The 72,089-nt window shown below is 43.6% G+C and overlaps 1 long non-coding RNA gene across 1 annotated transcript; it reads right to left on the bottom strand.

Moving 5' to 3' along the window:
* Nucleotides 1-14,646: 14,646 nt before the first annotated feature.
* Nucleotides 14,647-65,010, bottom strand: LOC147464545 (uncharacterized). Its single transcript, XR_015187685.1, has 2 exons — nt 64,794-65,010; nt 14,647-15,077 (listed from the first exon to the last, which is right to left on the bottom strand). It is a non-coding gene; the product is annotated as an uncharacterized LOC147464545 (long non-coding RNA).
* Nucleotides 65,011-72,089: the final 7,079 nt, after the last annotated feature.

Raw genomic sequence — 72,089 nt, 5'->3', positions numbered from 1 at the left:
TCGTTTGACATGAAAGACATGGGTGAGGCAAGTCATATACTTGGTATGCGCATTGAGAGAGACGGATCAAAGAAGTTGATTTGGTTATCTCAAACAGAGTAGTATATTGACAAGGTTTTGCAACGTTTCAATATGGAGAAGGGAAAGGCATTGAGTGTTCCATTGCCACCATATGTGAAACTTACCAAACAAGATTGTCCTGTGTCTGAGGAAGAACAGGCTGAAATGGATAAGATTCCATATGCGTCTGCAGTGGGTAGTTTGATGTATGCAATGATTGCTACTCGCCCAGACATTGCATTTGCAATGGGAGTAGTAAGTCGATACATGTCAAACCCAGGCAAGAAACATTGGGAGGCAATGAAAGGAATATTGAGATACCTGAAAGCTACAAAGAGTATGCGTATATGCTATGGGAGTCAGGAGCTAAGTGTAAAGGGTTTTACAGACTCAGATTATGCAGGTGACTTAGACAATTGAAGGTCTACGTCAGGGTATGTCTTTACATTGGCTGGTGGAGCAGTATCATGACGTTCTAGATTACAAGATTGTGTTACTCAGTCTACTACAGAGGCTGAATATGTTGCAGCATCAGAGGCATGCAAAGAACCGATTTGGCTTAATCGACTAGTAACAGATTTGGGAATCAAAGAAGAGATGCATGTGTTATATTGTGATAGTCAAAGTGCTATACACTTGGCTCGCAATCCAGTTTATCACTCAAAGACAAAGCATGTGGATGTGAAGTATCATTTCATCAGGGAAATGCTCGAGGATAAGCAACTTCAGCTTATCAAAGTTCACACCATAGAAAATCTTGCTGATCTACTTACAAAAGGACTTCCCTCAGAGCTTTGCGCATTTTCGCAAGCAGTTAGGTGTAGGGTAGTACATCACTTCTCTACATCTCTTGTATATTAGCTTGTATAGTAGCTTCTCTCACACTTAAAGTACCACATTGGACTTTAAGTGGGAGGTTGTTGGGGTATAAAGCCCAATGTGGTCGCCCAGGTAAGTGGGCGGGCCGCCAGGTATGTACACATATTCTTTTGTAAAAACCTAATAAGAACTCACTATGCTCTACACATTACAGTAGAGCGAGTTCACCATATCGTCGTGCTCTTCTTCTCGCACTCTCTCTCGCGTCGCACTTTCGCTCGTACTCCTTCATTATGTACACAAATTGTCAGATTCTTCTTTTTTCATCATATTTGGAAGGCCCAAAACCGTTGTGTGTTCGAGAAGGACCTTTTTGTTCACAGAGATTATCAAAGAAAGTAGGAAAACGATTGTTACGATTTGAAAAAGAAAAAATTCGATCGAGTGGAATCGAGAAACTAGTGCAGTTAGAAGTGAATAAGGATTATGTTTGACCTGTGTTTGAGGCCGTGTAACTCCATGTAACCATATGTCCCTCAAGGCACAACACAAGCTTAAGGTCGCCTTGTACATTATTTTGTGGAATATCTAATACATCCACTCACTATTGTGAGTTTTGCATTTATCCTTATGTCATCAAACACGTATTTCAATGTGTACACCTTAGTATAAGACTAGTTAAAATCTATTATTATGAGAAAGTGGATGGTGGATGACGCCCACTATAGTCTTGCACGTTAGCCACGTGTTATTTTGGCACCACACCTACTCAAGCCATCATGTTTCAGTGAAATCGAGTGTGCAAAGAGAGAAAAGTTTTCATATTTTCCTCAAACGTGTATGAGGATTTCAAAAACTCTAACTTCAATTATTCTACTTTGTTGATGGTTTAATGGATCCATAAGAGGGGTAAACCCCAAGACAGTTAGTTCAAGATTCTTTGGAATTGCTCCTCCTCTTTTTGTGTTCAAAGTGTTGTTTGCTACATTCAATCTGTGATCGCAAGACCCAGACTTGCGAGCCATTTATTCTAGCATGCCACCTAAAATAACTAAAAGGAAGTTTCTTGTTACATGATGCGCATATTCCAGAAGTTTCCAATGCTTTTCCACTAATATGGCCGCATTATTTACAAAAGGTAGCCTAAAATTGTTCAAATCTCTTTATAAATATTCTTATTGTGACCATATCTAATATTAGTATATGGAGCACAAGATGGCTCCAAGATACCCATCTTAATCTTTTCATTTAACAAATCAATCAATTTTGATAAGTGAGCGTTCGGAATTGGAATAGATTGCAAGTTCCAAGGCACATGAGGCATGGGTTGAGTGGTGTAGTTGAGAGCAGTGAGATTTTAGATTGTGGTTTAGTTAGCCTTCCAGAGTGTTGTATGCATGGGATGGTCTTAGTCTGACAAGCTAAAGAGATTGCCTCCGTGAGCCTATCATGTCATCGGTGTCCTTGATTGACATTATGTTGATCTAAGTTGTGTTGCATGCACTTTATAGGTGTTGTGATTCGTTCCCGCAACATTGGTGTTGTTGCCGGTGACACAAGAACTTGAGTAGGCAATCCATTAACGCTCGTGTGATGGTTGTTTGCTTTAGTTTAGGCTAAAGAAAGAATTTTTCTTAAGTGGATCCGGAAGAGGTTATTTTGATATCAAGTGGATAGCCAGGAAGCATGTGTCTTGCCGAGGGTCTGCGAAAATGACTATTAGAATGACACCAACAAAAAGTGCTTGAGGTTGCAAAGTCATGGAACCACAACCAATCTTCAATTCCTTTAAAGATTCTATTATAAATGTGTCCAATTCTCTTTGGATACCCAAGGTTTGGCTATTGAAATGATTTGTCCATCTTTTCCCTGCTAACAAAAGGTCGAGCTTTTTAGCCACAGTTTTGTACTTGGTCCTCCTTTGCACTTTTTCTTCTGGTACATGTATCTGTTTTGAATTCTTTGATCACTTTTTATATTTCCACAGGACATATTTTGACAATTTCATTGCTTCCCTCTGTATTAGAATCACTTGTAGCTACGTGCACACTAAGCAGAGACAACGGTTGAGAGGGGGAGATATTGGATTGCTTCAGTCTGAGGGAATGGGTGTCGTTTAGACAACTATTGTGAGGGGTTGAGGGTTTTTAATTAGAGGAGAATGGAGGCAATCATAAGAATTGTCATCTTCCACATTGTTGAAGCTAGGTAAAAGAGATGGAATGGAGGAGTAGAGGAGCATCTTATATTGCAATGGTGTCTGTGAGAGCCCCTTGTTGATAGTAGGGAATCTTTGAAGAAACTAACAATTTTTTTTGGAAGCCATTAGCTATAGGATTTATTTATTAGAAAGACAAAGCACTTACAATTATGAACAAAGATGTCAAGATCAAGAAGCGTGAATAGGAACTAAAACATCAAAAGTTTTACGCACAGGAAAGGTGTGAGTTGAAGAAATAATTCAAGAAATTTAGAACAAGAAAACAAGAAAATTTACTACAAGGCTATGTACACTAATTATCCCATCATTAGGACTTGTTTGGGGTCTTTTTGAGCCCTTTAATCTACCCCAAACCAATGACAATGATTAAGTAGTGGAGGAATAGGAGGAAGCCATGTGGAAATAAAGGTTGGGTTTGTCAACCCCTAATTTTTAGGGGTCAAACTTGGAGTCTAGGCTTTTCTTTTTTGTAAATGGGCAGGAAAATTTCAAAATCTTCAAAATAAAAGATTTCAAGCCTCTTTTTTATTATGAATTTTGCTTGTTGGAATAAAAGGGCAACCCTCAAAAAGTGGGCTAGGCCCAAAAACGCCCCCCCATCATTAATTTGACATCCAAGTCTACTTTTCCCTCCCTCCACTCACTTCTTCTCCCTCGACATATCAGATCTGATCTCTCCTCTCTCTAGGACCAAAATTTTGGTTTTCACTCTCTCTCCTATTGGAAGAGTACCTTTCTGGCCTCCTCTCTTTGCCAATCTACCTTTCCCTTCTCTCCCAAGCATAGTTCTTAGTTTTGACTCCTTTTTGGCTATGGAGAGCTTGTAATACATTCCATTTCTCCCCTGGAGGCCCTCCTCTCATGCTTGCACCCATTCTCCACTCTCATCTTCGGGGCTCACATATATCTTATAGAGCTTAGTAGCTTCAACTACCCAAGCTTAGGGTTTAAGGACCTTTAGTTTGCAAAGATTTAGGGAGGGAGCTTCAGCTTAAAAAGCTTTAGGGTTTAAGAACCTTCAACTTGCAAAGACTTAGGGCTACGAGAGCTTCAGCTTGCACAATTCAAAAAGCTTTGGATATTATGAGTCAAAGACCTGGTTCAAGGGTAGACTCATTTTGCTGCAGCAATGAGAAAGAACACAATGGACATTGGGTAGCCACAAGCTTTGCGACAGGCATGTGAGAGATAATGCGGCCAAGCACAAAGGGAGCCCACAAAGTCTCTTGGCGATTCTTCGGATTGAAGTCCCATCATTGGAAGGGTCGTATATTGAAGATGAAGCAGGCGATCGATGGAAGCAAGTGAAGATACAACATGTCTACAAAGCTTCTCAACTATGAATCAAGGACGTTGATAGCAAGCGCCTTTTTGCTAATTGTAAGTATTTCTAGTGTTGTTTCTAGCCAATGCTCTGCTTTTGGTATGAAGTCTCTAATGATGAAACTCTATGGGCATGGTGTTTGGATTGTGCATGTATTTTTTTGTTAACATTTATGGAATAGGAGCCTGTAGAGGTGCTCTCAAGAACTTTTGAGGCTCACCACTTTGAGTTCGGCTCATTGTTATATTTTGGATGCATTGCACCTGAGCTTGCAAAACGGTCGATCTTCTTCTTTGATACAGAGTATAAAGTCCCAACAATAAGGAATGGCTATGGGACCTTTGAAAACACTTATTCCACCAACTCTAATGGACGATGATTGGACAATGCTCGACAATACCTCTATTATATTAACTAGGTGGCAGATTGAAAATAAAATCTTCAATGAATTGAAGTGCACGTATGGGTCACATCGAGAAACACTAACATCTTTTATGCCTCTTCATCTTTTTGTTTTTCTGTTCAAGGTAGACGATGTTCATCAGATGCCTACCATGTGGATTGCTAAGGGTGAAACAACAATGAATGCCTTCCTTCCATCCACTTGGGACTCAAAGATTGTTCAGCACAATGGGTATATCGTAAAATGCATAGTTGTGCTAAATGATCATCCGATACCACATTTCTAAGCTGCAAATCTCCATTATATTCCCTTACTGATGGTGGAAGCAGATGCAAGGTGAATGGCATGTTCGTCAATGCTGATTGGACTATGGAAAATCGCAAGGAGTACTTGGCGCTAAGGTTTGAGCTCAAGATGGACTACTCATTTTTAATCAATGGGCAACCCTCTGCGTAAGAGAAACAAGAGGGATTCCCTTCCCTAGATGTATCCATATCAAGCAAACAATTGCCGTTGCAATGTAATACTCCTATATTGATACGATACATTTTTGTCTAATTTTGTGATTTGAAAATTTCTAATTTTCAATTTTAGAAGCGTTAAGTGACTTTAGAGTTGTGGTGGGTGGTGGAGTTGCGCTGTTTAAAACTGTGGTGTTTGGACTGCAACAATATACAGCATAGCCCCGTGTTATCCACGAAAGAGAACATTTAAATTTTAATTACCTCTGAAATTTTAAGTTTTTTAAAAGTGTTTTTTTTTTGTCTCCTTTATAAGTGACTTGTAAGGCCCATTCTAAAGTCACTTTCTTGTTTTGTAGCTTCTCTCATCTTCTCCACTACTAACTTGCTCTATCCATCCCCAAGCACGTGCAATTGTCCCTTGCACTCCGCCAATAAAAATGATTGCTTCTAATCAAGCCCTCTTCAATGCAACCGAGGTAATGTGCAAAAATTCCCTTCACAGTAGTGTTTAAAATGCTTTGCCACTTATCACAATTGATCTTTTTGTAGACTGCAAAAGAAATGGACTTATTTACACAATGAAAAGGTACCGCACGCATGGAATCTGAAGGGAAAGACCGGTTCATTGTAGAACTACCTCCCAAGTTTCAATGCTGACATGGTCTGGGTCATCCACAATGACTACTCAAATGATGCACATGTTGAACTTTTCAAGTGCAGGGAACTTCGTGCCATTCTCGTAAAAATTCCCATAGCCCAAAATGCACACAAATGTATACTTAAATAGGGAAGCCGCACTCTTTAGCTTTGACAACAAGAGTGTTGGATCTTTACTAGGATATTGTGGCCTAACTCTTGGGCAATGTATCACGGATGTCAAAGAGATAGCATCCCCCATTGGTAACCAACCATCTATAAGGAGCCTAAATATTGAGTCATTCAATGAGCTCATGAAGAGACTACCTTAGCCCTTTCTACAAACTCTTCACATGTAATCACTTATTGCGTAATGATGCTTTGTTCAATTGCTTGTTGTAAGTTCAATTGTTGTTCTAATTTGGTCTTAACCATCGCTAAATTGTTTTAAAACGTGTAGTAATTAAGTTACAACTGTATACCAATTGAGTTGTTTCATGTTAAGTTGTGTGATATATTTGTCTTAAATTAACATCGCAAAGGGTGTGTAAGTATGCACTTTTGCTTGTGTGCTCGGGGGAGCACATATGTGCATAGGAGTCCATTGCAAGGTGACATACTAGGGTGGGGAAGCGATAAGACTTGTGGTAAAGTCAAGTGCGGGGTAGGGTCAGTCACTTCATTGAAACATCGATTGCATCGGGCGGGGGAAACATCGATTGACTAGGGGATATGGTGCCAGCCATCGACCAGAACTGTGCCGCTAAAAGTTGCCTCTAGGGCAAGGTGAGGGCCCAAGGGAGCCCATTGGGTGATATTGTGGGTGCAAGGTGAACAGAAGGCCTCTCCTTGGGGCTTGTGCTCCATGGGGTGACTTTTGGCTGTTTGATCGGGTCAAACAGCCAAAAGTCGCCCTGTGGAGCAAAAACCCCCTGAGGGGCCTTCTGGATGGCTTGCACCCCTAGTATTGCCCAATGGGCTTCCTCAGGCCGCCACCTTGCCCTAGGGGCAAGTTTTAGCATTCCAATTTTAGTAAGTGCACATCAAGGCCACCAAAAGTGCCCCTTGGGGCAGGTGGAGGCTCAGGGGAGCCCATTGTGCGATACTCGGGGTGTGAGCCGGTCAGAAGCCAGCTCCGGTGGGCTTGTGCTCCACATGACGACTTTGGCTTGTTTGACCTCGCACCTGAGTATCGCACAATGGGCTCCCCCCAGGCCCCTACCTGCCCCTAGGGTATATTTTAGCGGCCACATATTGAAACATAATTTCTTTTACTAGCGTTGTAAATGGTGCCTTGAGAATTATTGGCTTTATGCTCTTTTGATATTTCCCTATCTCACAGAGAGCACAAGTGCCAGGCCTCCACCTACGCTTGTTTTGGATTGGTGGGGGTGGTGAAGACTATCTAGTCCAAGCATCTTACTAAAAGAAGTCGAGCCCAAGGAGGAGATGTTGTCTGCTCAACAAGAGGCCTCACTAGAACTTGGTTTCTAGTTGGTACACATCAAGGCCTCCAAAAAATGCCCCTAGTGGCAAGTGGGGGCCCGAGTCAAACATGCCAAAGTCGCCCCATGGAGCACAAGCCCCCTGAAGCATGTGTTTGGCCGACTCGCACCGCGGGTATCGCCCAATGGGCTCCCCCAAGCCCCCAGGGGCACTTTTTGGTGGCTTATTAATTCTTGCTTGGCGTTAGCAATGTATTTTGATCCTCGGCCTTTTGACCTTCGATTTGATTCGAATGCATTATCTCGATCATCATGATTATTACAAGACTACATCGCATCCATACAATGATAAAAATATTATCTTCAAAACACCAATTAAATGTACGTAAAAGATTAAATCAACACATAATCAAACCACAAGATGCCCTTTTCTCATTGATTTGTGAAAAGTTACATCTTATGTGAGACTTTGAAGTCAACTGTTACAAAGACTTTCCTAACTAGTGGGGACGGAGGCAATTATTGCCACATAGACACATTGCTAATGCCATATCTTTGGGTTTTATGGGAATCCTATTGGAATGCACCGTGGCCAACACTAAATCTTGAAAAAGAGAACCAAAATGTCTTCTGCGCCTTGCTGTAGTGCTCCTAGGGAGTTGATTTCACTCTTTTGACGAGGTGTTGATGCTGCCAGAGGATTGAAACATAATTTCTTTTACTAGCCTTGTAAATGGTGCCTTGGGAATAATTGGTTTTGTGCTCTGTTGATATTATGTATCTCACGGAGAGCACAAGTGCCAAGCCTCCACCTACGCTTCTTTTGGATTGGTGGGGGTGGTCGAGGTTGCTCTCTACATGTTCATGTAGGAGTATCGTAGCAATACTTTTTCCACCGCTCTTCAAATGCTTGCCTTTTTCATCTGCATGCTGGGGTGTGGGGGGGGGTTGCGCTTAGGAACTGTCTTCCCCTTTGCCCACTGTGACCAATAACTTCTCTTGTTTTCTTGCCACTTGGAGCAGCATGCTTTTTAGTCTCTTCCCTTTCTTTCGGTTGTCTTCTAGCTTCTTCAATTTTCTTTGCTCATTCTGCCTCCAATTTCTTCTCTGTAGTATTAGAAGTCGCTCCCTTGAAGGATAGAGGCTTGAACTAAATCCTCTGTACCATTGCAACCTAGTATTGCTTCTGTACACTCCCTGCTTTGCAAAGAAAATGGAGTCAATTAACAAATAGTAGCAAAAAAAGTCGATTACTTCAAATGCTACAGTTACCTTGTTTGGCAGACGTCTCTTGCAAGGACCTCCAAATTTGGAAAAGAGCCCCATAGCCTTGCACTTCTGTCTTCTTGCATTGTATCCCGTGGGCAGCTGATGAAGTGATGAACATGCCGTCGAAGGTTTTGAGTTGAATACCGAAGGGGAACATAATTGTATGTAGCTCGATCAATGGTTTCCACCCTCATCAAGCTTTTCCTTATGCTCTACAACTTGCTTGTTAAGTGCTTGGTTCGCACCATCACTTGTTCCTTTTCTCCCATAAAAGATGCCATGAGTTGTTCCTTTTCCTTCAAACTAGATGCCTAAAGCACATCTAGGTTGTGTTGAACTTGATTTTGCTTCGTGAGATATTGCAAAAAGAGAGAATGGAGCCTCTGACAATACCCTAAAAATCCATTGAAGCCAGTACCTAAAAGGCGTATAACCTGTGTGATGTTGCAAAAAGGTGAAGGTGTAACAGTCTATGGATCAAGGGGGCAGATGGTTCCATTCATCCGATCAATGGCTTTTGCCTCTTGCAATCATAGCACATCCATGGGAATATATCCTCTGTATCGGTAATTGCCCATACTTGCATACTCCTCATCCAAGTCCACATGCAAGCAAAACTTTGAGGGTTTGTTGGTGACGTCTTTCAAAGACATTGTATCAATATATGAAAATGGCGGAGATTGTGATAGAGTTGGAGATGAAGATGGAGATTGAGATGGAGATTGTGATATAGTTGGAGATGGGGATGGAGATGGAGCTTTAGCTTGTTGTGCTTGGCTATGGAGCTTTAGAATGCATATGGATGTGTAGTTGAGGGTGGAGATGGAGATTGAGTTGGAGCTTGAGCTTGCAAGGATGTGTAGATCTGCACCACTACACAGTAGAGGGAAAAGGGCTATGGTGAGCTCTTGCATGAGAGAGTGGGTGGAGAGGGTGAGGGAGATAGAGGAGCTCAAGATCTGTAGGCTATGGCTTCCAAAGAGAGAAAAAGAAGCCATTGTTCACGTATAACCCACTAAACTTGTTTTAGAGAGAGGTGTAAAGAGAGAGAGATCTGCAACACCTCCAAAAAGGGGGGGAGGGAAGGGGGGGGGGGGGGGGGGGGGGGGGGGGGGGGAGTGACAAAAATTTCGAATCTACTAGGTGAGAGATGTAGTAGGATCCATAGGGGGAAATGTGGGACAATACTTAGTAGCCAAAAGGTCACCTCCAGGTAGTTAAGACTATATTCTTTCCCTAGGTGAGTGGATCTAATGATTAGATCTCCTTTTGGCCTATTTTCTTTTTTGTGTAAAAAGAAATATGCATTTTCAGGCCTAGCCCATTAGCTTGGTCAAAGCTTGATTAGCACTTTAACCATTTCACTAAACGTCCAAATAAAAGGGCCCAAGAAATTGTAGCTATTAGGAAACAAGAACGCGTAGCATGTTTCATAAAATGAAACCTTGTTATAGCTAGTCACAACTTTGAATTAGATTCTAAAAAAATTAGAAAAATATGGTGGATACAAATGTGATGGATGTCGAGGGCACATTCACCACTACATTGGAATTATCCACAATAAAAATGGAGCTCTTGAGCATAGGTAACTTTATTTGGGATGACATCACAAGGGGGCGCATTCATCACTACATTGGGATTATCCACCATAAAAATGGAGCTCTTGAGCATAGGTAACTTAATATGGGATGACATCACAAGGGGAATATTGCCCGGCATTATGCATAGATCATGGGAGGCCTTTACCAACAAAGTCTATCTGAAAACAATAATTCCTACAATGCATAAAGAGCCTTTGGAGAATGAGTTGAAGGTTGTCAAGAAAAATTCCAAAAATCAAATTCGGGAGCAAAAAAAATAGATAAAATATTTAGAATGGTGCTTTGTATGTCTCGAAAAATAGTAGAGGATGAGAACTAAAAGCATGCAAGACACTAATGTGCAAGACAAAATATTGTAAAGGCATCACAAAAGGAGAGGAATGCTTTTGACAGATGGTATAGAGAAAAGTGGGCAAATGGGGTCTGCTAAAAGTGCACAAGACAAGGATCAGGGACAATAAACATAACATGAAAATAAAAAAGGGAAACAAGAAATTGTTTGAAATTACTGAGTTTTTAGTGAATTTTCTTCGTTATCTTTTTCCAAGGGGCACCTAACCACATAAGTCTTTGAGAGCAAATGCTATCCATAGAGTGTGCCATGTGTAAGCTTTATTATGCATTGTATACTTTTGATTGGAGTTACATGTTTTACTAACTTTTGAGTAGCTTTGTATTTTAAAGAGCCAAGAGCATATATAATGTAAAAAGATGTTGTACACTTTAGTCTAACTGAGCTATAAACTAAAAATTTAGTATCAATTCTAGACCTTTCTTGATGTATGCTTTGCCATGCTAATTTTCAAGAACTAAAGTGTTTTGTTTATTCCACATATTTTGACTCTCTCTCTCTCTCTCTCTCTCTCTCTCTCTCTCCACTCTTCTTATGCCTCATTGTGTGTAATTGTTGGGATAAGCTTGTAGCTTACACTCATGTGAGAACTATCCCTTAAGCCAAGAATGCACCATTAAGTGCATAGTTACACTTTCCTCATGGAAGTTTGTAAGCCTCACACATTCTACTCATTCCCTAAACACATGCTACACACTTGATAGCCACATACTGCTTGTGGTAGCTCACATGGCCCTTTCCATTACCTTATGTGGTGCATATACATCCAGTCATTGATTCCAATCTTTCACCTTGAGCCTATATAAAGCCATTATTCAAAGCTTGTATTCTCTCTCCAATTCTAATCAATCAAGTTAGTTATCATTTCCATATTTTGTATTGAGCTCTCTCTAATCTATTGAATTATCTATTTGCTACGGTGTAACCACAACCATGAATGCTACATTGGTTCACCCACCATAGCACTTACATGTGGTATCAGAGCACCCTCGTTATTTTTTGTATCGAACTCTCTCTAATCTACCAAATTATCTATTTGCTATGGTGTAACCACAACTATGAATGCTACATTGGTTCACCCACCATAGGACTTACGTGCGGTATCAGAGAACCCTCGTTTATTTTTCGCACTAAGGCCCATCTCCGAGGTATCAAAAGGGCACCCATTCAAGGTAGCAGAGCTACCGCATCATTCAAGCACTCAAACTTTGGTAATTATTGTGATGCATGCGACAACCCTTCAAAGAAGAAGACTGCCTTACAAGCAACATGTCCACCAAGGTGTGCATTCACTGCAATGAGAAGTGGATATGCAGGAACCTTGATTCAAAACCATGTGCACAATTGTGCACCATCATCAAAATCCTCTAGATCCCAAAAGAAAGGAAACCTAAAGCACAGCAGATGAGAGCACCAATGAAGTTCCCAATAAGAAGTGATAACTTGCATTTGTAAAATGTTTAGACACTGTCCCAAACCACATAGTTTGGCGATAAGACATGCACTATTTTCATGCATCATCATCAGATTCATCTTTATGAACCCTATGTAGTTACAGGATAAAGCATGGATTAGAATGCATGCTCATTGTAAAGCATGGATTAGAATCCATGATTTATCGTGTAAGATTCGAACATCTATTGCGATAAGCTTGTAGCTTCTAATCCATGCTTTATCATGTAAGATTCAGACATCTGTTGTGATAAGCCTGTAGCTTACACTCACAATGAGAACAATCCCTGAAGCCAAGCATGCACCATTATATGCATAGTCACACTTTTTTCATGGAACCCTTTAGACCTCACACATGCTACTCATTCTTAAGCACATAATATGTTAGAGTAAAGACGGCACGTGCCTTGCCTTGGGCCTGGACGTTCTACCCATTGACTTGATTGACCACTGGTTGATTGACCACTGACCTTATTCTTTTTACATGTAATGAACAAGGGACCTCACTCATTTAATAGTGAGTACTCAACCCAGACACAATCTATCACTTTATACTCATCGTATACGCATCCGCACTGCATAGCTTCTGCATTGGTGTACTCTTTAACTGCGAGTATGCTGGGGAAAGGCGACGTGTGTTGCCCTCGGGCCTCCCTCATTAAGTAGTGAGTACTTCATCCACACACAATCTATCAATCTACACTCACCACACATACATCACACACATACTCCATAGCTTCTGCATTAGCATGCTCTTCATGCTACACACTTGATAACACATGCTACTCACATGATCCTTGCCATTACTTTATGTGGTGCATATCCACTCATCGATTCCAATCTCCCACCTTGAGCTTATATAAGGCCATTATCCAAAGCTTCTATTCTTTCTCCAATTCTTATCAATCAAGCAAGTTATCATTTCCATATCATGTATTAAGCTCTCTCTCTCTCTCTCTCTCTCTCTCTCTCTCTCATCTATCTAATAATCTATTGACTATGGTGCAACCACAACCATGAATGCCACATTGATTCACCCACCATAACACTTACAATAATTGCGAGGTATCTTTGTAGCATCACTTGACATTTTAGTTCAATTCACTATGGGTTTTTATAGTGCTAAGTTCTCTGCCAAAAGCATGTTATGCAAAATCAAAATGACAATTTTTATCCTAGTTGAGGTTCATCATTCATTGCATAAAATCGTTGATGATGTGTCCTTCGTATGATGTGAGAGGGAAATTGCATAGTTGTATATATTGTCACAAACATGCTTGAAGTCAAGTCCTATTTTGACATAGTCAAAATATGATCACATGAAAAAAGCTCTTGCAAGAGGTTGTTGGGTTGCAAAAAGATTCCATGGAATGTTTAACAAGTGCAATCTATTATGAAATGATATTTTTTGTTTAAGTGCAACACAATAATAGAGTGTTTTGACCACCTACTCGGTCAACTTCAATTTTCATTATGTGGAATCTTCCCAAGGTGCTTCAAAATCTCCACCCACTCTTCAATACAAAGGCTAACTTTTAATTTCAATTTTCATTACCGCATTTGAACCCATCACGTTGAAGGAGCAAGGTTGAAGCTAAACCACTAGGTTACAAGCCTATGATGATGTATATGGTGGCCTTCAACATTTTATATAAAAAAAAACTCATGTGCCCCCCCCCCCCCCCCCCCCCCCCCCCCCCTTTCCTTCTTCTTTTTCCTTTCTTACCCCATACCCTTCCCTTTTCCTTTCTTCCCTCTCTCAGCAATGAATTTACTTTTTGTGACAACCCCTCCCTCAATCGGGGGAGAATCCAGCTCGCTTGGCCTGGTTCATGTCCTTGTTGTGTGATGGTTTTACAGGATCTGAGGAATGGCAATCTCTGCTTTGTGGTGATTTCGGTTCGGTATGTGGTTTGGGGCTTGGCCCCCTTGTTGTATTGTCATGCATGGCATTGGTTGGGCTTCGGTTGGGGCCTGCGGATGGTGTTCTGGTTCTTTTCATAGCACACACCTTCGAGTCTGGTAGTTCTTGGTTCTTTGCTCGCCTGTTGGTGACCTGTTACTTGTGTTGTTGTTTCTTAGTGCACTTGCTAGTTCATACTGGTCGAGGATTGGCTGGACGAGACCCGATCCGATCTGGTTTGATGGCAGTAATTTCTGAAGCTTATTGGGATGCACATCTGATTAGTTTTGGCTCTGGACTCTTGAGGCATGGTGTGCTCTGGTGGCAGAAGAGCTCTTGTGGTGGCACCTCTTGAGTCTTAGCTAAGTGATGGGGACTATGGGCCCATGCCCATTCTCGGCATGTAATTTTTTGTTCTCGTATCGAGGATGGCACCTTGTTCAACGATATACTTGGATATTGTTCGATCGACGAGGTGGCTGGTTATACAGATTGGTTATCTCGATACCTTGGCTCGGTTCTGAGCAGGCTTTTGGCTTGTAAATTTTTTGGTGATTATTAATATAACATCACTCACATATTGTGAATTCAGCCAAAAACAAAAAAGATTTCTCACACAACACTATCAAAAGTTTGTGCCCCTTGGGTTGCTTTTTCTTCGTGCATATTAGGTTCTTTTTTTTAACCAAACTCACAATAGTTAATATATTTTTATATTAATCGAAAACAAAAAGTTACAATGAAGGCCATGAGTCACGCGAGCCATGGCGCCAACCAACCACCAATCCAAAGTATCATCTTGTACATCGGCTGATAAAGGGAACCACTCGCAGACCATGGATAGCATCGGAACACACAACCTGAGTTGAGGTTGCCACCAAGGAGGAGGCCCTGCCACAACCCACCCCTTGACCACCCAACCAAGGCAACGGGAATCGGAAGCATCATCTTTTCTTCGCCTTTTGCTTTCGCAAACTGAGAGTGTTTGTCTTGATACCCGCTCCTAGGGATGGCTGACAAGGTCCATTTGTATGCCCTGCGTTTTATTTGTATTCGACTCACGTTGACTAGATACACTAACTTGCCCGCACGTGCATTCCTCAATTGTCACGTCTTCACACTCGCCACCTACCCAAGCCACGCCCATTCTACTATTCAGTCACATCGTCTGTGAAAATGTGTAACATCTTATTTCATAACAATGAAAATAACCAGCCAAAGAGAGAGAGAGAGAGAGAGAGAGAATTTTAACGCCATAGGAAACTATCCCAAGAGACCTTTAGGATATATACGACTAGGAGAGTTGAACTTAAGACCTATTATGAGAGAATGAGAGAGAGAGAGAGAGAGAGAGAGAATGAGAGAATGAGAGAGAGAGAGAGAGAGAGAGAGAGAGTTTTTTGCAAGAAGCTTTGCGCTAGGCAACCCCCCTACCACCTTGTTTGCAAGCCGCCGCAACTGCTTCTTATCCCACCATTCCGCTCAACAACCTCCCTTGTTGCGAACAAGAAAGCCACAGACTAAGACAAAAATATAAACCTTCCAATCGCTCGACACTTCTTGCTCGTGCGTACCGATGCATGAGTCCATGTGTGTGCGTGAACACGTGTACATATTGCTCAAGATGGTGGAGCACAAGGGACAAAGGCAGAGAGAGACGCATGAGTGCGGCACACACGAGAGAGAGAGAGAGAGAGAGAGAGAGAGAGAGAGAGAGAGAGGGGTATCTTCACAACATTCCATTGAATTCGTCTTTTTTTGAAACCGAGCACACAATTTGGAACAATAAAAAGGAAATCCAGATACTTCTAAAATGCTCCGCGAATATTCCTCCCCCTCCCTCTCCCAACACCCAAAAAAACATCCACGTAGACAGGGACCCCCCATCCCCGCCCCAACCCTGATGCCTTTCACCTTCCCGACATTCACACACCCTCGCCTCTTGGGACCGTCAGTAGGCAGACACAGCAACAACAGGCAAGACACCCGTCGCCTATAGCCCACACACACAATAGCATGGAGCACAACTTCCCTCCCTCAGGCTCGATCCCCTGCAAGAAGAAGCACAACAATAGACCCTCTTGCTCATCCCCATATGTGAGGAGGTCCTTGCAACACAGAGAGAAGAGACACCTTACACCTCTTGCTTCTCCCTCCTCACACCTTTTGGCTTCTCCTTCTCTGCCGTCTATCCTCATACCTTCCTCCTCTCTTGTGCATCCCCTCCTTCCCTCTTGCTCCTGCCTGAGGTCCTCATACCTTCCTCCTCTCTTGTGCATCCCCTCCTTCCCTCTTGCTCAGGCCTTTTGGCTACACACACACACACACACACACAAGAAGAAGAAGAAGAGAATTTTTAACGTCTTAGGAAACTATCCCAAGAGACCTTAAAGATCTATCCAAGAGGAAAGTTGAACTCAAGACCTCTTATTCAAGAGGGAAATGGCATAACCGATCTACCACACTTGGGTGATAGAAAGGTTATACAATTTTTCTTTTCTTATTAGCACCCACACATACACCCGAGAAGAAGAAAAAAAATTCACGTCGTAGGAAACTATCCCAAGAGACCTTAAAAATCTATCCGGGGAGAGAGAGAGAAAGAGAGGACATATTGCACTCTCTATAGAGAAAGAGAGTGAGCTTTGTTGTTGCATGAGCAAGTAAGAGAGGGATTTCACGTCGTAGGAAACTATCCCAAGAGACCTTAAAAATCTATCTGGGGAGAGAGAGAGAGGACATATTGCACTCTCTACAGAGAAAGAGAGTGAGCTTTGTTGTTGCACGAGCAAGTAAGAGAGGGCTGCAGACGTCCTACGCGTGCGCGCGCGCGCGCGCACACACACACACACACAGAGAGAGAGAGAGAGAGATATCAAACTGCCCACTGCCTTTCTGCAGGTCGGCAACCTTCGACACTTGTCGCCCCACCTTCCATCTGTATTGGCAACTTTCTAAAGAGAGTGAGCTTTGCTGCTGCACGAGCAAGAGAGAGCTGCAGACGTCCTACGCGCACACACACAGACAACGAGAGAGAGAGAGAGAGAGAGAGAGAGAGAGAGAGAGAGAGATCAAACCGCCCACCGCCTTTCTGCAAATCGGCAACCTTCGACACCTGTCGCCCCACCTTCCATTTGTTTTGGCAACATTCTAAAGAGAGACCTAGAATAACACGTCTTTTCTTTTTGCCTCTCGTCGACGCATCTTCGCTTATTCCATCCAATTGGGAATAAATAAAAAACGGCCAGACATACTCTTTCGTCTATATGATTAGGGTCGATCCTCACAAAGTGTGGTACCAATCTTGCTTTCGTCTTTCCTTTTCTTCCACGCTCTTCGGTTGCTCTAGAATTTATTGGCTTGTCTTCTAGTAGTCCTCTGGTTCTTCTTTTCAAGAATTCTGTCCAACTCTTTTTACAAGAACATGTTCCGCTTTTCTGCACTCTTCTGTTCCTTCAACTTTCCTCCTGACCTAAGAGGAGAATCAATGGTAATTCTTCACGTGTTTCGCAAATCTTGGGTCTCTCGAGTACTTGATCAATCTTTTCACACATATGTCAACCTGCAGTTGACGTTTATACTTTGTTGTGGCAAACTTTTTTGCTGCCAAGAATTTATCAAAATCTTCATTCTTTTCTTCATTTCCCGTGCTGGATTTCAACTTTTCTCAGCCTACCCACCGAGAAGTGTTATCTCTGTCAGATTCTCCGCGAAAACCCATGTGTAATCTAGGGTTCTTTATGGCTTATACCCTGTAAGACATAGCGATGAAGATGGGAGCACGCCCGATGTGCGATGTACTAAGGGTCGAGACCAGAGATTCTTTCACAAAAACCTGCGTGTGCTACAAAAAAGGTCAGATCCTCCGTAGAGGAAAAATCTTTCTGAGCTCTGATACCATTGTAATAGGCTTGAACCTCCAAACGAGCAATCAATAGCAACACACGAATAGAAACTTAAAAATCAATGAACTTTAATATATATATATATATATATATATATAGAGAGAGAGAGAGAGAGAGAGAGAGAGAGAGAGAGAGTTGACAAGACCCGACGCAGTGCCATGCCCGGAGGTATTGGACCCAAAGTCTGGCACCTTTTTCGATATTTCTTTATCATTAATCATTGCCAAGTACAACTCTCGAGGAACCTCTGCTCTCAGACTCTATGTCTAGATGCTCTCAGAGTGAGGCCCCAGGGGCTCTTCTAAACTTAAAAGGGATGCTCAAAAGCAAAGCCCCAAAAGCAATCAATTCAAAAGCTTCAAGTTTCAAAAGCACCTGGTCCAAAAACTAGCGGAATTCCGTACAACTGCTACGTCAGCAGTCAGCGTAAAGCATCCATACAGTTGCCACGTCCCTAGGGTCCCTAGGGACGTAGTGTCCCTAGGGTCCCATCAGATGGGACCCTATAAGTTGGGACACTCCCAACTTTTAACTTTGGGTCATCAATTTGGAAGCCACGTCATCATTTTGTGACATAAACCAAAACTCTGTTGCTGAAACACAACTCTTATGTTGATCAACGCTCACCGTACCAACTTGTGAAACCACATCTCTGATGCCAGTTTGTAAGGATTCAGTGAAGTTTGAACTGCAAATTCAGACTCAACAATCTGTTCAATTTGCAGATTCAGACTCAATAGTCTGCAGAATTTAGACACAGTAGTCTGCAGAATTTAGACACAACAGTCTGCAGAATTCAAGACACAACAAATTGACTATATTGCAGAGTCACACGCAACAATAAAGTGATAGAGATGCATGCATAGAAGATGAGCTGAAGTTAGAGATGGAGAGGATAGCTTCGACACAACGTTCGTGGGTACAACAGAGTTGTACCTCTTTAGGGTTTTTCAAATAGATTTAGTGTAGGATTATACAACCACCCGATAAGGGTGTGGACGGGCATGTGGCCCTTTATCCCAACACTCAACGCCTGTAATTGCAATTCACGTGTTCCCTTTTTTAAATGTATAGGTATGGGCGAAGGGTCTATGATGGTGAAATTGTGATTAGGAGGACATACGATACAGCCATTCCCTTTTTGCCAACTCAATCGGAAACACATCCGGACAAACGCATGTGACATAGACCTAAGGTTTAGAGGAATCATTCAACTAATCATCAATGGAAGTCGACCCAAAGTAGTGGATTTTCTTCTCTTTCTGCTTTACCTTTTCACATAGAAGAATTGCCAAATATAACGACTACCGTTCAGGTATTAATTGCATTCTGTAATCCACGTTCTCTCTCTAATCATCCTCAAGAGTGGTCTCCTTCTCCAACCGTAAGGTTTCTATACCAGCTTCTCTCTGTTCGAGACGATTCTTATGCTTTAATTAGCTTTGCTTTGGCAAACCAAAACATTCACGTTTCCTCATCACAAACCCTAAACGTAGCCATCAACGTTAATCCTAGGACTATCTTTCTTAGAAGAAGCTATGGAGATTAATCAATTTGTCTATCTCCAAACTATCATCACCTTTGACTTTGCTAAGAACAAACTCAAACCCACTCTTAAAACTCTTCATATGGCTGACACTTGTGTAAGCTCCATTCAACTCTCCTTCCAATTTAAGCAAACCTTCTACGACAATCACAACCTCCAAAAACACGCTCTTGACAATGCGAGTAATCAGAATCTCCTCAGCTTTGAGTTCTATCACATCACTGTCTACTCTCACAGCCTTATAAAGCGGGACACCCTGTTGCAAAGAAATTTCCAAAAGTCTCTTCTTCTCTTCCACCTTCTCAGAGTGCCATTGTAGATCCTGCAAAGAGGTGTTCTCCTTAGCTTTGCAGCTGGGCGTCTCTCTTTATAAGACTATGAGAGTGGAGAGTTTACATGTTTTCAAAGGATACTTTGGTAGTGATTTTTGCTTGGATTCATGGTCTTTGCGGATCGATTTACATATGGTGATGATGGTTGATGCCCATTATACAGGCATTTTGGTAAGCACTTTCAAGTGCCAGTGAGCATTCTTTTCGTATTGATCAAGTTTTCGGATTGCAACTCTTTTGGTGCTTACTTATGCGTGGTCACTCCGTTGATGTACGTTCAGTGCGGATTGCCATTGTGTGTGAAAATGTGGAGCCATTTTGGCATTTCTACTCATAGGCATTGAGTAGTGTTATGGTTTATGGTAGAGATTGTACTTGAGTTTTTGCTAAGTTTTTAGGAAAAACTCTGTCGGATTTTCCCAGATTCTCCCCATAGTTTGTGATCGAGCTTAGCTCTCACATTGACAGGTTTACAGGCAGGTTTGCGAGTCATTTGTGAGATGAATTTTTCAGCCATCGTTCCCTCTTTGCAGGTGCATATATATGGCTCAATTGTAAGCTAATTTGCGGCACAGTTGTGACTTGTTTCTTCAGCTATTTGAGAGATGAATGTGGATCTGTTTTGCAGCCAAACACGAGTTTGTGTTACTCTACAAGTACAGTTCTTGTTACTCTTGATAGTGGGTAAGTTTTCACTCCCACTTTTACATAGGTTATGTATGCTAGGGTTTTCTGGCACGTTGTTCATTCATTGACACATTTTGGCAACAGTTTTTCACTCACATATATGTATGTCATTTTGTGGCACTGCTGAGTGATACTCCGACTAGAGCGGTTTGGCTCGTGTATGACTTTATGAGTTGATTCCGTACAAGTACATTCTCGGATTGGCCATTTGGGCATTTGTTGTTGTCTCCATTGCGATTTACTGTTGAGTTTTCTGCTCCAGTTTACAGAGACTCTGCTGTAATTTTGCGTGGTATGTATGTCTATTGCAGAGGCTATTGAGCTTGACCGTTTGCTCACCTTCTTTGCTTGAGACAATGGTTTGCTCTCGGGTGAGAGAGTCTTGTAATCTTGAGCATTGTTTGGCTGCTCTTCAGGGAGAGCTGATATAGTTCTCCAGCTCGAGATCACAAGACTCTCCCACCCGAGAGCAAACCACTGTCTTGAGCAAAGAAGGTGAGCAAACGGTCAAGCTCACTAGCCTCTGCAATAGGCATACATATCACGCAAAATTTGGGCAAAGTCTCCTCTGTAACTGGAGCAAAAAACTCAACAGTAAATCGCAATGGAAACAACAACAAATGCCCAAATGGCCAATCCGAGAATGTACTTGATCGAAATCAACTCACAAAGTCATACACAGAGCCAAACCGCTCTAGTCGCAGTATCACTCAGCAGTGCCACAAATGACATACATATGTGTAAGTGAAAAACTGCTGCCAAAATGTGTCAATGAATGAACAATGTGCCAAAAAACCGTAGCATACACAACTTGTGTAAAAGTGGGAGTCAAAACTCAACCACTATCAAAAGTAACAAGAACTGTACTTATAGAGTAACACAAGTTCGTGTATGGCTGAAAAATATAGCTGCAAAACAGTCCCAAATTCATCTCTCAAACAGTTGAAAAAACAAGTCACAACTGTGCCGCAAATTAGGTTACAATTGAGCCATACATAAGCACCTGCAAAGAGGAAACGATGGCTGAAAAATTCAGCTCACAAAGGACTCGCAAACCTATACATAAACCTGTCAATGTGAGAGCAAAGCTCAATCACAAACCATAGCGAGAATCTGGGAAACTGAGCAAAAACTCAAGTACAATCTCTACCATAAACCATAACACTACTCAATGTCCATGAGTAGAAATGCCAAGATGGCTCCACATTTTCACATACAATGGCAATCCGCACTCAACGTACATCAACGAAGTGACCGCGTATAAGCAAGCACCAAAAGAGTTGCAATCCGAAAACTTGATCAATGCAAAAAGAATGCTCTCAAAAGAGCTCACCGGCACTTGAAAGTGGTCGCCACAATGCATGTACAATGGGCATCAACCATGTGTCATCACCATATGCAAATTGATCCACAAAGACCATGAATCCAAGGCTCAAGCACAAATCACTACCAAAGTATCCTTTGAAAACATGTAAAAGAAGCTCCACTTGTGTGCTCCTAAAACCCTATCTCTCAAGAGACTGCTTCAATGGTGTGTAAACGCCTCCATAACTCTTTGCTCAAATTTACCAAAAACAATCAAACCACAAGCTCTGCACAAGCTAAAATTGCATTTTCAGCTCAGAATTTATGCACCGACTTGAGCATTTGTCATGCTTTCAAAAGTACGTCAAACTCGCACACTATGCGAAAATAGAAAACCTATAATTTCTCAATACAGTCAGTTTGAGATGAATATCAACAAAACTACAAAGTTAGACTATGTCGAAACGGATAGGCATAATGGGCATAATATAAAGATCTGTCTTCTACAAGTAGAAAAACGAATTTGAAAACAGTGCTGCTGCGCACACAGTTTTTAGGGCAGCACCTTCACTTACACATGATCTTCCCCACTATCTTCTGAGCTTCCACAAGAGCAAACATCACTCTCAACTGAGCTCCCATTGCATTCTCACAAAGCTTCTAAGCTTTCCTAATCTCTCTATCGCCGCCAAGCTCAAGCCGCCATAACCGAGCTCCCTCGCTTCCGTCTCGCCAGGAAGCCGTTACGCACGTCGTTTGCCGCCGTGGCTCTGATACCAATTGTGGAGGAATTGATCGTAGACGTGCGTGTGTGTAGCAGAGAGAGAGAGAGAGAGAGAGAGAGAGAGAGAGAGAGAGAGAGAGAGAGAGAGAGAGAGAGAGAGACAGGGATGTGGGGTGGAGCTCCCAAATCTCATTGTATGAGCACATTGTGAGAATGAGTGAGAGCTTCTTATTCTTTGTATGTATAAAGAATAAGGAGATAAATATGGGCGGCCGGACACTGGCTGGCAAACACGAGCAAAGCACGGTGAGGCACACCGCCTTTACCTAACAGACTTCACACAACCCATATTCACATCAACTTCACCACTCTCCTACAACACATGGAAAGATAGCATCTCTTCACAACCAAATGTATATGTTGACTTTGTTCCAGGATCAAAAAAGCTACTGAAAAGAACTCAAGCTCACCCAGTCATCCTTAAAAGATGTCTGCAAAATGACTGGTGATGAATTTTGTTTGTGAAAAGCTTTCAAGATCTGATGCACTTCTCTCCAAAATGACTGGTGATGAATTTTATTTGTGTCAAGCTTTCAAGATCTGATGCACTTCACAACCAAATGTATATGTTGACTTTGTTCCAGGATCGAAAAAGCTACTGAAAAGAACTCAAGCTCACCGAGTCATCCTTAAAAGATGTCTGCAAAATGACTAGTGATGAATTTTGTTTGTGTCAAGCTCTGATACACTTCTCTCCGCTTGCTCCTTACTTTATCTTGTAAACAATAAGAGAGATGGCACCTTAACCAATGGCCTCAACAATGCATACTTTGATGCGACAAATTCAAGTACTGTCATTGCATTTGCAGCTAACTTCTATGTAGTTGCCAATGAAGCCAAAGGGGTGTGATTTCTAGTGACGCTTTTCCCTCATCTTGTGCAGCTCAATCGAGCCATGAGGACATCCACCGTCCACATGTAAGCACCTTCTTCCAGCTTTGAATTAAGATTGGAATCAAAGAATATAAGAGTGTCCAATTGTCACAAGGCAGGCACCACGTGCCAATAGAAAAGAACAGACTGAACAGACTTTTAGTACTTCAATAACAACTGTTCAATAACAACTGAACTGAGAGAGAGAGAGAGACGACACGCGACACGGAGTGGCGAAATTCCACCCCAGAGAGTATTGGCCCCAAACCTTGGCGCCCCTTTCGGTATTTCTTTATATTACTGCTGATTCGCAAAGTACAACAGCCAGGGAGCACCTCCTCTGCAATCTGCGCGCTGAAGAGTGCCAGAGAGGGCCCCCAAGGCTCATATTTAAAGGCCCAAAGCCTAAAAGCATCAAATATGAAAAGCTGACCCCAAAAATTCACTTTCCGGGACGTCCGTACAAGTGCCACATCATCATATTTTGATGTGCAAAGTCTTTTGAGTGTGTTCTGCTTTATTTTTAATGCCTTTATGCCACTTGGGACCCCATCGAACGGGATCCCCATAAGTTGGTAGGACTTCTTCTTCTGTTGCTTGTTCTTCTTAGGGTTTCTAGAATTAGGGTTTGCAGGTTTTAGGGTTAGGGTTTCAACAGTTAGGGTTTCTGGCAAAAATTAGGGTTAGGGTTTTTGCTCTCATCTGTAAGTTGGCTCCATTCTTTAGGCTTTGACACGTCAGCAGTTTGTTACATCTCCCCTTCTTGAAAGAGTAATCGTCCGCGATTACACCATATCTGCAAAACAACTCAAGTTAGCTCAAAAAATTTTCGAGGGTCATTCCGAGAGACAATCAGTTTGCTCTTTTAATAAGGAGTTAGCTTCTCCTTTCTGCTCTTTTGATCAAGGAGTTAGTTGCTCCTATCGGCTGTTTTGATCAAGGAGTTAGCTTCTCCTTTCGTCCAAATCGGAACTCTTGATATTCCGGCGTAGTAAAATTAGCCATCACACCCAGACCGTACTGATCTTTCTCGGGTGTCTTGATGCACTAAAATTACATACCCAGGCAATCTCATCCAATTAGGAATATTCAGTGGTTGGCACATCACAATGCAACACAAATGCTCACATATGCATGTTACAAGACATAGAAACATAAAGCCGCCGATGAACACTCCCCCCGCAAATAACCATCCAGGTCCGGGCCATGAGCTGTTCAACGACTCCCTCATCACTCCTCCCGCAAATAACCTAAAAAGGTCCGGGCCATGAGATATAGAGGCCTTTTACAACCAAACGCCCCCCAGACCGCAGCCTGCGTCGTTTGGAGGTGCTGAGAGTAACCACTGCTCAGACTTCTTAATACTCCTCCGGCATAACCATCCAGGTCCGGGCCATGAGTAACAACAACAATACTCCCCCCGTAAATAACCACAAGGGTCCGGGCCATGAGTATGAACAAGCATTCTCAAACATAATTTCTCACTACTCCACTCGGGAGTAAAATCACCAATCATTGAAACCAGTGTTAAAACCAGAGTCAAACAATTCAAATCGGCACCAAGACAGGTTCAAAACAGATACCATCCATTTCAAACAAATTTCAAACAGGATCACCAAACAAGTTCTCAAAGAGATTTCAAACTTAAAAACACAAACTCGACATCAGTCGAGCTCGAAAAGTCGACGGACTTTCCATCCTGGAACCTGCACCAAAAATTAGGGTTAGGTTCATTCCGTAAGGCCGTAGCCGAGCACAGCATGGTCCATCAGCTCTTGGACAGACAATGTTTCTTTGGCGGTGATGGTAGTCCCAAGATAGCAATCGCACCGAATCTCCAAGGTCATCTGCTTGTGAAGAGACATCTACTGAGAGATGTCGAGAAATTTCAAGTTATGATCTGCTAGGGTTTCCATGGCAAGCATTTCAGGATACCCCACTCTGCCAGAAGTTGCACTCCGAAGGAAGATGTCAGAAACCATATAACTTCGGGCAAAAATTTTCTTGAAAGCTTGCCAAGTACTTGGAGTATGCTGCTTGGTAGCTATAGACATCAACATCTGCATGGCACTGCTTCTGAGAAAAACAGTGACTTGAAACAAATCTGGATCCTTCTCTTGCATGGCTTATGCCATGTAAGACATGAGCGGTGAAGACGGGAGTGCGCCCGATGCGCGATGAATGAAGTAAGGGTGGGAGTGGCTGATACCTCAAATATAATTCAATTCCAATAGCTCCATTCTTTAGGCTTTGACACGTCAGCAGTTTGTTACACCAATAGCCCCTGAAACACTTCTTTGCAAGTCTCCAAAGCAGCTTTGGTTTCAGCAGTGATGGCTTTTCCTCCCAAAACTGTATAAATTGTATGACAAAACTTATAAGCCCTTCACAGTATCATCACCTTTGACTTTGCTAAGAGCAAACTCAACCCTACTCCTAAAACTCTTCATATGGCTGACACTTGTGTAAGCTCTATTTAATTGTCCTTCCAATTTAAGCAAACCTTCAACGACAATCACGACCTCCAAACATTCTGCTCTTGCCAATGCAAGATTCTAATCGACTTCATTTGTGACTCGTGAGTGAGTAATCACAATCTCCTTAGCTTTAAGTTCTATCACATCACTCTCCACTCTCATAGTCTTGTAAAGAGGGACGCCCAGCTACAAAGCTGAGGAGAATACTTCTTTGCAGGATCTACAACGGCACTCTGAGAAGGTGGAAGAGAAGAAGAGACTTTTGGAAATTTCTTTGCAACAGGGTGTCCCTTTTTACAAGCCTGTGAGAGTGGACAATGATGTGATAGAACTCAAAGCTGAGGAGATTCTGATTACTCACTCACAAACCCGAAATGAAGTCGATAAGAATCTCGCATTGACAAGAGCAGGGTGTCCGGAGGTTGTGATTGTCGTAGAAGGTTTGCTTAAATTGGAAGGAAAATTGAATGGAGCTTACACAAGTGTCAGCCATATGAAGAGTTTCACGAGTGGGTTTGAGTTTGTTCTTAGCAAAGTCAAAGATGATGATACTTTAAAGATAGACAAATTGATTAATCTTCATAGCTTCTTCTAAGAAAGATAGTCCTAGGATTAACGTTGATGGCTACGTTTAGGGTTTGATGAAGAAACATAAATGTTTTGGCTTGCCAAAGCAGAGCTGATTAAAGCATAAGAATTGTCTTGAACAGAGAGAAGCTGGTATGGAAACCTCACGGTTGGAGAAGGCGACCACTCTTGAGGACTATTGGAGAGAACGTGGATTACAGAATGCAATTATTACGTGACTGGTAGGCGTTATGTTTGGCAATTCTTCTACGTGAAAAGGTAAAGCTAAAAAAGAAAAGAAAATCCACTACTTTGGGTCGACTTCCATTAATGATTAGTTGATTAATTCCTCTAAACCTTAGGTCTAAATCACACGCGTTTGTCCGGATGTGTTTCCGATTGAGTTGGCAAAAAGAGAAGGTTGTATTGTGTGTCTGCTAACCACAATTTCATCCAGCATAGACCCCTTGCCCATACCTATACATTAAAAAAAGGGAACACGTGAATTGCAATCACAGGTGTTGAGTGTTGGGATAAAGGGCCACATGCCCGTCCACACCCTTATTGGCGGTTGTATATTCGCACCCTTATCGGATGGTTGTATAATCCTACACTATATCTATTTGAAAAACCCTAAAGAGGTACAACTCTTTTGTACCCAGAAATATTGTGTCGAAGCTATCCTCTCCATCTCTAACTACTACTCTATCTTCTATGTGTGTATCTCCATCACTTACTGTTGCGTGTGATTCTCCAATATAGTCAATTTGTTGTGTCTGAATTCTCCAGACTATTGTGTCTAAATTCTACAGACTACTGTGTCTAAATTCTGCACACTGCTGAGTTTGAATTTGCAGATTGAACAGATTGTTGAGTCTGAATCTGCAGTTCGAACTTCACTCAATCCTTACAAACTAGCATCACAGATGTGGTTTCACAAGCTGGTGCGGTGAGCGTTGATCAGCATAAGAGCTGTGTTTCAGCAACAAAGTTTTGATTTATGTCACAAAATGATGACGTGGCTCCCAAATTGATGACCCAAAGTTATAAGTTGGGATTGTCCCAACTTATAGGGTCCCGTCTGATGGGACCCTAGGGAGACTAGAAGATTAAAAATCGCGTAGAACTGGCTGACATGGTAGCTGTATAGACGCTTCACAATTTACGCTGACTGATGACGTAGCAGCTGTACGGAATTCCGCCAGTTTTTGGACCAGATGCTTTTGAAACTTGAAGCTTTTGAATTGATTGCTTTTAGGGATTTACTTTTGAGCATCCCTTGTAAGTTTATATGACGCCTAGCGCCTCACTCTGAGAGCATCTAGACGCAGAGTCTGGGAGCAGAGGTCCCTTGAGAGTTGTACTTGGAAATGATTAATGATAAAGAAATACCAAAAGGGGCGCCAAACTTTGGGCCCAATACCTCTCGGCATGGAACTACATCAGGTCGTGTCAACTCTCTCTCTCTCTCTCTCTCTCTCTCTCTCTCTCTCTCTCTCTCTCTCTCTCTCTCTCTCTCTCTCTCTCTCTCTCTCTCTCTCTCTCTCTCTCAAAGTTCAATGATTTTGAAGTTTCTATTCGTGTGTTGCTATTGATTTCTCGCTTGGAGGTTCAAACTTGTTACAGTGGTATCAGAGCTCAAAAAGATTTTTCTTCTATCGAGGATCCGATCCTTTTTGCAGCACAAGCCGGTTTCAATGAAAGAATCTCCGCGTCCCGACCTCGGACTTATTAGGCACTCCCATCCTTCATACATTGCGCATCGGGCGTGCTCCCGTCTTCATCGCTCTGTCTTACAAGGCATAAGCCATAAAAACCCCATATTACACATGGGTTCCCACGGAGAATCTGATAGAGATAACACTTCTCAGTGGGTAGGCAGAGAAAAGTTGAAATCTGGCACGGGAACTGAAGAAAAGAATGAAGATTTGGATAAATTCTTGGCAAGAAATTTTACCAGAACAAAGTACAAACGTCAACTGCAGGTTGACATATGTGTGAAAAGATTGATCAAGTACTCCAAAGACCCGAGGTTTGAGAAACACCTGAAGAATTACCATTGATTCTCCTCTTATGTTAGGAGGAAAGCTGAAAGGACAGACGAGTGCAGAAAAGCAGAACAAGGACAACTTCATTTCAGCCGAATTGGCGGCTTGGCTAGGAATTACGCTCGAGGAAATGAGGCCACCGGCAAAGCCTGTTCTAGAGGCACCCGAACGGGATGTTGCCATTACACTTGTCATTGGCAAACTATGTTTGCATTGTCAGGGGTATTTCGGGCACGAGGAATTTTACATCATGCCTTTGGAAGGGTATGTGTAACAAACTACTCACGTGTCAAAGCCTAAAGAATGGAGCCAACTTACATATGCCGACCGAGGGGCCTAAACCCTAAGAAGAACAAGTAACAGAAGAAGAAGTCCTACCAACTTATGGGGACCCCGTCCGATGGGGCCCAAAGTGACATAAAGGATTAAAATAAAGCAGGATCCGAACACACGCCAAAACTGATGACGTGGCAGATTTTTGAAAATTGCGTTGACATGATGATGTGGCAAGCTATACGGATTTTCGCGTTTTGCGCTGACTGATGACGTGGCAGGCTGTACGGATTTTCGTAAATTGCACTGGCAGCTTTTGGCATTGCTTTTTGAACAAGAAGCTTTTGAGTTTTGAAGGCTTTTCACTGGAACTGCTTTTCAGGCCAAGGGCCTTTAAATACGAGGCTAGCGCTCATTCTCTGGCATGCTTCCTGGAGAAGGTGCAAAGTCTGGAGTATCGGCTTGTACTGTGTTGATGCAATATAAAGAAATACCGAAAGGGGCGCCAAGGTTTGGGGCCAATACTCTCTAGGGTGGAATTCCGCCACTCCGTGTCACGTGTCGTCTCTCTCTTGCAGTTCAGTTGTTATTGAAGTGCTAAAAGTCTGTTCAGTCTGTTCTTTTCTATTGGCACGTGGTGCCCGTCTTGTGACAGTATGACGTTCTCCGAGGAATCCCTTGGTTTCCCAAGAACAGTGTCGTGGTCTATTATAGGGCAAGGAAAGGCATCTTGAAGAATGAGAGAGGCAAAGAGATTGTACTGAAGGGCATGATGTCCCACTAGTACCGGCTTCGACGGTTTCCACATTAATAAAATCCAATCTTTTTGTTTACTCGATATTCTTAGAAGAACTAAATGATGATCAAAGGTCAAATATGTCTGACCTCGAAAAGGAAGACAAGAACTTCTGCAAGCTCAGACTAACTGTTTTCCCTTAAGGTTTACTAGGTGAGTTACCTCCTGCTCCTTTGATAGATCACACGATTGATTTGATTCCGGATAATACACCACAGCACAACCGGCCATCTTACCGAGTTAGCCGAGCCCAAAATGAAGAAATAATTAACCAGATCAGATTACCCGTTCCGAGGATCGATGATAAACTCGACAAACTTCAGGGTTCTACTTGCTTTAGTCGAATTGATCCGGAGAGTGGTTATTATCAAATCCAAATTGCTCCTAGAGACGTCTACAAGACAGCTTTCAGGACGACTTTTGAGGATTTTCAGAGAGTATCAATGGTTTGCGGATACTTTCTTCGACGACATCATCTTCTCCAGGAATGAAGCAGAACACAAACACCACCTGTTTTTGCAGGTTTTCTAGAATTGCGGCAACATAAACTGGTTGTAAATGCGAAAAAGAGTGAACTTTTCTTGCATGAGATACACTTCTTGGGACACATCGTCTCAGCAGAAAGCACTCCAGGGTGCGGAAGGCGGCATCTTACTTGAAAAGAGTTGTACAGACATGGTAGTCTACTCTGTTGTTACGCAGAGAAGCTCCTGCGATGTGATTAAAATTCAAGACAATTTTCACGTCAACTAGATATCGAATGAATATGCGGGAGATGTCATCACTGCTTGGCATCATTTGAAATGACTGAGAAAGATTCATTGGACAACTACTGCCAGACGAATTGGGATACTTACTTGCCAATGTCTTCGTTGCGGAAGATTACTTTGAAAGACCAGTTTGAGTGGTTTGCTAAAAGAGATTCGAGACTATTCAGAGACTTATGCAACGTGCTAAGAAACGATTTGGAACACATGTCAGCTCATTACTAAATAGTATCCACCTCAATAGGACAAGAGTCTGCCAATGAAAAGAATGAATCAGGGGAATCGAATGACAACTCATCACAAGATTCTAGAAAAATCAGATAGTAGCACATCCACGAACTAAGGGAACCACATGTAAGTTCATCAAGGGATTCCGGAAGAAGGGGATCAGATGATAGTGCATCTCAGGGTTCCGATGTTTGAGGCTGACATGTCAACAGGACAGGGGAAGCTAGCAAAGCTACCCATAGGTCCTAAGACACAATGATACAAAGGGAAAGGGAATCACCTGGTAGATCAGAGCATTCAGGAGACCCACGATAAGATTTTTGAAGCGGTTCAATATACAATAAATTTGCGTACTGCTTTTGCCAAGGTGCACGAGGCTCTTGAGAAGTCTCAAGCATGGCATAAGAAAAGGGCGGTAGACTTTACTTCAAACCTTGATTTAGCTTTCACCCATTATTAGTCGTCTATTCTACCTGTGCTATAATGACACAAGAGAGGGGAATGGGATACAGATGCTTTCTAGCATCTGTATGCGAGTCAGACACCAGATTGGCCCCTAAATAGGCGCCCCTTTCAGTATTTCTTTATTCTTTAAAAGAGGGATTAAACGCTGTGGTTCCCTACAAGCTGCCCCGCACAACCTTGGCTGAATTTCAACTGTTCTGGCTCGATTTCGGCAACATAACTGTACTAGAACCCTTCACAGTCAGTATTCCCACGCATTGGATGACTTTCCCGACGCATACGGACACTTTGCAAAACCTGGTGAGAATATGCACCACGTTGAATTCTCTGTTTTCTGCCCTGAAAATGCACCAGATCACCTGTACAGCGGTCCCCTCGCGTCCCCGAACCTCTTGGGGGTATTAGGGTCCGTTTAGGGCCGAAACCCTAAACCTGCAAAAATACACAGCAGGCTGTAATTCACTGTTTCGGGCTCCGTTTCGCGTGCCGGTCGCATCTGTAGCAAGTCCTCGAGCTCCCGCACCTGTAGGGCTACTTGTCCTTTGAATTGGACGGGATTTCGCACGTGAAACCTCTCCGAATTCACATGTACCTGCCGGGGACTAGCTGCTAGCTAATCCAGTACATGTGCAAGAGGCTCTTGCCTCGGCAATCGCGCATGAACCCACATAACTGTACATTGGTCAAATGAAAAGCCCACTAGAGCGGCATAACCATAAAGAATAAGGGAGAGAGAGAGAGAGAGAGAGCAGTGAGAGGTGTGCAGGTCATGACATCCTGCACCTCACTGTACATAGAGGGTAAGCCAACACTCCATTGAAGCTCTCCCACTTGTGACAGCACTCCAAAAACGAGCTCAGCTGAAAATCACGTTTTTGCCTTCTCTTTTAAGTAGTAAACTCGCCTCAGAGTGCCAAGTGTCACTCATTTGCGCATTTTCCCGCTTTAGACCCTCGGGTCTAAAAATATCTCACATGTAGCCTCTGTTGACTTGGCCACAGAGTAACAAAATGATCCCCATGTCAAACTGCACGTAATGACGCGAAGACATTTTGCCGTCCAAAAATAGCACTCCCTAAAATTTAGGAGTTTCTGCCATTACATTCTTCTAGGTCATCTGACCCTCTATGTACACTGCAGCCACACCCAGAACTGAAATGTAGCCTATGTAGCAAAGGATTCTGCTTTGGCTGGCCAATGACCCCACTTTGGCTAACCATAGTCCTTGTCCAACCTTAGTGATTTTTAGCCCTCAGGCATGGACTCTCTCTGAACAGTTCCACACTAGCTATGCAATGCAAGGCAGTTAGATTTCCAGAGGGGTGTTTCCAAAAGGTAAAACAAACGAAATTCCCCAAAGAAAGAGAAAATAAACAAAAATAGAATTGCCACTGGTTGGTGACATACCCCCCTCTTGAAATCTCAAACGTCCTCGTTTGCACCTATGTCGTACATGCTTACAATCAGCACTCGGGTGTCCAGACACCGTGTCGACACATGTACGACATATACATGCTCACGGTCAACACCTCGTTGACACATGTATTGCCTGCGTGTGAACCCTGTCCCAATGACATAGTGGAAGCATCACACTCTGCCATTTCTTTGAGTCCATAACTTTCCAATGACAAAATGGAAGCGTCACATTTTGCCACTGTCTTTTAGTACACGTTGGATCCAGTAACCTTTCAAGCATACCCAAACTAACAGTTTAAGAATGCAGTTACACATGTACTCTTCAATAGAAATAATTGTTGTACCCTTGACAAACTGACAAGAAATACTCACTTCTATAGCACTAAACAAACTTTTGGACATTCCATAAGAGCAATTGCCAAACTGACAATCTGTACAGCTCTAATATTCATGTAACATGCACTTCATTTGAGCTCACTATAAGTAACATGTACATCATTTCTTTCAGAAGCCATTGTCACACTGACAATCCATGTAGCTCTGAATCTCAAGGGGTCAAGGTAGGTTGCAAACCAAGGTTTTAAGTTCCCATACTTTTAGTGACTCTGCAAGTTCACTTTTTTCCATCCACTTGACATCCAGAGGTGAATAGCTTTTGAACTTTACCAAACAACACCTTGCAACCTTGCCTTTTCTTTTCTTTCTTTATGTGTCAAAATCTGTTTCGGGACCAAGATCTCGTCACGTTCCTCGACTTCCGGCTAATCTTCAGCTGGCATATCTTCTGGCACATCACCCACATAGGGTCTGAGAAGACTCACGTGAAACGCATTGTGAATCTTCCAACTCTCAGGCAATTTCAGCCTTTATACAATATCACTGATTTGCATACTGAGCATCGAAAACAATCTTTCTTTGCTCTTCATCTTGATCTTTGGAGATTAACCTGTGATGACCCTTATGCTGTCACTTTTATTGGGTTGAGAATTCTCTTTTTGACCCAATTTTGGCAGCATAATTGAGTAGAAACCTTCACAACCAAAAATCCACATATCCAAGTGATTATCCACGCATACTAGAGCACTTTTGTAAACCTGTCCTGGAAATTCAGCACGCTGAATTCTCTGTTTTTAGCTCCTAAAATGCTCCAGATCACTTGTATTACTGTCCTCTAGCTTCCCCGAAGCTCTTGGGACAAAAAGGCATCAAATAGGGTTAAAACCCTAAATCTGCAGAAAAATACAGCAAGCTGTATTTTCTTCTTTCGGGCTCTGTTTTGCGTGCCAATTGCACCAATTCGTAGCCTTTGATCTTTTGCATCAGTAGGACTACTTGCCCTTTGATTTACACGAGATTTCTCGCAAGAAATCTTGTTAAATCATCCTGTACCTGTTTTGAATTAGCCTTTAGCTAATTCGGTACCTGTATGAAATCATTCAAAGTGGAAAGAGTCTGTCCTTGTAACAACAGTATATTCCACCACTGACTTGCATTTTTTTTTTTTCCAAAAAAGTGGCAGCTTTCCTGAGTTTAAATGCTCCTTCCAACAAATGCTTTGTCAAACTGTTCGAGGAAAGAGAAAACCTTTGTCCTCTCATCAAAGCCATTGAATGTATCAATGGACTCACTGATCATCTTCTTTGTATGGCTTTAGCTTATCCATTGACTCCAAATTGTCAAAAGAGACAGTTTGCATAATGGGTACACCTGTGGGAGCCATCCGTACTCCCTGGCCAGTAACATGTTGATGTCCAGGTGTCATATTCACTGATGGGATTGAAAAACCAGCCATACCCAAGTTGCCTTGTGACACCCCAAACTGACCTTGTGTGCCCTGAAATCCTGGGTGCAAACCAATGTTTGCATACATGGGGTTGGGCACCATGCCTTGCATACCCCTAAACATTGTTCCTGGCATGCCAAAACGGCCTTGAACTTGATGTGCTATTGATGAAGATTGTATGAACTCCATAAATCTTGGATTCTCCATCAATTGCTTGAACATGGTCACAACAGTAACAACCTGCAAAGCTTTCTCTACTTGGCCTCAACTCTCGCCAATTTCATGTGCAGTTGGAATAGGCTGTCTATCCTCTGAAGAGGAACCCTCTTCCTTGTTGCCATCCATCCTGTATCCAAAGAAAGACTCGTAGCCTTTCTCACCTGTATCCAAAGAAAGACTCTCATAGCCTTTCTCACCTGTAAATCCAAAGAAAGACTCGTAGCCTTTCTCACCTGTATCCAAAGAAAGACTCTCGTAGCCTTTCTCACCTGTAAATCCACTCGATCTACTTTCAAACTCTCTGTGTTTTCAAGGTCATCCCAAACTCTCTCTGTCTTTAACCCAAACTGACCAAGGCTCACTTTTTGAGGAAAAGTGATTTAATCCCGTCGATGGAACCATGAATCCGGCCTGTTAACTTCAAAAAGGGCGGTAGACTTTACTTCAAACCTTGATTTAGCTTTCACCCATTATTAGTCGTCTATTCTACCTGTGCTATAATGACACAAGAGAGGGGAATGGGATACAGATGCTTTCTAGCATCTATATGCGAGTCAGACACCAGATTGGCCCCTAAATAGGCGCCCCTTTCGGTATTTCTTTATTCTTTAAAGGAGGGATTAAACGCTGTGGTTCCCTACAAGCTGCCCCGCACAACCTTGGCTGAATTTCAACTGTTCTGGCTCGATTTCGGCAACATAACTGTACTAGGACCCTTCACAGTCAATATTCCCACACATTGGATGACTTTTCCGACGCATACGAACACTTTGCAAAACCTGCCGAGAATCTGCAGCAGGCTGAATTCTCTGTTTTCTGCCCTGAAAATGCACCAGATTACCTGTACAGAAGTCCCCTCGCGTCCCAGAACCTCCGGGGGGTATTAGGTCCGTTTAGGGCCGAAACCCTAAACCTGCAAAAATACACAGCAGGCTGTAATTCACTGTTTCAGGCTCCGTTTCGCGTGCCGGTCGCATCCGTAGCAAGTCCTCGAGCTCTCGCACCTGTAGGGCTACTTCCCTTTGAATCGGACGGGATTTCGCACGTGAAACCTCTCCGAATTCACCTGTACCTGCCGGGGATTAGCCGCTAGCTAATCCAGTACATGTGCAAGAGGCTCTTGCCTCGGCAATCGCGCATGAACCCACATAACTGTACATTGGTCAAATGACAAGCCCACTAGAGGGGCATAACCATAAAGAATAAGGGAGAGAGAGAGCAATGAGAGGTGTGCAGGTCATGACGTCCTGCACCTCACTGTACATAGAGGGTAAGCCAGCACTCCATTGAAGCTCTCCCACCTGTGACAACACTCCAAAAACGAGCTCACAGCTGAAAATCACGTTTTTGCCTTCTCTTTAAGTAGTAAACTGGCCTCAGAGTACCAAGTGTCACTCATTTGTGCATTTTCCCGCTTTAGACCCTTGGGTCTAAAAATATCTCACTTGTAGCCTCTGTTGACTTGGCCACAGAGTAACAAAATGATCCCCATGTCAAACTGCACGTAATGACGCGAAGACATTTTGCCGTCCAAAAATAGCACTCCCTAAAATTTAGGAGTTTCTGCCATTACATTCTTCTAGGTCATCTGACCCTCTTTGTACACTGCAGCCACACCCAGAACTGAAATGTAGCCTATGTAGCAAAGGATTCCGCTTTGGCTGGCCAATGACCCCACTTTGGTTAATCATAGTCCTTGTCCAACCTTAGTGCTTTTTAGCCCTCAAACATGGACTCTCTCTGAACAGTTCCACACTGGCTATGCAATGCAGGGCAGTTAGATTTCTAGAGAGGTGTTTCCAAAAGGTACAACAAACGAAATTCCCCAAAGAAAGAGAAAATAAACAAAAATGGAATTGCCACTAGCTGGTGACAACCTTGGTGTGAGCGCAAGGCCGCTAAGGGGTGCGCCCGCGAGGAAGAGTGTAGCTCGGGTAAGAGAAGATCCTTCTCTAACACAGATTACAAGCTAAAGAAGAACCTCAAGACCCTCAAGCACCTCAAGAACTCAAGAACCAAGACCCACAAGAACCCAAGTTCCTCGTGAACTTAAGAAACCACGACTTTAGTGTATGCTCATTACCCGAAGCGGAATGGATACTTCGCATGGAGGTGATGAGCATGGCAGTGGCGAAGAAGAATTTTCCCCATCAGGAGGTTTTTCTGACCCTCCCCCTTCCCCAGCTACGCCACAGATTGCACCAAATCCTATGGAAGCTTTTGTCAAGTCGTTGATGGACATGATGGCACAACAAGAAGCGAATTGCGTTAAGATGGAACAACAAGAACCGAATCGCATTGCCGAGGAGCGTGAACGCCAAAAAAGACAGGAATCCTTGGATCGCGAAGCGCGCTTGGCGGCCGAGGAACGGAAAAAAAGAAAAGCAAAATGACAGGCAACCATGGAGCAAGCGCGCTTGGCAACCGAAGAAAGACAGGTAGAACGTGAGACACAAAGAGAACTATGCATGCAAGAGTTGGTCCGACAGGTTCTCACCTTGAAACCCGAGCCGGCCAAAGATGTTGGGGGTTCATCACGTGGCGCAAGCCGCGAGTCGGACTCTAACAACCCTGTCACAGAGCAGGTCACGTTCAGTAAGTACGATGGTAAGATGGATGCTAGTGTTATTCATTCTTGGTCGGATCAATTTAATGCTTATTTTGCAGACAACTAAGAAGACAAGGAATAGCAAGGTTTTGACGACAGCTATGTACCTTGCCGGTGATGCCATCAATTGGTACCACGCATGGCAAGAGGCACAGTTGGCCGTGCACCTAGAGAAAGCCGATGACCGAAGACGTACCCCCCTTTCCTTCAATTGAGCCGACTTCCAAGACAAGCTCAAGGAGCGGTTTATGCCTCCTCAGTACCTAGCACGATTAAAAGAAGATTGATGCAATCTCAAGCAGAATGGTATGTCAGTCATGTCTTTTTCTAACAGTGTTTTGCAACCCGGCACCCAATTACACAAATCGGATGATGAGCGCAAAGAGGCTTTCCTTTTTGGGTTGGACCAATATATCAAGTTTGACGTAGAAGTCTTTGACCCCGCGGATCTCAACAAGGCGGTAGCTATTGCGCTCTCCCAAGGATGAAGCACAACAAGGGTAAGCCTAAGGAGAACAAGTCGTCTCAAAGTACCTCCCAGACTTCTCAAAACCCTTAAAATGGTAAAAACAGTAAGAATGGTAAGAACAGTAACTCTTCTAGCCCATCTTCCTCTTATCCTTCGGAAAAGAACTCTCAAAATGAATCTAAGGATAGAGCTAAAACACCTGCAAAACCTAAGCTAACCCCGGATGAAAAAGCCGCACAAGGAATTATAGGAGGATACATAACGGCTCAAGAACAAGTGCTTTATGCTAAGGAAGGTAGATGTTATCAATGTCACGTCAAGGGTCACATTAAGAAGGCTTGTCCTAAGACAACCCCACCTAAAGAACCTAAGGCACCCACAGCAACCACAAGCACTTTAATGAACCAAACTGAATCTTCTCATGTCTCTGACACACATATTGATGAGTCTCTAATGAAGTGTTATGGTCATGTAAAGGGTCATTGTTTTATCACATTGTTTGATCCAAGTAGTATGCATGATGTGATTAGTGCCTCTTGCAGAGAGAGCCCACCTAGAGGTTAATAAGAAATCTCCTCTCAAAGTGTCTGGCTTCGCTCCCGATATAGATCTCTCATCATGAAAGAGTGCCTTGATGTGTTGTTTACAGTTCAGCAAGCTGCTTTCCGTAGAAAATTCCTTGTGTCTCCTCTATCAGGATGTGATATGCTTTTGGGCATTAGATGGTTTCGTGAGCATAACCCTCTCATTGATTGCTCTCACATTAAATGCCAAGAGTGACTCTCCCATGATCATTCATGTTGAGGAGGGTCTGCATTCTTTGCTTCTCATTTCTCATGTGCAGGTAAAGCGTGAATTACGACGAGGAGCACAAGCGGCATTCATCTATGCTGCTCCAGTAACCCAGAACTTCAAGCTCCACACAGGTATTCAGCTTTGTTTACAAAGTTTCAACATCTCTTTTTGCAAGATGATCTTCCACTCCATCTCCCACCCGAGCGGCCGGAGGACCATCGCATCGAGCTTACAGAGGAGGCACAGCCAGTCAGTAAAGCTCCCTACCGTTTGAAAAGACACGGGAAGAAGAGTTAGAGCGACAACTCACGGAGTTGGTGGCTAGAGGATTCATACGTCCTAGTGTAAGTCCTTTTGCTGCTCCTATTTTGTTTGTCCGCAAGAAGAATGGTTCGTCTCGTTTGTGTGTTGATTACACGGCATTGAACAAGATGACCATCAAGAACAAGTTTCCAATGCCTCGCATTGAGTATATCCTTGACAGGCTCAATGGAGCAAAGGTTTTCAATAAGGTCGATCTCAAGAGTGCATACCATCAGGTACGGGTATTCAAAAGCGACATCTTCAAGACCGCTTTTCGCACAGAGCGAGGGTAATGAGAGTATGTTGTTATGCCTTTTGGATTGACAGGTGCCGTGGGTACATTTAATCGTCTCATGGTAGGCCGTTTCGACGATATTGTTGGTGTATGTATGTTCACCCCGCAAAGGTGGAACAGGTACGTAATTGGGATTTGCCCAAAACTGCATATGATGTGTGGTCTTTTCTTGGTTTATAGAGAATTTTGCACGCATTGCCGCACCTATGACTGATGTGTTGAAAGGGGTAAAGACTCGCCGTCAACGCGTAGACTTGCTCGAGGTAGCCATTGAGGCTTTCGCAGCTCTCAAGGTGGTGGTGACAGAAGCACCGTGTCTTATCCTTGCCTCTAGGGATGACCCCTTTGAGGTATGGACGGATGCGCTTCCTTAGTCGGAAGCTCAATAGTGCAGAAAAGAACTATTCAGTTTATGATAAAGAACTTTTGTCTATTATTCACTCTCTTAAGCATTGGAAGCATTTTCTTTATGGTAGAGAGTTCACAGTTCGCACAGATCACCAAGCCCTCATGTGGCTCCAGTCTATGCCTAGTGCACATTGGAGTGATCGCCAAGCACGGTGGTCACAGTTTTTGAGCAATTTGAGGGTTTGATTGAGTATGTGTCTAGAAAAGCTAACCCTGTTGCAGATGCGTTAAGTCGCAAAGGACAGATTTTGGCTCCACAGGTTCTATTCAAGGTGTGTCTTTCGACAGCATGAAGAACCAGTATACGGATTCAGAGTTTGGTAAGCAATGGTTGCAGGCTCTTGCTTCCCAAGGGCCAAGCAACTATCTCATTCGTGATGGTTTGTTGTATTTTCGTCAACGTCTATGTGTGTTGCCCTCTCTCAGGCCAACCATATTGCATGATGCACATGACTCTCTCACGGGTGGACACAGGGGAATGAACACCACTTTGAAAAAAATAAGAAGATTCTTTTATTGGCCTAAAATGTGAAAAGATGTGTTTCGTTATGTCAATCACTGCACTATATGTCAAAAGGTTAAAGCTCCTCGGGGTAAGTAGCAAGGCCTCTTGCTTCCGCTACCTATTCCCGATGAACCTTTTCAAGATATTTCCATGGATTTTGTGACTAACCTTCCACCTAGTTTGCATTCAAGGAACACTCAATGTTTGACCATTATTGATCGTTTCAGCAAGTTTTGCATGTTGATTCCTTGTAAGGCCACAATCACTGCACAACATGTGGCATGGATGTTCATAAAGCATTGGTACCCCCTCTGTGGTTTGCCAAAATCGATAGTTTAAGATAGGGATGTTATGTTCACGTCCAATTTTTGACACGCACTCTTTGAAAATTTTGACACTAAGTTGAATTTTTCATAGACTTTTCATCCACAGTCAACTGGTCAAATAGAGATTTACAAACAATTGGCTATTGATGTTTTAAAGTCATATGTGCATGATCAAGAGTCTCATTGGAAGCTCTATCTCCCATTGGTTCGGGCTATTTTGAATGACTCTTTTTCCTCTACCATTGGTCGAACTCCGTATGAGGCAGCTTTTGGCCGTCCGTTCCAGTCACTCTTGACTCGCTCGGTCAATCAAATGCCTAATGCCAATGCTGAAAGTCAGTCGTTGGATGAGATTTTTCAAAGTGTGAAGCTTCGGCAAAGCAGGACTCAGGAATCTTAGTCATGGCAGGCTAATAAGAAATCTTAGTCACGGCAGGCTGATAAGCATCGTCAGGATGTTTCGATCAAGGGGATTGGGTGTATTTAAGAATCATGAAGCAACGTCTTAAGCAAGTTGTTCAAAGTTGTCTTTTCGAATGTATGGTCCATTTCATTAAAAAGATAAATGAGGTTTCAATGAAAATTGCAATTGCCTAACTCATGGTCAATGCACAACGTTTTCCATGTTTCTTGGTTGAAAGTGTTCAAAGGAACGCCTCCAAAGGACATTTCGGAAGAAGAAGAGCCGGAGATCATTGATGAAGCAGAAGTCATGGAGCCGGAGCAAGTGTTGTTACATCGGTTTCGCCATGGTTCAAAGAAGCAAGTGAGACAGTACTTTTTGAAGTTCAAGGATGGAGGCACCCAGGAAGCAATGTGGATCGACGAAGAGTTTTTCAAAGATTACCCAGAGTTGTTGACAGACTACAAGGAAGCCATGTAGCTCGGTACCCGTACCTCACTTTAAAAAGGAGGGCCTGTCACATGCACATCTAACCCTATGTCCATGTGGACAAGCTATTTTAAGTCCAGGCTTTAGTTAGCCTACCTTAGGAAGTGTTCTGGCACTTTTGTGAGTCTGTTCGCATACCGTGCATGGCCAGGCACTTAGAGTAGATGCATATCCTCTAGTTGCACGCAACATGATCATCAGATTACAATTAGAACCCATCAAGAGCATTTTCCAGTACACAGAACCTATTTTCCCTATTTTAGCGATTTCTCACTTATTATTTTTAACTGACTTTTGTTGGGAAACTGGGTAGGGCAAATGAGCCAAGCAAATATAAAAGAAAACCTTGCGCTAAGAGAATCTCGCAGAAGAGGAAGAACTGCACAGGCAAGTTGCTTGCAACAGGCATCTCTCTCTCTCTCTCTCTCTCTCTCTCTCTCTCTCTCTCTCTCTCTCTCTCTCTCTCTCTCTCTAGCAAGAACCCCTAGCGTTTTTCAACAAGCAAAGCCAATCAACGTTTTGGACAACAGTAGGTTCAACGTTTTTCAGCAGCAAATTCAGCAGTAAATCCAGCGATTTCGGCAGATAAAGAATAGCCCGACAAGAGCTAATTCAGCAGACGTCGTCGTCACCGCTCTCGTCGTCACCGTCGTCTCCAACCTAGACAAACATTGCATCATAGCCTCACAAAATTTGCATCAGCATCTTGTACCAGTTTTGTGCAATCAATAGCATAGACTTCTCTCGCCATCAAGAGAAGGGCCTTCGGAGGAGGGTTTGACAACTTGTATGGTGTCGTATTCTTCTCTCTCTATCTCTTAGTCTCAGCACCTTCATTCACAGTGTTTATCCACTTTGTTTGTGATCACTTGCACTCTCTCATTAAAGGAACGGAAGGCTCTCCCTTCCGTAAGTAAAAGGAACCTTGAGCACATTTCGGAGCACTCATCTTGAGCAAAGTTCAACATTTACTTCCGTTGCACCTTACAGTGTGCAGATAGTCTTTATCACTGCAACAGTGTGCAAGATTCAAAGCAAGCTCACCTTGGTCTTGCAAGTGGAGCAGCAAACCTGCAGACAGAGAGTGCTTATGAGCTTTGAGCTCTCAGATCTGTAACCTTGGTAACGCAGTTTCGAGTTAGGCAACGAGCGAGGGTTTCCCAGTGTGTGTCAGAAGTGCAGAAGGTCTGCATCTGAATTGCTAAAGTTGAATCCGAATTGCTAAAGAGAGATCAGATTGCTGCAGCTGAATCACATTGCTAGATAATCTGAATTTTATAGATTGCTGAGTCTAAACCTGCAAATTGGACACACTGCTGAGTATGAATCTCCAGTTCGAGTTTTGAGACCGGCACAGAACAGTCTGTGCAGCTGATCTTGTGTTTCTTTGTCAACGTTTATAAGTGCTGCAAACCAAGTTTGAGATTTCGGTCAATAGAGGCTTCAATCTCCTTTTATGGGCTGTAGTCAAGGCAAGCAACAGTGACGGCAACAATCTTTTGAACATCAAGAAGCTTGAGGGTGCATAAGGATGAGGCCCTGGAAAAGTTAGTTGAAAATCAGGTCAGCAATAAGGTAAAGGTCTGCGCTCTGACAATGGGAGTGTGAGTATGTGTCAAAGTCTTTACCGGACTTTTGTGACAGTAAAGGAATAAAGAGGGAGCTTACTACACCTCATAATCCACCCCAGAATGGTGTTGCAGAGCGAGTGAATTGGCCTATTCAAGATAAAGTCCGATGTATGTTGTCTCATGCTCCATTACCCCATGGTTTTTGGACAGAGGTTGTTATCACGTGCACATCTAACCCTATGTGTACGTGGACAAGCTACTTCATGACAAGGGTTCAATTCAGTTCAGTTAGCTTAGCTTAGCAGTGTTCTGGCACCTTTGTGAGTCTATTCGCAGACCGTGCATGTCCAGACACTTAGAGTAGATGCATATCCTCTGGTTGCACACACCATGATCATCAGATTACCATCAGAACCCATCAGGAGCATTTTTACATTGCATAGACCTATTTTCCCTATTTTAGCCATATTTCACTTATTATTTTTAAGTGACTTTTGTTGGGAAACTGGGTAGGGCAATTTTGGCAAGCAGATATATAAGAAACCCTAGCACTAGCACTTTCTAGCAGAAGAGGCAGCAAGGATCAGACATCCGGCAGTGCACTTCTCGGCAAGACCCCCCGGCATGATCACGTAGCGTTTTCAACCAAAGAACAAGCCAGTGTTGTCAACTTTGCAAATCAGCCCAGTGTTTTGCATTTGTAGCAGCCTGGTTTTTGGACAAAGGTTGTTGTCACGTGCACATCTAACCCTATGTGTACGTGGACAAGCTACATCATGACAAGGGTTCAGTTCAGTTCAGTTAGCTTAGCTTAGCAGTGTTCTGGCACTTTTGTGAGTCTGTTCGTAGACCGTGCATGTCCAGACACTTAGAGTAGATGCATATCCTCTGGTTGCACACAACATGATCATCAGATTACCATCAGAACCCATCAGGAGCATTTTTACATTGCATAGACCTATTTTCCCTATTTTAGCCATATTTCACTTATTATTTTTAAGTGACTTTTGTTGGAAAACTGGGTAGGGCAATTTTGGCAAGCAGATATATAAGAAACCCTAGCACTAGCACTTTCTCGCAGAAGAGGCAGCAGGGATTAGACATCCGACAGTGCACTTCTCGGCAAGACACCCCGGCATGATCACCTAGCGTTTTCAGCCAAAGAACAAGCCAGCGTTGTCAGCTTTGTAGATCAGCCCAGTGTTTTGCATTTGTAGCAGCCTAGTTTTTGGACAGAGGTTGTTGTCACGTGCACATCTAACCCTATGTGTACGTGGACAAGCTACTTCATGACAAGGGTTCAATTCAGTTTAGTTAGCTTAGCTTAGCAGTGTTCTGGCACTTTTGTGAGTCTGTTCGCAGACCGTGCATGTCCAAACACTTAGAGTACATGCATATCCTCTGGTTGCACACACCATGATCATCAGATCACCATCAGAACCCATCAAGAGCATTTTTACATTGCATAGACCTATTTTCCCTATTTTAGCCATATTTCACTTATTAATTTTAAGTGACTTTTGTTGGGAAACTGGGTAGGGCAATTTTGGCAAGCAGATATATAAGAAACCCTAGCACTAGCACTTTCTGGCAGAAGAGGCAGCAGGGATCAGACATCCGGCAATGCACTTCTCGGCAAGACCCCCTGGCATGATCACCTAGCGTTTTCAGCCAAAGAACAAGCCAGCGTTGTCAGCTTTGCAGATCAGCCCAATGTTTTGCATTTGTAGTAGCTTGGCGACAGCAGACTCAGCAGATTCTCTAGCGTTTTTGCAGCAGGCCAGAAACCAGTCCTAGCGTTTTTGCATTTGCAGAGCATCCTAGCGTTTTGCAATTTTCCGGCGACAGATCCAACCATAGCCTCAGGGTTTTCAGTTTTTAGCACATAGACACCACAATACAAACCCCAAACCTCGCAGATCTCACCTTCCCGCAACAGATCCTCGCCGCACGGTCAGATCAGCCAAGGTTTGCAGATTTAGCCCGGAAAACGCAGGTTTCAGCATCTGTTTTTCAACGCGTCATCGTTGCATCGTCGTCACGACATAGAGTCAGAATTCAGCAGATAAAGATTTGCAGATTTCAACCATTAGCATTTTCAGATTTCAGCCCGTCTCGTTGTCGTCCTCATCGTCGTCGATATCATCGGCAAGTCCAAAGCATTGTAGAGATTTGTGCAATCAATAGTAGACCGCTCTCGCCATAGAGAGTGGGGCCTTCGGAGGAGGGTTTGACAACATTCTGGTGTCATATTCTTCTCTCTCTATCTCTCAGTCTCAGCACCTTCATTCACAGTGTTTACCACTTCGTTTGTGATCATTTGCACTCTCACTAAAGGAACAGAAGGCTCTCCCTTCCGTATGTAAAAGGAACCTGAGCACAGTTTGGAGCACTCATCTTGAGCAAAGTTCAACATTCACTTCCGCTGCACCCTACATTGGTATCAAAGCTTTGGCAGTGTTCTGTATCACTCAAGGAAAGAACCACATAAATTTTTTTTGCTTGTTGCGGTCGCACGTAACCCAAGTCCACGTGTGCGTGTCGATTCCTAATTGTGTTTTTTAAGAGTGACGGGAAACCCAAGAAAGAAGGGCTTGTCCAACCTCCCCTTGTGCCTCTTTTCACTCATTGAGAGCGGAAAGTGCACTTAGCGGCCGGCCAATCGACGTGAGGTGGGAAAAATCAACCTTGGTGTGAGTACAAGGCCGCCAAGGGGTGCACCCGCAGAAAAGAGTAGAGCTCGGGTACGAGAAGATCCTTCTCTAACACAGATTGCAAGCTAAAGAAGAACCTCAAGAACCCACAAGAACCCAAGTTTCTCAGGAACTTAAGGACCAAAGATCTTAGTGTATGGTCATCACCCGAAGCGGAATGGATACTTTGCATGAAGGTGATGAGCATGAAGAAGGTGAAGAAGAATTTTCCCCACCAGGAGGTTTTTCCGACCCTCCCCCTTCCCCATCTACGCCAAGGATTGTACCAAATCCGATGGAGGCTTTGGTCAAGTCGATGATGGACATGATGTTACAACAAGAAGCGAATCGCTTTGCCTTAGAGCACGAGCGCGAAGCACGCAAAGAAAGAAAGGCAATCTTGGATCGGGAGCGCAAAGAAAGAAGAGCAGCCTTGGAGTTAGAGCGTGACGCGCTGAGAGACCAACGCATGCAAGAGTTGGTCCGACAGGTACTCACCTCAAAGTCCGAGCCGGCCAAAGATGTTGATAGTTTATCAAGTGGCACAAGCTGAGATTCGGACTCCAACAACCCCGTCACAGAAAAGATCACGTTCAGTAAGTATGATGGTAAGATGGATGCTACGATTATTCATTCTTGGTTGCATCAATTTAATGCTTATTTTGCAACAACTAAGAAGATAGGGAATAGCAAAGTTTTGACGGCAGCTATGTACCTTGCCGCTGATGCCACTAATTGGTACCACGCATGGCAAGAGGCACAGTTGACCGCGCACCTAAAAGAAGCCGAGGAAGGCGCGCCCCTTTCTTTCATTGGGCCGACTTCCAAGACAAGCTCAAGGTGCGGTTTATGCCACCGCAGTACCTAGCACGGTTGAAAGACGATTGGCGCAGTCTCAAGCAAAATGGTATGCCACTTATGTCTTTCTCTAGTCGTGTTTTGCAGCTCGACACCCAATTATGCAAATCGGGTGATAAGCGTAAGGAGGCATTCCTTTTTGGATTGGACGAGTATATCAAGTATGATGTCGAAGTCCTCGATCCACTCGATCTCAACAAGGCGGTAGCGATTGCTCTCGCACAAGAGATAAAGCACAACAAGGCTACGGAAAACAAGACTTCTCAAAGTACCACTCAGACTTCTAAGAACGGTAAGAATGGTAGCTCTTCTAACCAATCTTCCTCTAGTCTCTCCGAAAAGAACTCTCCAAATGAACCTAAGGGTAAAGCTAACACAATTGCTACACCTAAGCTCACTCCAGATGAAAAGGCAGAAAAAGGAATTCTAAGAGGATACATCACGTTGGAAGAACAAAGCATTTATTCTAAGGAAGGTCTTTGTTTTTATTGTCACATCAAGGGTCGCATAAAAAGAACATGTCCTAAGCTTGACTCTAATGAATCTAAAGAACCCACAGAACCCACTTCCTCTGTCAATGCAATAAAGGAGAACACGAGCATAACCCAAGTTTCTCATGATCCTCCCATTGATGAGTCTCTCATTAAGTGTTATGGTCATGTGAAGGGTCAGCGTTTGGTCAAATTGTTTGACCCAGGCAGTATGCATGATTTGATTAGTGACTCTTGTCGAAAGAGCCCACTTGGACCTTAGCAAGACATCTCCTTTTGAGATGTCAAGCTTCTCCCCTGGTATGAAATCTCTCATCACGCAAGAGTGCCTTGATGTTTTGTTCACTGCTCAACAAGCATCCTTCCGCAAAAAATTTGTAGTCTCTCCTCTTTCAGGATGTGATATGCTTTTGGGCATTCGATGGTTTCGTGAGCATAACCCTCTCATTGATTGGGCGAAAAATACGTTCCCTTTCAATGCCAAAAGTGACTCTCCCATTGTCATTTGTGGGGAGCAAGTTGTTCATTCTTCGTCTCTCATTTCTAATGTGCAGGCGAAGATTGAAAAGACTCAGGAGAAGGAGACTCTCAGTCTTTTCTTTTCCAAAGCACAACACACATGATTTTCTTGATAATGATAAGCATGATGATTTGCATGATCAAGATGTGATTATTCATGAGCATGATGATTTGCATTTTATAGCTGTGATTACTCACAAGCATGATGATTTGCAGGATAAAGTTGTGATTGTTCACAAGGATGATGGTTTAGTTGATACTTTTTCTAGTGAAGCTAACCTCATTGCAGATTCGATCAATCACGAAGAGCCGATCTTCGCTCTCGAGTCAAGGTCCAAAGAACCCCCACAGGAAGTATTTTGTGTTCGATGATTAGTCAGCACACATTGTTCGAGTGTTTCATTCGTGATGCTTTCCTGTATTTTAGTCACCGTCCTTATGTGACCCTTTTCATAGGCATGACATATGGTACGATGAACACGATTCACTCATGAATGAGCACGGATGTATGCGGATTACTCATGAAAAGATGAAATGTTTGTACCCAAGGAATCCATTGTGATTTGCAGCAGTTGATAGATTTAGATCAGAAAGACAAGTTTTGAATCCATTGTTTGCGTGTGTTTGATGAACGGTTTGGCACTCCGTCTCTATGTTCATCTACATTGCATGCACAGTCTTTGAAGAAGACTAGAATTTTTCCAGTCACTTTACGTGGAATGGGTATGTTCATGTTTTTGTGTTGAAAGTGGTTTCAGGAATTTTCATCCTCGGAGATTCTTGAAGAAGATAGACGCATGACTATAGACGAAGTTGAGGCATCGAAGGAGCCACAGATAACTTTGTGTCGCTTTCAGCGTGGCCCAAAGAAGCAAGCGTCGCAGACCTTTATGAAGTTCAAGTATCGCATGACCCACACATCAGAGTGGGCCGGCGAAGAGTCTTTCCCAGGATTCATCCAAACGTTGTTGGCGATCTCCTTTGATGCCATACAGTTCAGTACCAGTACCTCACTTTGAAAAGGAGGGGATGTCACGTGCACATCTAACCCTATGAAAAGAAGGGGATGTCACGTGCACATCTAACCCTATGTGTACGTGGACGAGCTACTTCATGACAAGAGTTCAGTTCAGTTCAGTTAGCTTAGCTTAGGAAGTGTTCTGGCACCTTTGTGAGTCTGTTCGCAGACCGTGCATGTCCAGACACTTAGAGTAGATGCATATCCTTTGGTTGCACCCAGCATGATCATCAAATTACCATCGGAACCCATCAGGAGCATTTTTACAGTGCATAGACCTATTTTCTCTATTTTAGCCATTTTTCACTTATTATTTTTTTAAGTGACTTTTGTTGGGAAACTGGGTAGGGCAATTTTGGCAAGCAGATGTATAACAAACCCTAGCACTAGCACTTTCTAGCAGAAGAGGCAGCAATGACCAGACATCCGACAATGCACCTTCTCAGCAAGACCCCTTGGCATGATCACCTAGCGTTTTCAGCCAAAGAACAAGCCGGCATATCAGCCCAATGTTTTGCATTTGCAGATGTCTGGCGACAGCAGACGCAACAGATCCTCTAGCGTTTTTGCAGCAGGTCAGAAATCAGCCCTAGCGTTTTTGCATTTGCAGAGCATCCTAGCGTTTTGCAAAATTCCGGTGACAGATCCAGCCATAGTCTCATCATTTTCAGTTTTCAGCACATAGACACCGCAGTAGAAACACCAAACCTCGTAGATCTCACCTTCCCGCAGCAAATCCTCGCCGCACAGTCAGATCAACGAGAGTTTGTAGATTCAGTCCGGAAAACGTAGACTTCAGCATCTGCGTTTTCAGCGCGTCGTCGTTGCATCGTCGTCACCGACATAGAGTCAGAATTCAGCAGATAAAGATTTGCAAATTTCAGCCATTAGCATTTTCAGATTTTAGCCCATCTCATCATCGTCCTCGTCGTCGTCAGCAAGTCCAAAGCATTGTCAGGATGTTTCGATCAAGGAAGGGGATTGGGTGTATTTAAGAATCATGAAGCAACGTCTTAAGCAAGTTGGAAAGAAGTGTCCAAAGTTGTCTTTTCGAATGTATGGTCCATTTCCTATAATTAAAAAGATAATTGAGGTTTCAATGAAATTGCAATTGCCTAACTCATGGTCAATGCACAACGTTTTCCATGTTTCTTGGTTGAAAGTGTTCCAAGGAACGCCTCCAAAGGACATTTCGGAAGAAGAAGAGCCGGAGATCATCGATGTCATGGAGCCGGAGCAAGTGTTGTTACATCGGTTTCGCCATGTTCAAAGAAGCAAGTGAGACAGTACTTTTTGAAGTTCAAGGATGGAGGAACCCATGAAGCAATGTGGATCGACGAAGAGTTTTTCAAAGATTACCCAGAGTTGTTGGAAGACTACAAGGAAGCCATGCAGCACGGTACCAGTACCTCACTTTAAAAAGGAGGGGATGTCACGTGCACATCTAACCCTATGTGCATGTGGATAAGCTACTTTAAGTCCAGGGTTCAGTTAGCCTAGCTTAGGAAGTGTTCTGGCACTTCTGTGAGTCTGTTTGCAAACCATGCATGCCCAAGCACTTAGAGTAGATGCATATCCTCCGGTTGCACACAACATGATCATCAGATCACAGTTAGAACCCATCAAGAGCATTTTCCAGTACACAACCTATTTTCCCTATTTTAGCCATTTTTCACGTATTCTTTTTAATTGACTTTTGTTGGGAAACTGGGTAGGCAAATGAGCCAAGCAAATATAAAAGAAAACCTGGCGCTAGGGGAATCTGGCAGAAGAGGAAGAAGTGCACAGGCAAGTTGCTTGCAACAGGCATCTCTCTCTCTCTCTCTCTCTCTCTCTCTCTCTCTCTCTCTCTCTCTCTCTCTCTCTCTCGCAAGAACCCCTGCAAAGCCAAAGCAAGAACCCTTGCAAAGCCCTGGCATTTTTTAACAAGCAAAGCCAATCAGCGTTTTGGACAACTTTAGGTTCAGCATTTTTCAGCAGTAAATCCAACGATTTCGACAGATAAAGAACAACCCGACAAGAGCTAATTCAGCAGACGTCGTCGTCGCCGCTTTCGTCGTCTCCAACCTAGACAAACATTGCATCATGGCCTCACGAGTTTGCATCAACATCTTGTACCAGTTTTGTGCAATCAATAGCATAGACTTCTCTCGCCATCGAGAGAAGGGCCTTCGGAGGAGGGTTTGACAACTTGTATGGTGTCGTATTCTTCTCTCTCTATCTCTCAGTCTCAACACCTTCATTCACAATGTTTATCCAATTTGTTTGTGATCACTTTTTTTTTCCCGAGAAAAAGATCCTTCTATTAGTTAATGAAAGCTGCCCATAGGGCTTCAACCACCTCTGCAAGAGAGGGCTACAACAAACGTGATGGGGAGACTCTCCCAATGAAAGAACAACATATACACAATGAGGCTAAATCAAGGGATGGGAGGAGGAAAGAGCCACACAGGTGGTCGGTATTGCCATCTGAGCACACCCTGGACAATGGTATAGAAAGGCCCAGGGCGCCAGAGTCGAAGGAAAGCCTCGCGGCGCTCCCGCATGCGGTCGGAGCTACCCTGTAGGCCCTCAAGCTGTCCTCTGAGAGTATGGATTAGCTCTAGCCAAAAGTCACGAACACTCTCTGCTGGCGGCACAGAGCCACTGACGAGCTCCCAACACTCCTCTCTCTCACTGCACCACTCCTGTGGAGTAAGCTCTGTAGGCAGGCTGGAGTGTAGGACACCCCCCCTGTATCACTATCATCCTGCTGGTGGAAGATAGCTCAAACTGAAGTGCCGGGCCCGTGAGAGTGGACCAAGCCGCTGCCCCCGTTTGTTTGTGATCACTTGCACTCTCTCATTAAAGGAACGGAAGGCTCTCCCTTCCGTAAGTAAAAGAAACCTTGAGCACAGTTCGGAGCACTCTTCTTGAGCAAAGTTCAACATTCACTTCCGCTGCACCTTACAGTGCGCAGACAGTCTTTATCATTGCAACAGCGTGCAAGATTCAAAGCAAGGTCATCTTGGTCTTGCAGGTGGAGCAACAAACCTGCAGAGAGAGAGTGCTTATGAGCTTCGAGCTCGCAGATCTGTACCTTGATAACTCAGTTTCGATTTAGGCAACGAGCGAGAGTTTCCCAGAGCGTATCAAAAGTGCAAAAGGTCTGCAGCTGAATTGCTAAAGTTGAATCCGAATTACTAAAGATGAATCATATTGCTGCAGTTGAATCACATTGCTGGATAATCTGAATTTTGTAGATTGTTGAGTCTAAACCTGCCAAGGTTGCATCCGTACAACGTACCGATAGGTCCATACAGTACAGCCGTACAATACAGATCCGTACGTATGGATCGGGATCCATACAGATGCTTCTTTTCGAAGAAAAAAAATCATGCATTGTAAGGTTTGCAAAACTTATTAGAGTCAAAACTTCATACTTCAGTCTTAGATTATTATTATGTACTTCTTTTTTGATGCTCTTAGTTTTATGAGACCATAACATGAGACATTTGACATTGTTTAGCTGTAGACATTGATCAGCTTTGTGTTTTCATTGTTCGGTTAGAGTTGTGGACTCTAATCTTTATTTGAAGTCTTGGTGAATGCATAAGTAAAGGTATGAAGTACTCTTAGTTTTAGGCTTTTTGAAAAAAAGGACGAATTTTTTTACGTACCTAAAAACTCAATCCATTCTGTACTACGTACCTTATGTACCAAATTTGTACCGAACACTACGTACCTAGCTACCTTGAAACCTGCAAATTGGACACACTTCTGAGTATGAACCTCTAGTTCGAGTTTTGAGACCGGCACGAAACAGTCTGCGCAGCTGATCTTGTGCTTCTTTGTCAACGTTTATCAATGTTGCAAACCAAGTTTGAGATTTCAGTCAACAAAGGCTTCAATCTCCTTTTATGGGCTGAAGTCAAGGCAAGCAACAGTGACGACAACAATCTTTTGAACATCAAGAAGCTTGAGGGTGCATAAGGATGAGGCCCTGGCTAAGTTAAAACAATTTGTGGTACTTGCTGAAAATCAGGTCAACAATACGGTAAAGTGTCTGCGCTCTGACAATGGGAGTGAGTATGTGTCAAAGTCTTTCCAGGACTTCTGTGACAGTAAAGGAATAAAGAGAGAGTTGACTACACCTCATAATCCACCCCAGAATGGTGTTGCAGAGCGAGTGAATCGGACTATTCAAGAAAACGTCCGATGTATGTTGTCTCATGCTCCATTACCCCATGGTTTTTGGACAGAGGTTGTTGTCACGTGCACATCTAACCCTATGTGTACGTGCACAAGCTACTTCATGACAAGGGTTCAATTCAATTCAGTTAGCTTAGCTTAGAAGTGTTCTAGCACCTTTGTGAGTGTTCGCACACCGTGCATGTCCAGACACTTAGAGCAAATGCATATCCTCTGGTTGCACACAGCATGATCATCAGATTACCATCAGAACCCATCAGGAGCATTTTTACATTGCATAGACCTATTTTCCCTATTTTAGCCATTTTTGACTTATTATTTTTAAGTGACTTTTGTTGGGAAACTGGGTAGGGCAATTTTGGAAAGCAGATATATAAGAAACCCTAGCGCTAGCACTTTCTAGCAAAAGAGGCAGCAGGGACCAGACATCCGGCAGTGCACCTTCTTGGCAAGACCCCCCGGCATGATCACCTAGCGTTTTCAGCCAAAGAACAAAGCCAGCGTTGTTAGCTTTGCAGATCAGCCCAGCGTTTTGCATTTGCAGTAGCCTAGCGACATCAGACTCAGTAGATCCTCTAGCGTTTTTGTAGCAGGTCACAAATCAGCCCTAGCGTTTTTGCATTTGCAGAGCATCCTAGCGTTTTGCAATTTTTCGACGACAGATCCAGCCATAGCCTCAGCGTTTTCAGTTTTCAGCACATAGACATCGTAGTAGAAACCCCAAACCTCACAGATCTCACCTTCCCACAGCAGATCCTCGCCGCACGGTCAGATCAGCCAAGGTTTGCAGATTCAGCCCGGAAAACGCAGGTTTCAGCATCTGCGTTTTCAGCGCGTCATCGTTGCATCGTTGTCATCGCCGTCATCACCGACATAGAGTCAGAATTCAGCAGATAAAGATTTGCATATTTCAACCATCAGCGTTTTCACATTTCAGCCCGTCTTGTCGTCGTCGACATCATCAGCAAGTCCAAAGCATTGTAGAGATTTGTGCAATCAATAGTAGACCGCTCTCGCCATAGAGAGTGGGGCCTTTGGAGGAGGGTTTGACAACATTCTGGTGTCGTATTCTTCTCTCTCTATCTCTCAGTCTCAGCACCTTCATTCACAATATTTACCACTTTGTTTGTGATCATTTGCACTCTCTCACTAAAGGAACGGAAGGCTCTCCCTTCCGTAAGTAAAAGGAACCTTGAGCACACTTCGGAGCACTCATCTTGAGCAAAGTTCAACATTCACTTCCGCTACACCTTACAGCTGTTATGAAAACCGTACATTTGATTAATCGATCACCGCACAGGCCTTTGGGTGGGGGAGTTCCCCAGGCAGCGTGGTTGGGCAAGCCACCTTCGCACGCTCATCTGAGAGTGTTTGTTTGCGAAGCTTTTGAGCACATCACGTTGGAGCCAAAGTCTTGTAAGTGTGTATTCCTAGGACATGGTGACAATGGTGAAATGGGGTATCGATTATGGGATCTCGAAAAGAGAAAAATTGTCCGCAGCCATGATGTAATCTTCCGGGAGGATTGCATGCACAAACAACCTTAAAGGATTGAAGAAGTTAGGAGAGTTGTTTTCTGAGAAGATGTACCTTTTGGACAGTAATGTATATGCCCAAAAGTGTAGGGAATGGTGCTGAAAATGCTCAGCCAGAAATTGCCCATCATAGTTCACAGTCGGAGTAGCACAAATCAGGATAATCAAAACTGGCAGACTTGCATGGAGGACAACATCATAGAGTGTCAGACTTTGGACAGTCTCAATCAGCTGGTCAGTCTAAAATGTTAGGACAACAAGTTGTAGATTTGTAGGCTCGATAGCAAGCTGGAAATATGGAGCCTTTGGTTCGGAGGTCAACCCGACCATCAAGGCAGCCATATAGATTTGTTCCTGGTGTTGATTATGTCATGTTGACAGATTGTGGTAAGCCGTCTTGCTTCAAGGAAGCATCGGCTAGTCCGGACAGCGAGCAGATTTGCAGGCTTGATAGCAAGCTGGAAATATGGAGCCTTTGGTTCGGAGGTCAACCCGACCATCAAGGCAACCGGATATATTTGTTACTGGTGCTGATCATGTCATGTTGACAGATTGTGGCGAACCGTCTTGCTTCAAGGAAGCATCGACTAGTCCTGACAGCGAGAAATGTATAGGACCATGCTGTCGGAAATGCAATCTCTGGAGAAGCGTGATATTTGAGATTTGGTGCATTTGCCAAAAGCACAGAAAGTTTTTCCATGCAAATGGGTTTACAAAAAGAAATTGATTCATGTGCTTCATTCCAGGTGACACAACATCGGGAATGGTTCTCTAGCTACAATGCTGGAAGATATCGTGTTGTTCATTTGGGGGACAACCATGCATGTGATATTGAGGGAATCACAAGTGTGTAGCTGAAATTTCAGCATGGATCATATTTTACATTGCATCGTGTGAGGCATGTATCCAAGCGCAAGAAGATCCTGATAAGCACAGGGTAGCTAGATGCTGATGGCTATCACACTACCTTTGGGAATAGCAAGTGGAAAATTAGCAAGGGATTTAGGATCATTGCTAGAGGTCCTAAAAGTGACATTCTGTATCCACTTCATGCATCTAGTATGCAGGACCATGTAGTCGCCATAACCGAGCAACCAAGCGTTTCCTTGTGGCATGGTAGGTTGGGACACATGAGTCAAACCGGAATGAAGATGCTTTCTCATTTAGGATATTTACCGTGTTTGAAATATGTTGATTTTGACCATTGTGATCATTGTATCTATAGCAAGCATGCTCAAATTCCTCACAAGAAATCTCTCTCATTGAAAGCTTCTCCCTTGGAATTGATACATTCAGATGTATGTCAGATGCCAAGGCTACCTCTAGGGGGAAAGCAATACTTTGTTACCTTTGTGGATGATGCTTCCCGCAAGGTGTGGGTATATCCGATCTAGTGTAAGGATGAGGCCCTGGATAAGTTCAAACAATTTGTGGCATTCACTAAAAATCAGGTCAGCAGTAAGGTAAAGTGTCTACGCTCTGACAATGGGGGTGAGTATGAGTCAAAAGTCTTTCCGGGACTTCTGTTAGTAAAGGGATAAGAGGGAGCTAACTACACCTAATTATCCACCCCAGAATGGTGGGTGAATCGGACTATTCAAGAAAAAGCCCGATGTATGATGTCTCATGTTGCATTACCCCCTGGTTTTTGGGCAGAGGCTATTATGACAACCGTACATTTGATTAATCGATCACCACAGAGGTCTTTGGGTGGAGGAGTTTCCCAGGAAGTGTGGTCGGGCGAGCCACCTACGTACGCTCATTTGAGAGAGTTTGGTTACAATCCGAAAGGAAGACCGCAAAGTTGGAGCCAAAGTCCTGTAAGTGTGTATTCGTAGGATATGGTGACGATGGCACTGAAATGGGGTATAGATTATGGGATCCCAAAAAGAGAAGAATTGTTCGCAGCCATAATGTAATCTTCCGGAAGGATTGCATGCACAAACAACCTCAAAGGACTAAAGAAGTCAAGAGAGTTGTTTTCCGAGAAGATGTATCTTTTGGATAGCAGCGTATGCCCATTGCCCAATGGTCAGCAACAAATTGCTGATGATGTTCTCAAAAGTGTAGGGAATGGTGCTGAAAATGCTCAACCAGAAATGGCCCATCGTAGTCCATAGTCGGAGCAGCACAAATCAGGACAATCAGAACTGGCAGATTATGTGTAGAACATTCAAACTTTGGACAGTCTCAGTCGGATGGTCAATCTGAATTTGGTCAGCCTGACATGTCGGGACAGCAAGCTGCAGATTTGCAAGTTGGACAACAAGCTGGAAATATGGAGCCTTTGGTTCGGAGGTCAACCCAACCATCAAGGCAACCGGATAGATTTGTTTCTGGTGTTGCACTTAGAGCTTCTTCACTCAATCCTTACATTAAGCTCCTCCATGTAGCTTGAAACTCGGAAAGCGGAGCAGCTACAGTATGCTCTTTTATTGATTGAAAGTGCTAAAAATGTTTTGACTCTTACAATAGCCATTGTGTGTGACAACTAGAGTGCCCAATTGGGGCTTTTTGGGCCATGTCTAGCGGCCGTGTCTGATATGGGCCTTATTCTCCGCCTGCCACGCTCTCCCCTTCTCCCGCTGCCCAAACACCCAATTCGCCTGTGCATGCTACTGATATCCTTGAGAGTGTCTCCTGCCTCGTTCGAGACAGAGAGGGAGAAAGAGAGAAACAATCGCAACAAGATTGATGATGGGTAGCAAGTTGACGAAGGGTCCCTTGTGTGTGTGTGTGTGTGTGTGTGTGTGTGTGTGTGTGTGTGTGTGTGTGTGTGTGTGTGTATATATATATAGAGAGAGAGAGAGAGAGATTTTATTATCATCCTCAGAGATCGAATCTGACCTATGGGATCAAAGATACATGTAATGTACCATCTATGGGGCTAACAAACGATTCTCGATGCTCAAGAATCGTGGTGATGGAATTGCAATGGAGAGCTCACACTGTGGCTTGGAGAGGAAAGTGTATAGATCTATGTCAGGGCTGAAAACGAAAGGAAGCAAGTTCAAATGTGTGTGTGTGTGTGTGTGTGTGTGTGTGTGTGTGTGTGTGTGTGTGTGTGTGTGTGTGTGTGTGTGTGTGAGAGAGAGAGAAGAGACAGAGAGAGAGAGAGTTAACCCCTAAATATTGCATGCTATTGCAGGAGAGAGAGCCACACACAATTGGAGAGAGAGAGAGAGAGGGAAGGTGGTCTCTCTAGACTCCCCTTGATGCAATAATTCCAAATTTGGGCCTCCCTACTAAATCCCACGTGCACGTCCATTTTCGGTGAACAATTTTTATTAGAAAGGTGATGGAGCCCAACATGGTTGTGCTAGTTTGCACGTTGCCTCACTGATGAGCTTCGACATGGATAAAGTCCTATAACAAATTTATCTCAAGGACCACAATGTTTCTAGGTAGTGAGGTTATACCTAGGTGCTAAAAGTGTGAGTTTGGATGCCAAATGTGATAGGAGCATTTCACGAGTTCATGCTATAATTGATGTGCTTGTCTAAAAAATGTTGTTTTGACCATTTTGTATGATCACCGATCCTGTTGCATTTTTGTAGGCCCTGACGTGTGTATCAAGATGTCTATTTGCGTAGTTCCATTGATCATTCTGGTGTGTTCTACTTAAGATGGCAATACACCATGTAGTATTTGTTTAGTGAACTCCATACTATAGTTGAAGTGCTATGTAGGGAAATTTTGTTTTGACCATTTAATATGATGCCTATCTCCATAGTTGCATTGATCAACATGGTATGTTTCACTTGCAGTAATATAAACAGATACTCATCTCATAAACAGATACTTGTCTCACCATCATGGTTGACGTGTACTTACTTTTGTAGCTTGGCGATGACAGCATTAGGACTAGGAGTGGGCCCACCTCGTCTTTCCTCCCACGCTAGTGGGCTTTTTGGCATCCTTTCATGGATGCGATATAGCCGTTGTAGATCAAAGTCGATGATCCCTCTAAGTCTTCCCGTTGCTAGCACGAGTGTGTGACCCGCCGTCCTCTGGATGGCGGGGGGTGACAGGAATGGCGATGCGAGTGAGCGAAGGAGAGAGAGAAACGGAGAGTAAGATGTATTGAAGACATGTGGCAATACCCAAGACACTCATATGGGAAAAAGAATTCACAATCTTAGTGTTAGTCAGGGGTTGTTGAAAGAAAAGATCGTGCTTCGCAATGCCCTAGCCAACATGTATGCCAAATTTCATCTACTTGAGAAATCACAAAAAGTGCTTGAGGAGTTGCCTGCCCAATATGCCCTTTCTTGGAGTGTTTTGATTGTGGGATATGCCGAATAGCAGCTTTTTCCAGGAAACTCCCGGCTGTTTTTAGAGGATGAAAAGTGAGGCCATCTCTCGAGATGCAATTACCTATGCTTGCATTCTGAAGGCACGTGGCACTACGGAAGACATTGATATCGGCAAAAGAGTTCACGATGAAAAGCACAGACAGTGCTTAAGGAGCCACCTGTACGGGATGTTGTATCTTGGAATTCATGGATTGCACGATATGCCGAACGGGGGCAAGGTCAAGAAGCTCTGGGTTGTTTTCAACGGATGCAAAGCGAGGGCATCACTTTAGATGTAATCACTTGTCGCATCTTGAAGGTGTGTGGCACCACTTAAGATGTTGATATGCGCAAAAGACTAAAGGGAACGTAGATGAAATCATCTACGCTTTCGTCTTAAAGGCATGTGGGCACTTCGCAAGACACTAATATGGGAAAAAGAATTCACAATCATATGTTAGTCAACGGCTGTTGAAAGAAAATATCATGCTTGGCAATGCCCACGTCAAGACGTATGCCAAATGTCGTCTACTCCAAAAAGCACAAAAAGTGCTTGAGGGGCTACCTGTCCGAGATGCCCATTCTTGGAGTGTTTTGATTGCTGTCCAACAGGGGCACGGCCAAGAAGCTTTGGCTTGTTTTCAGAGGATGCAAAGTGAGGGCATCTCTCCAAATGCAATTACCCATGCTTGGATATTGAAGGCATGTGGTACTACAGCAGACACTCATATGGGCAAAAGAATTCATGGTCATATTGTTAGTCAGGGGCTAATGAAAGAAAACGTTGTGCTTGGCAATGCCCTGATCAACATGTATGCCAAATGCGGAGTACTTCGAAATGCACAAAAAGTACTTTAGGAGTTGCCTCTCTTGGGAGTGTTCTGATTGCGGGATATGCCCAACAGAGGCAGTGCTTGTTTGGCAATGCCTTGGTCGATATGTATGCCAAATGTGGTGTACTTCAGAAAGCACACACAACGCTTGAGGAGCTACCTATCCGGGATGTTCTCTCTTGGAATTCATTGATTGTAGGATATGGCGAGAACGGGAGCAAGGCCAGGAAGCTCTGGCCTGTTTTCAGCGGATGCAAAGTGAGGGCATAACTCCAGATGCAATCACTTACGGTTGCATTTTGAAGGCATGTGGCACTACTCAAGACACTGATATGGGCAAAAGAATTCATGATGATATTGTTAGTCAGGGGCTATTGAAAGAAAACATCGTGCTTGACAAGGCCAGGAAGCTCTGGGCTGTTTTCAGCAGATGCAAAGGGAGGGCATATCTCCAGCTGCAATCACTTACGGTTGCATTTTAAAGGCATGTGGCACTACACAAGACACTGATATGGGCAAAAGAATTCATGATGATATTGTTAGTTAGGGGCTAATGAAAGAAAACGTCGTGCTTGACAATGCCTTGGTTGGCATGTATGCCAAATGTGGTGTCCTTCACTATGCACAGAAAGTGCTTGAGGTGCTACCTCTCCAAGATGATATCTCTAGGAATTCATTGATTGCAGGATATGCCGAATGGAGGCAAGGGTAGGAAGCTTCGGGCTGTAATCAACAGCGCGGGCATCTCTCCATATGGAATCACTTATGCTTGCATTTTGAAGGCATGTGCCACCACTCAAGATGTTGATACAGGCAAAGGCATTCATGATAATATTGTTAATGAAGGGGGGATGTTGAAAGAAAACGTCGTACCTGGAAATGCCTTGGTCAACATGTATGCCAAATGGGGAGTCCTTCAGAACGCACAGAAAGTATTTATGGAGCTACCTGTCTGGGATGTTGTCTCTTGGAATTCATTGTTTATAGAATATGCCGAACGGGGGCAAGGCTCGGAAGCTCTGGGCTATTTTTAGCAGATGCAAGACGAAGGCATCTTTTGATATGCAATCACTAACGCTTGCATCTTCAAGGCGTGTGCCACCACTCAAGATGCTAAAACAAGCAAAAGAATTCACAATAATATTGTTCGACAGGAGTTGTTGAAAGAAAACATCGTGCTTGGCAATGCCTTCATCGGTATGTATTTCAAATGTGGTGTCCTTCATGAAGCACAAAAAGTGTTTGAGGAGCTACCTATCAGAAGCTTTGGGCTGTTTTTAGAGGATGCAAAGTGAGGGCATCTCTCTGGATGCAATTACCTACGGTTGCATTTTGAAGACATGTGGCACTACGCAAGACACTAAAATGGGCAGCCGAATTCACGACGATATTGTTAGTGAGGGACTCTTGAATGAAAACGTCATGCTTGGCACCTTAATCGACATGTATGCCAAATCTCGTCTATTTCAAAAAGCACAAAAAGCGCTTAAGGAGCTACTTGTCCGAGATGTCGTCAATTGGAGTGCATTGATTTCAGGATATGCCGAAAAGGGCAAGGCTAGGAAGCTTTGGGTTGTTTTCAACAGATGCAAAGCAAGGGCATCCCTCTAGATGCAACAACTTACACTTGCATCTTGAAGGCGTGTTTGTCACCACTCAAGATGTTGATGTAGGCAAAAGAATTCATGATGAAAACGTTGTGCTTGGCACCTTAGTCGACATGTATGCCAAACCTGGTCTATTCCAAAAAGCACAAAAAAACGCTTCAGGAGCTGCCTGCCCGAGATGTCGTCAATTGGAGTGCATTGATTTTTAGATATGCCCAATAGGGGCAAGGCCAGGAAGCTTTGGGTTGTTTTCAACATATGTGAAACGAGGGCATCTCTCTAGTTGCAATCACTTGCGCTTGCATCTTGAAGGCGTGTGGCACTATGCAAGACACTGATATGGGCAAAAGAATTCGCAATAATATTAATAGCCAGGGGTTGTTGAAAAAAAATTTAGTGCTTGGCACTACCTTGGGCATGTATGCCAAGTGTGGTGCACTTTAGAAAGGACAAAAAAGTGCTTGAGGAGCTTCCTGTCCAGAATGTCGACTCTTGGAATGCACTAATTGCAGGATATGTTGCTTTTGTCTTGAAGGCATATGGCACTATGCAAGATGTTGATAAGTGCAAAAGAAACCACGATGATAATGTTAATCAGGGGCTGTTAAGAAAAAAACATCATGCTTGGCAATGCCTTGGTCGACATGTATGCCAAATGTCGTGCACTTCAAAAAGTACATAAGATGCTTAGGGAGTTGCTTATGCAAGACATCGTCTCTTATAGTGCATTAATTTTTGGCTATGCTCAACAGCCAGACATGGCCACAAAGCTCTGGGCTTTGGTCTTGAAGGCTATGCTTACATCTTAAAGGGATGTGCCATTACGCAAGATGCCTACATGGGCAAAAAGATGAAATCACCTATGCTTTGGACTTGAAGGATTGTGGCATTACACAAGGTGCTGACATGGGCTCCACTCCTCACTTTTGTAATCTGGCGTCATTTTTGATAGAAGGTAGCCTAGATCAGGACTTATATCACTTGCTCATGAGCCGAGATAGTGCAGAGGCATGGCACCGCATCCGCGAGCGCAGGCCACCGACATCGATCAAGGACCCGAACACATGGTACCGCTATGCAGAGGGCCTTTACCAGATACCAGGACAACCACCGATACCCCTGCCACAGGGACCACGCCCCACCACTTCGTCCTTCTTCACATCAGAGATGGTAGCTCGAGCCATCCGGCATCTACAGCATGGTAGAGCCCGAGACCGGACCGAGCTACAGACCGAGCATCTGATTTATGGGAGAGAGACCTTGGCACCTTTCATAGCTCATCTCTTTAACCGCGCACTAGTGGAGGGATTTCCAAACTCGTGGACACAGCACATCATTGTACCTATCCACAAGTCTGGAGACACCATGGATCCCAACACATACAGGACTATTATGATTGGCCACATGTTGGCCAAGCTCTATGGCACGGTTTTAGAGGAGGAGCTTAGCACCAGAGCAGAGGCAGCAGGCATCCGAGCTACAGGACCAGACCGAGCTACAAGCCGAGCATCTGATTTATGGGAGAGAGACCTTGGCACCTTTCATAGCTCATCTCTTTAACCGCGCACTAGTGGAGGGATTTCCAAACTCGTGGACACAGCACATCATTGTACCTATCCACAAGTCTGGAGACACCATGGATCCCAACACATACAGGACTATTATGATTGGCCACATGTTGGCCAAGCTCTATGGCACGGTTTTAGAGGAGGAGCTTAGCACCAGAGCAGAGGCAGCAGGCATCCGAGCTACAGGACAGGTTGGGTTCCGCCGCACATACTCTACCATCGATCATATCTTCACGCTACACTGCTTGATCGACCAGGCACGAGTGAGGAAGAGGAGGCTTTACTATTGCTTTGTGGACTTTCGCAAAGCATTTGATACGGTGCCACGTGAGCGACTCTTCAGGCGACTACTCTCACTTGGGCTTGAGGAGGACATGATATGGGGCATATATACACTTTATGAGCAGGTATGTGGGCGAGTACGATGTCCAGGAGGCACTACAGAGACCTTGTTTAGCACCATTGGTGTGTGAAACAAGGATGTCCACTCTCCCCTACACTCTTTGGGCTCTACATTGATGAGATAGTGGATTTTATTCAGCATAGAGGAGGTGATGGGGTGGAGAAGGGTGGCACCACAGTCCATATACTATTATATGCCGATGATATTGTACTCATATCAGAGTCAGCAGAGGGGCTGCGTCAGCATCTACTTGGGCTCGATATTTTTTGTGCGCAGCTAGGGCTCTCAGTGAACCTTGGGAAAACCAAGGTTCTCATCTTTCATACATCACCACGGATCAGACGAGAGAGCTCTTTCACAGCAGCAGGGGGTAGTATCGAGGTTGTAGGCTCATATGTCTACTTGGGGGTGACTTTTACCGCGGCATCAGGGGCCTTTTCCATGACACAGGCAGCCAGAGACAAACTGACCAAGGGGTACTCCGTACTCACACGGATGGAGAGACAATGCCACCATGCACACTTTCAGGAGCCCCGTACGAAGGGGTGGTTTTTTGACACTTTGGTTACACCGGCTCTTATGTATGGGGCAGCCATATGGGGACCTGGCTTGGCAGACTCGATCTGGTCTTTGATAGAGCGTCCACAGGTACTGATGATCTCGAGGATGATCCGCAGCAAGCCGTCCGTTCCACATGATATAGTCAGAGCAGAGCTAGCAGTCCCACCTATGCTAGTAGAGGCACTGTTTCAAACGGTTTGCTTGTTACATAGATTATAGAGTATGGATAGGGACCGCATTGCCTATCGAGCACTGCAGGCATCACAGTCTATGGCACTGGCGGGAGATGCCTCTTCTTGGTATGCACAGACCAGCGAGTGGTTCACTAGACATGGGCTTGATATAGATCGACTACCACCCCTCCAGTATGACATCCATGCACCTACTTATACTCTCACTCATCAAGAGAGGAATAGGATCATCAGGCAGGAGATTTCGCATATTTACATTGAGAGGACATGGATCAGCCCCAGGCAGCCACTACCGACGAAAATGCTCCACTACCATGAGCATTTTCTCCAGATATCCGATCAGGGCTTCATAGACACCCCTCAGTATATACAGTAGTACATGCCACATCACCTACGGGTAGCCATCGGCCAGCTCCGAGTCTCATCACACCAACTTGAGATTGAGCGGGGCAGAGCCAGAGGCATACCACAAGAGAACCGGACTTGCCCAGTGTGTCAGACAGAGGTGGAGACGGAGGAGCACTTCATGCTACGATGCCCAGCTTACTCAGAGTTTAGACAGAGATTTGGGATTGAGGGCACTCTCCAGACATGCATGAGGAGGAGAGACCAGACTCATGTGGGCCATTTCATCACAAGAGCACTCCACATACGTGAGGAGTCTACACGACCACGACCACATGACACTGGAGGTGTTCAACAGACGATCACTCAGTTTTTCCAAAGAATGACTTCAGGAGATCCCACACCGCCGACGATGACTCGGCTGACACTCGAGCAAGCAGAGGCACAGCGAGCACGACGTCGACCCCGTGAGTCAGGATACCGACGGCCCCATCTATACCAGCAGGATATACTGAGGATCCATACACTTCATGAGCAGCAACTAGAGAGGGCCCGCTCCACCACACATTGGAGCACCCACTTACATCGGGTTTTTCAGCCCCTCCCCCCATGTACCACTTTCTATACCGATCACCCATTACACACTACTAGCCAGCTCTAATACGGGTATGCCCTCACACTTTTACTTTCACTCAACACGAGGTAGTCATTTTCTGCTGCGACAGAGCTACATCTCCAGCCATATATTCATATGGTCAGTATCTGCGGTGCCAGAGCCATATATACCCATACCACCACACATTACCACCATACCAAGACACTGCACATCCCAGTTCTAGATTAGCTTTCATTTCAGCATTTTATTTTCAGTATTTTCTTTTCCGGACACCCGGACTACCACTAGATGTACATTGATTTGTCTCATAGGCCGACTTCGGCCTTTAGAAGACGTAAATAAAGCTCTCTCTCTCTCTCTCTCTCTCTCTCTCTCTCTCTCAAGTATAATGCACTTGGCTATAATGAAAGCTATTAAGCAGACATTTGACAACACTCGTCAGTTCTGAGAGCCACTATCTATGGGGGAAGGACTTACTTGACAGGAAGGGCTTACTTGCCGCTCCAAGGATGGTTGCTAGCTCCAACTGCACGTGGGTGCTGCCCATGTAGGCAGCTCTGCAAACAGGCGATGTCCACACAGGTGGTGACGTTCAGAAGCGCTGCAACGGTCACGTCTAGCAGCTTGGAGAGAGAAGAAGAAGAGAGTTTTAAGAAAAGATCTAGCCGACGAGGAGTTGAATTCAAGACCTTCGAGAGGGAAATGGCATAACCACACTTAGAAAGGTTATACAATTTTCCTCTTTTTGAATTAAGACAGAAATTGAATTTGAAGAAGGGATTGGCAAGACCCTCCTTAACAAATTTGATTTCACTTTCCAGCTTCACTTAGCATATACCTTGCAAATAAAATACATGCTTCCCTGTTAAGGCCAGATGCCCATCCTAGTCCTTATCGAGAATATCATCAACCTTTTGCAAAAGTTACTTGACATCGGTCTTGCTTGCAAAAATGGCATATTTGAGTGAGATGACATCCGGCTCATATTCATATGCAAAAAGGGGGTAGGTATTGAGCATGACATAGGAATTGGTTTTCGCCAGGAAATCAAGCATCGGCTTCATGATAGTGTTGGCAATGGAGGGGTTGAAGGCACCAACAGAAAGGGGATAAGAGGAGGAGAGGATAGCGAGTGAAAATGCACCTATTGAGAGATATGAGGTGAGCGTAGTTCCACGTTGTAGACCCAGCCCTCACGTCCACCCTTGCATGTCGAACCCTCAAAGTGAAAGCTGGCTCATTGCTAGTATAGCATTGATGTGGGATCTGTCGAAAACACAACAATAGGGAGAGAGGGAAAGAACATGATACTAACAATGATCCGGGGTGTCAGTTGGAAACACAACAGTAGGGAGAGAGGGAAAGAACGTGCGGGGGGAGAGGAGAGAGCATGATGGGAATTTTGAAATCGCTTGACCTCCATTCCCCCTTCTGGAATGCTCCTTGCATTAGCTTGTGCCATGTGGCACATGGCAGCGCAAGGAGCATTAGGGTGGGTTCAGAGTAGGCGACGGAAGAAAAATGCAAAGGGACGTCGATCCTTCATGGCGAAATTTCATTGGCTAGAGTTGAGGCACTCTTCCGCCGAGCCCTCCATTTTTCTTCCACCCCCCCCCCCGGGAAGAGTTGATGGCCTCTCTCAGCCCCCTTCACTTTTTCACTTTTTCTCCTCCACACTGTTCACACGAGGCGGCGGCACATTTAGGGAGGCTTGTTTCTTCCGCCAGATCAGTATGAACACAGCCTAGGACAATAGCATTGATGCGGGGCGTCTGTTGGAAACACAACAGCAGGGAGAGAGGGACATGCAATTAGTGCCACGCACCTCAGCTTGGGATGATAGCCACCCACCCACCCTCCTCCCCCTCCCCCCCTCAGCACTAAAGGGCACGGGGCATTAAAGGAAGCTCAAGAGGTGGGATCTACGGCTGAGAAGCCCGGGCACAAAAGCAGAGGCGCACAGGGCCGTAGGATGCCCAGAAGTAAACTAGGACGCCGAAAAGTAAACTTGGACATGGGCACACCCTGTCCACGTTTATTTATAATGCATTTGTTGCCCACCATGGTCAACGTATGCGCATAGGGGGGTTGGATAAGTCACGCGCCTTGCCCGACGCCCACCAGGGTTCAAACCCGCGAGCCACACCCCACGCCGCATTTTTTTGAGCCCCCAAATCTCCTTGAGATTCGTGCCCGGGCTTCTCAGCCGTCGATCCCACCTCCCGAGCTTCATTTAATGCCCATGCTTTTTAGTGCTGAGGCCCTCCCCCCCCCCCCCCCCCCCCCCCCCCACAGTTTCCTCTCCATCAGCTTTGGCATGCAATTAGTGCCATACAATGGCTGTGGCATACCACTAGTTGCCGGTTCTTTTTTCGCTTGCCATCTAATATCGACCACACTACATCACATGCAAGCCCATGGTTGGTCAAAAAACCCACAGAAGCTCACACACACAGTAGCTAAAGATCTCTCTCTCTCTCTCTCTCTCTCTCTCTCTCTCTCTCTCTCTCTCTCTCTCTCTCTCTCTCTCTCTCTCTCTTCAGTCGTCATCCCACTCTCTCTCTTGCATGGCGGCACCAAGGGCATGCTATTGCTTTCTCTCTCACCATCGTTGTTGGCACATGCTTTCCTTGTAGTGGCAGGTTTATACAACCACCTCGCCCTCCTGTAGCCGCAAATCTCTCTCTCTCTCTCTCTCTCTCTCTCTCTCTCTCTCTCTCTCTCTCTCTCTCTCTCTCTCTCTCTCTCTCTCTCTCTCTCTCTCTCTCTCTCTCTCTCTCTCTCTCTCTCTCTCTCTCTCCCCCCCCCCCTTAATACGACAGTCAACCCACTCTCTCTCTTTTGTAAAATATGCAGCGATCGACGGCGCATGAGCTGCCCACAACCACCCATCTCTCTCGTTCGTTCTCCAACAAGCAGCGCTAGCACTAGTCTACTTTTCGGCACCACTCTTGGCAAAATATAACAACCAATAACCATAACCATAGATAGACCAGTGTCTCTCTCTCTCTCTCTCTCTCTCTCTCTCTCTCTCTCTTTCTTTGTGTAACGGCTGTCAATTTTTAGTTTTAACGAACTCTTTTGATTCTACCCTTCCCACATACACACACGAATTTGCTCCCCTGGGTATTCTCTAGCAATCACCACTATGGTATCTCCCTGAAAAGAATATTGGAGACACTCCAAGGCTGCATATTGGCCGATCTCAACGTTGAAGGTCGGGTGTGGAACTTGCAGGATAGCCCACCTGCCATGCTTGTTTCATCATCCTCTCTCTTTACAAGTATGTCTCAAACAAATCAGAGGCATTGGGATGCTGACATTTGGAGCTTCTTGATGCGGCAGTCCTTCCCTACAATATGCCAATCGTATCGAGCTTCAATGTAGACACCAATCAACCTACAATACAAAGTATGAAATGTGCTTATCAAGGTTGTCAATACAATTCTTTAGTCCTCAATGGCTTCTATTTTTCCACACACACTCTCAAAGCCAACTGTCTTTGTATTAAAAGTGAGTGCTATAGGTGTGAAGCCTATAAAATGTTATACACAAATTTTAAGCTTTTGAAGCTATTTTAAGATGCTACTTTTCAATGTTCCTTTTGAGCCATGCTTGTAATAGTGATAGCACTTACATAAAGACAAGCCTTGCTGATAGCAACAATACAAGTAGATTTGAACAAGAAGAAGCGTAAATTATGTTGCTACAATTCTTCGTCTTAACTTTTTAGAGAATTATGTCTTTATAAGTAGGCTTGTTTTATCCATTTATTTAATTGTTTGTATACAAGCATGATCTATGTCCTTTGTGTGTGTGATTCTTTTTACTGGATGACTAACTGCTATGCTTCTACGATGGATGATAAATTTTTTATTTTTATTTTTTGTAATAACCTATTCTTAAAGTCAAGTGATAATTTCTCTATTAACATTCTCTTGCCACACTTCATCAGTAGTACTTTTCTCTAACGGATCCAGTAAACATAAATTGCTTGTGGATAAATCATTTGAAATAAAACCATTTATCCTATTTGAACATACCTAGGGCATCCATCCCCTCAAAGTTAGCATGTACCTCACCACTTCCTCTTTTATCACTCTTTTCATGAGCCATAGCTCAAATATGTACAATTATTTGCAATAGTTTTTGTGAAATGACAAATGTTATGTGCTTCATCATGAGCTCAATAAATATTTGTCGATTAGTTTTTCACTTTCACTTTTAGAATTCACTCCCAAGTGTAATGTTATGTATCTACATAATTATTTAGGGCTAGACTACTTGGAAATTCTCTAAATCAAGTCCCATGGTTAGTATTTTATTTCGAGTCATTAATTGAGCTCAGTACTACTAGAACACGAGCCCTTTATCCACTAATTGTCAGACCCTTGCAAACCACTCTGTAAATTTAGATGATGCCTTTACTATCCACTTGTTTGTACTAAAATTTGTCGGCTTCAATCCCAACTTCGCATCAGTTTTATCATTAATGACTTTTAAAGTATATTAATGTATCTAGTGTATAATTAGATTGTTGTTATAATGAATAAGACATCCTATTTACTGCTTTGTTCTTTCTAGAAACACTTGACCAATAACACTAACTACAATGCTACCATATCTGAGATCCTCCAGATATTTCCACAAGGCTATACCTATGAAACTTTGCAACAAGCAAGAGTACCGTCAAACACTTTTTAAAAAAAGAGTTCTTTTACTTCTTGACATTATGTTGCACGTTGCAAAATTAATTATTTTTTATGTCATGGTTTGTACTTACATTGATAGGATCTATTTTGAGATAACTTTTCATACAACTCTCTATATGAGGTTAGTTGAGTTAGGGATGCTCATCAATATTTGGTATACACTTCAACATTCTAACATACTCCAATTTGGTACCAGGTAAATGTTTTGTATGTTTTATGTCTCGTCTAGTCCATTGGTCACATGCACACAAATTCGCCGATTTAGGTAGTGTGTCAATGCTCATCCTAGTGAAGATTCACTCACTTAGGCAGCACCAATTGTACGTGCAGATCCGCCGGTTTAGGTAGCACACTGCTAAATAAGATATTTACTATTTCCAACAATATTAAGTGCAGATACACTGGTTTAGGCAGCATAAGTGCCAATTTACCGATTTAGGCAGCACGTCGGATGTAGATTCACCAATTTAGGCAACACCGATCACAAAATCATGCTGCAGTGGCTATAAGCCACCACTATCCCTAGCATGCTTTTGTTACCTGGGTATACAAAATGAAGGATATTTGGATTTGAAATGGGTATCTCTTGGAAGATATTTGGATTTGGATTTATGTGGGATTTGGACTTGTTATATGACATTTTTGTGTCACGATAGTATTTATGAAATTGGACTTGAGATTAATGAGAATTGATTATTGAATATGAGTGTCACCACTGATATACTGATTCGTCAGCGTATGACATATACTGCTTATTCTAGTGGTATGGGAGACTAGAATCGGTAGTATGTGGATGACAACAGGCATAAGCAATGTTGTTTAGTTTCATTAATGTTTTCTTTCACTATGTTCTATTTTTGACACAAATTTCTAATCACTGTTATTGACAAGTACGGTTTGCAAATTCTTATATTTGCAAATGAGGACAATTGCTTTCCAACAGAGAGGTATGTAATGGTAATTGATAATCATCTATTTATTGTAGCTGACAAGTGGAAAAAGAGTTAGCAACTAATGGATTATGCAAAAGGATATTACAATTTATACATATTTCATTATTCAAGTGCTCCTTATGAGCTTTGGCCATTTATGACCGGCCGATCAGTTTGTACTCAATTTGAGCATTGAAGAAATCTATAAGTAAATACGTGCAAGAGGAAAATGCTCACTCTTGCATGGGAGGAGATTGCACCCAACGTCTGTGTCGATTGTTCTCTTCCCTCCTCTCTTCTCTCTCGACGTGCACTTGTGTAGCACTCTACTCTAAGAGATGCACCTGCACGTGCTTGTGTGCTATGTCTTGCTCTCTATCTCTTTCAGTCTATGGTTGCTCTTGATTATGTGCTCGTACGATTTGTGTGATTTGTTAGGTATGCATATTTATGGTGTTTTATCGTTTCTATCATGCTATTTGAGATATTTTGCAGGGACGCCACGCATCCATTTGTAGAAATTACCCATTGCATGTCAAAGAACAAAAAAAAAAGACATTACTCTACTTGCATAAATCTCTTCTTCCTAGGGTGGGTACTCCTTGTTGGAGTAATCCAGCCACCACGGACGCATTTCCAAGCTGCCTTTGCTTTAAGGTTGAATCACTACCGTGAAGCATGTCAAGTAAATGTCACTTTTTGGCAAAATGAGTTAGCATTCTATGTTAATTAAAACATGATCACTCCACAATTGACCAACAAAAAAAACTTTACTTACTCTTATATGTTGATGCGTGCCCGTGCAACCTCACATACTCTAATTGGTGTCATTCTAATACTCTTCTCACCCCAACCAGTATATGATATGTACTTTTGGAAGAACTCATGACCATTTTTTGGATTTGCAATTGTCGCTATCTCTAGGACTTTGCAAGTGAAATGTTGCTCTGTTTGAGAAAGCGCCAAAGCGACACTCTCCACATATGTGTCTCATGCCAAATTGTAATCAAAGCTCCCTTTTGGTGGCAGGACTCTAATCTTGTTTCACATTGCTTCCCACACATTAGCTCAAAATTAGATGAGCAAGGAGGGCCATGGGAAGCTTGAGGCACTTTGATCTATTTGGTCCCCTAAAGTGCAAAGCCTTCTCCACCGCCAACCTCTCTCTTTCCGAAAAATTTTCAGGGAGTGATTTTGTATCTACTACCCTTAACTTTTGCATCATATATATCGTGCAATGTCGGGTGAGGGACTAATATCCTCATAGCCCTTTTAAACACTCATAGTAAGACAAAGTTCCCAAAAATCACGCACAAACAAATTTATAAATACCAAAAAGACTTACTTGTTGATCATGCTCAAAACCAGTTCGGCTTAAATCCTACAAGCACACACCCTACGCAGGGTGCCTCCTCAACAGGGATGTCATTTTCCTTCATCCAATGCATCCATGCCTCCAATCTGTGATTCTGATCCCAAACCACAAAATATCTCTCGCCCATATGATTGAGCTCAGGGATGAGACGAAGCTAGATCATATGGCATTGAAAGATCTTGAATGGAATGGCCACGACAAACAAGCACACAATTATCTTTGCCTGAAATCCGCTTACTCACAATAAACCTTGCCATAGTCGATTGGTAACCTTTATCTGCAATGGATAGCTACAAATCCATTACATGATCATCATGCATGCAAATGGCAGGGTTTGAAAGAAGGTAAAAAGCAATTTGCTATGTGGCTCAATTCCAGCTACAACACTTGCCACAACAAAAATGACACAGTCTAGAGAACTAACCGCTTGAATTTGATCACTTTCGTGGGTGGTTTGCGGAGGTGCTTCTTGGGTACCAATAGTGGGAATCTCCTCCGCAACACCACTACCTTCGGATTGGTTGCGGGTCCTCATAGCTTGATTGATTGATTGATTGATTGATTGAGAGAGAGAGAGAGAGAGAGAGAGAGAGAGAGAGAGAGAGAGAGAGAGAAAGAGAGAGAGCGATAAAGGGATCTTGAGAGCAAGAGGGACAACTAGAGAAGAGGTGAGAGCACGAGGGGAGATCAAGAGCAACACATGGAGAGCAATAAAGAGGGCAGATAGAGAGCTTGAGAGTAAGATGGAGAGCTA

This window comes from Adiantum capillus-veneris, chromosome 1, assembly GCF_014529385.1.
Source record: "Adiantum capillus-veneris isolate H3 chromosome 1, ASM1452938v2, whole genome shotgun sequence".
In the NCBI taxonomy this organism is placed as follows: Eukaryota; Viridiplantae; Streptophyta; class Polypodiopsida; order Polypodiales; family Pteridaceae; genus Adiantum; species Adiantum capillus-veneris.
Note: the sequence above shows the minus strand (reverse complement) of the source record. Positions and strands in the feature narration are given on the sequence as shown.